The sequence below is a fragment of the Scomber scombrus genome, chromosome 23 (genome assembly GCF_963691925.1).
Source record: "Scomber scombrus chromosome 23, fScoSco1.1, whole genome shotgun sequence".
In the NCBI taxonomy this organism is placed as follows: Eukaryota; Metazoa; Chordata; class Actinopteri; order Scombriformes; family Scombridae; genus Scomber; species Scomber scombrus.
Genome location: NC_084992.1, coordinates 22,623,796 through 22,695,884, shown reverse-complemented (window position 1 = coordinate 22,695,884; position 72,089 = coordinate 22,623,796). Strand labels below are relative to the sequence as shown.

At 39.5% G+C, this 72,089-nt stretch overlaps 1 protein-coding gene across 2 annotated transcripts; it reads right to left on the bottom strand.

Moving 5' to 3' along the window:
- Positions 1-18,044: 18,044 nt before the first annotated feature.
- ehbp1l1a (EH domain binding protein 1-like 1a) lies at positions 18,045-69,794 on the bottom strand. Of its 2 annotated transcripts, XM_062444765.1 has the most exons (19): positions 69,557-69,794; positions 58,461-58,518; positions 56,864-56,959; positions 56,686-56,739; positions 56,364-56,542; positions 56,110-56,252; positions 47,944-48,003; positions 47,746-47,851; positions 27,770-27,941; positions 26,543-26,709; positions 26,393-26,441; positions 25,783-26,292; positions 25,648-25,693; positions 25,406-25,449; positions 24,902-25,013; positions 24,629-24,728; positions 23,893-23,966; positions 22,276-22,390; positions 18,045-20,860 (listed from the first exon to the last, which is right to left on the bottom strand). In XM_062444765.1, exons 1-19 carry the CDS (start codon positions 69,658-69,660, stop codon positions 20,767-20,769), a joined length of 2,283 nt encoding a protein of 760 aa, XP_062300749.1. In that variant the 5' UTR covers positions 69,661-69,794; the 3' UTR covers positions 18,045-20,766. The 2 variants fall into 2 exon arrangements, with proteins under 2 accessions (XP_062300749.1, XP_062300748.1); XM_062444764.1 differs by lacking the exons at positions 47,746-47,851; positions 47,944-48,003; positions 56,110-56,252; ... (3 more) ...; positions 58,461-58,518; positions 69,557-69,794 and adding an exon at positions 28,190-29,425.
- Between the last annotated feature and the right edge of the window lie 2,295 nt (positions 69,795-72,089).

Here is a 72,089-nt window from a genome sequence, read left to right as displayed (position 1 = left end):
ACATCCATCAGTAAATAGCGAGCATCATTACGTTCCATCCAGGGGCTTAAAATAGTTCTGATTGGTCCTCCTCCACAAGCTTGGAGCACAGGAACTTGATTCACTGTGCCAACTTTCAGTCGAATTTCATCCCACTTAGACTTAGATAGGAAAAATGCAAAATCAGTGAAAAACAGCACTTTAAAAATACAAAGCAACCAATATACAAGACTATCCCTTGAAGAAGATCCATGAGGAATATTTCACATGTGAATGGAACAGGGTTTACATAACAATCATCAAGACCATGAAGGGGGCAAAAATGAGTTAATTTAGGAATATGCACCATATAAGTATGGCAAGATAAACTGAAATAATAAAGGAGCTTCATGTTTCAGCAATAAAGCAGGTGTCACTTCAAGCTCCCTGTCATTTCTGTGGTGCACACACTACTAGCAAAGAACCGACAGCAGTTGTCCTGGGGGCCCTTGATGGTTACCTTGGGCCCCGAAGCAGTTGCTTGGTTAAGCCAATTTGGTAATGCAGCATTGATGTTCAATTTGTATCCCAAGTTGCATTCCATGAATAATGCATTTTAATACATTTCAGCTATATATAAAAGTCACAACCTTCCCAAAATCCCAAATCCTTCCAAAATGTTATGATTGATAATGAGGCACAATGCCAATTCCCAGACAGCACATTTAACCCATGTGGGCCCCACATGGGTTAAATGTGGTCTATGTGGGTACTGAGTGGGCATGGGCTTTAACTGGGCACATTGTGCAGGTCCCACATGGTTTCAGTAACATGGGCCCCACATGTGAAGCCCATGTGGGCTGACTGTATGAGCCCCAAAAGAGATGTAAGTGGGCTAAGTGGGTATGGACACAAACAGGGCAAATTGTATGGGCCCCATATTGTTTCAGAAACATGGCCCCCACATGTGTAACTCACCCAGTTGGTCCCCACCTGAAACCCAGTCAGAACCCACTTGAAGCTCATATGGGTAAACACAGGTGTGGACCCATATTTGCACCCTAAATGTAACCCTTATGGGTTAAAGTGTGATGAAAGAACTGAAATGAATGAAGGTACCAGCTCCATCATAATTCAATCATAATGTTATTAGGATGATACTATCATACAGGTTCATACAGTAAACGTCAACAAGATCAAACAGATAAAATGAACTAGTGATGTCATCATTCAGTAACTTTGTTTTACTGTATTTAAAGGGACTTACTATTACATTACATTATAAGTCATTATAATCTATGTAGCCTTATAATTACAAAAAAACACACGCCACATGTCAAACCAAACTTACCCCTCTGCTTGGCTCAGAAGTCCACCCCAGCCGGTTCTGTTTATCAGAATGGAAAATCTCCACTAAACATAGCAGAGGAGAGAAAGTCTGTTAACTCATGCCGGACTTTATACAATGGGCTTTTTCCTGTTTGACACAACAGTGAGGTGACCACTCAGAATCGCAGCAGGTCATTTCAAGAAGCATAGAAACACTGTACATGTGTGCTTCAAATGATACCTGCAGCAGTAGTGCTGGTTGACATTTTGATTCAGCACAGTAATTCCCCCATTTTCCCAAGTATTCAGCTATCTTGCCTTCATCAGGGCGTTATCCTGAGGTTGTTCCGCTTTCTACTTATACAAACATTTATGAAGTATTTAGTCGATTACATAAGATTTTAAAAACAGGAATCTGATGAGAATATCCTAGTTAAAGGAGAAGTGTGTTGAGGTTAATGGTATTTACATGGAAACTAGTTTGTGCTATCATATAGTAATACTGTATGTTTTAAAAAAAAATAAGGTTAAACAGTAGATTATGTCATTTTGTACAAAAAATTAACACTCAACATTTTTACTAGTTGTGATTTAAGCTCAGAACAGGTTTTTGCAATCTCTCATTGCATATTTATGTTTTTAAAATATACTTCTGCATTGTGTAACCAGGTTTTTTCCATTCTCTGATATTTACGTAGGAAGTGCTTACACAGTACTTTTAACTTTTTTTTTTCCTTCTTGGAGTATAGTTGTCAGCTGTCAATATAATAGAAAGTAAATAAGTAATAACTACATCTATTTCACATCAGTTTTGAGGTAGTTTACCCAAGTTTTTTCCATTTTATGTTACTTTTTACTCCACCATATTTCAGAGGAAAGTATTTTATATTTTAACTCCACTGCATTTGTCTGACAGCTGATACTTGTTACTTTACAATTCAAATTTGACATGAAAAAATATAGTCAGTTTATGAACTCAGGCTTAAAGGCTACATTCTTCAACGGTGTATATTTTGAGAAGGGCCATTTTAGTTACTTGTAATACTTTAAGTACATTTTACTGGCAATACTTCTGTACTTCTGCTATTGTAACTATATTTTTGAAGGCAAGGCCCACACACACACACTAATAATAAAAACAAAGTACAGAAACATAGAAAGAGAGAGAAATAAAATACTATAATAAAGCATTAAATATAAGGTTGCAGCATAAAATAATGATTTGCTTTAAAATCATTAAAAGGACATAGAGTGCAAATGAAAGATTCAAATTTAAAGTGCTTTGAAATAAAGAGCTCAATCATAAGCACAGGAGAAGAGAAGTGTTTTTAACCTGGATTTAAAAATATTCACAGTTGGGGCTGCTTCACCATGTTTAGTCTGAACTCTGGGCTCTTGAATGCAAGGCTTCTCCTACATACTTGTTACACTGTGTTATTGTCACTCCTACTTCAGAATAATAAAGGAAAATTTCAAATGTCTCAAAATCAAAGAACATGAAAATGAATGTGAGAGAATGACGTGTTCACTGTAGCTCTGCAGGGACTCCATATTTTGGATTTCTTTTTCTTTCTTTCTTACTTCCATGATCTTAAAGTTCTAGTTTGAGAATGAATATTTTAAGATTCAGCCTACTTCCTCAGACACGCGTACAAATTTAACAGTGAAACTACTATTTTGTACTGAATTAAACCAGACATGTTTTTCTAATAAACTACTATTAATATCTTACCATATAAGTCTACTATAGAATAGAGTTTCATTCTTTAGAGAATGTGTTAATAGGCTAATGTGCCATGAATAGTTCTATCATGTCCTGAAACACTTCCTGAAACTTTAAATATATTATAATAACATCACGTGAACGTCTCACAGTTAGTTTTCTACACCGCTATAAACTGAAGATAGAACACCTGAGCACTCACCCTCCTCTGATTGATATTTGACGTCACAGTTGGCTTCCCATATCCACACGCACAATAGGACTGAAGTAGGCCAGACAGCCCACAGTATAGTGTTACACCCAGCCATGTCTTCAGCTCGCTAGAAGTGTGTATCGTAATCCACAGCTGCCACTCCCATCCTTAAAGCATGTCAGCCAGCTCCTTAAGGGATAAGTCAAGTGAGTGATGCCTCTGTTTACTTCTGATTTGACTCAGAGGAATGTCGTAATTAAAGTGAAGAAATGAACCCTCCTCCTCCTTCTCCTGAAAATCCGCCTACGTGCTCTGGACCTACTCAGTTCCTGTAAATGTGCCACAGTAGGCTACAGTGAAACAGGTCATCCAGAACAAAGTCCAAGTCCATTTATCAGAAATGATATTGCTACAACACATGCTATATAAGCCTCTGTTGCCCTAGATATTTAAACTAACATGTTAATAAGTAACTAGGTTGTGCTTTGATCTATTTTGAGAGGGAGGAATCATTTCGAGGTCAGTCAGGTGGCATTTAAAAAGTTATGAAAGTAATTGGCTGCTTTTTTCTCAAATGGAAAAGCAATCAACAAATCAGAGCTTTGGAGGCGGGATTTAAGAATGTGGACGTCATGTATTGTGGTAATTTACTGTATATCATTGCAGCGAGGATTCAGGTGTGCAGTCAGGTAGAAGGTGGACAAAACTCACCTGCCAACTAAAATGACTTCTTTAAACTTTTGGGAACAGTGGAGGGAAACTGTTTTGTACTCCTTGTAACATCATGCTCTTAATTATTATTTTGTTTTATTTTATTTTGGGTACATTATACTTGTCATCTGTACTGGTTTCCAATAAAGAAATAAAAAAAACATCATGGTCGAGCACAAGTGGAAATCTTCACTGGACAATCACTTTTTTACCTCAGAGAATGAAACAATAACTATCATATTAATGGTATTATTATTATCTGATGGGATTTAGTGCTATCACTGAAAAAAATAACAGGAGATGTTTAATAAGGGCTTATGAATGGAACTCAATATATAGTTGCTTCTGTGATATGCGGTATGCTATTTAAGTCATTTCATTTGACTTGTCATAGTTTTTTTTTTTTTTTTTTTTTAATTGCATATTTACAATTTACCCCAATTTCCATACTTTTACCACATAAAAAGAACATATAAATTGTATTGTAATAATTTTAGTTTATTTCATGTTGTTGGTGTATATACTCATTTACACCTCATATAAACTGTATTCATTGTACTGTGTGTTAAGGTAGTGACTGGAGGCCAAGCAATCAGGATGCTGGGTGTTACGACCCAGCTCGTAGGGGAAAAGGGAAAGTAACACACTCAACCCGATGGAATGGATTGTAAAATAAAGTGATATTTATTACAGTTCGACACGTGGTGACAAATAATAAATCCAACAGAAAAGGGCCGCCGGTTGCTGATAAACCAATAAACAAAGATAACGAAAAGCTAACTGCCTAATGACTAATGTGGATAATACACAACAAATAGAATATTTCTAACTAACTACTCTATAGAAAACCAAAACAGAAATACACGGGATGAGCAACCCCTAAACCTAGCATAGGATAATACAATGAAAACAGTGTATCTAATTGTACTTTTCTTACCCTGGCCCAACTCTGAGTAACCCAAACACACGACCTGATACACAGAATGACTATCCAAGACTGATCAAAGGTGTCTGCCCCCGTCGGCGGCTCACACCGGCCTTTTATCCGCCGTCACTCTCTTTGGAGTCAGCCCACACCAATCAGCCTAATTCACCACCAGCCGCCAGTCATCAGCTTCCAGTGGGGGGGGGGGACACACACACAGAGGAAGGGGAGAAACAATACAGACGGCTTACGGCCGTAACACTGGGGAAAACAATGCTGGAAAAAGTGTCAAGTAGGTTTAGTTGGTATCGGAAGACGACGACAACATATATATCGAGATCATGTTTTACAAATCTCTTGACACTGGCACCAGGTATGTCAACACTCAAAACAATAGAACAGTACAGCAGTCTACAGGTAAGGGCCCTTCATTACATTTGGCTTCATATGTAATTGTACATTTTATGTTTCTTATAAATGACTTTAATTTTTCTAAAATGCTGATTAACTGTTAATACTTAAAAAAGACTTTTCTTAGAAAGGGTTGTGTAATTTGGTAGTATAATGTAAATGTGCTCAGTATATCATTTTTAGGAATCTGTCAGAAAATGTAATGGTAAAAAAAAAAAGTTTACCATTAAATTAAATCCCTGCAAATGTATAATAAAATGAAAGGACCTGTGAAATACATTGTTAGTTCATTTAACATTTGAATGCAAATGTGGTTTAATTGAGTTAAATACTAGTTGGTCCAATGAATAATGATCTATAGCAAGCAATCAGTCTTCTTTTGTGTTAGGTTTTGTTTTTATTATTTTTCCAGCCCAAAAATACTTTGAGTCCAGTATTGTGAAAGACTCACTTCTTCTTTTAATCTGTTCTTTCTTTAGAAATGTTGTCACGGCATTTAAAATAAACATAACTCACGCTCTATTTGCAAACCAAGCTAACACTTGTTGATGACTATAAAGTACATAATGGCAAATTATCAAAATATAAATAGATTAAAACATGTATTTATAATAAATACTGAGATATTTGTTTAAATAATACTACACAAGCCCACATGCTAAAGGATTTGCTTGTAAAAGCTCCAATAGGAGAGCATATGACAGAGAATGGCAACATCCTCCAGTCAAAAAATCAGACAATCACACTAAAAAAAAAGCTGCATGGTCTTCAACAAGAGAGACAAAATTCAGGTTAGCTTGACCGATGACCTTCTGGACACCAAAGTTGGTCGGTTGCATTCGCCTACAGTACAATTCTTAGAAGGAAGATCATAATTTCACCAATTCTTTCTACTGTTGTCCCATACAGGTGCCACTCAAATAATTCAAAGTACAAAAGCTAATGCTACTACTGAAGTCCAACTCCTCTCTCTTTTCCAGAAGAGAGGATCCATCAAACTACTAGGCTACAAAATGACCTTCTTAAACTGGCTAAAAAGTATCCTCACATGCAAGGTAGTGAGCAAAAAGAGGAACAAACTGAAGCCTGGTCATGTTGTAGTCTGTAGTCTTTGAGCCCCCTGCACATACACTACTTTTCTTTTTTCCTTATGACAATCACTTTCCTAGTTGCAAGCACACTCTGTAATACAGACACTTTTATTCCTTTATCTCATGTTACTGCTTAAAGCCTATTATAATATAAATCTGTCACAGAGCCTGTTCCATGACATCTTGCCCCAAATCCCTACATTGTAAACCAATGTTAAAGTTGCACAGCAAATGATCAAATCCTTCAAAACAGTGAACCATTCAACACGATGACTTCATATGATTCACTGCCTCAGAAAGCTTGACTTATGTCTTATATTTTTGGTGATTTTGAAAGTGAATCACATGGGCTTGAGGATGTTTTTTAAGTCTTAAAGAAGACCTGAAATCATCTGTGCTTGAAGGTAAGGAAGAAGAGTTCCTCAGGAGGATATGGAACTGCATTAAGATCTAACAGATACAGGCAAGTTGACATCCGGTGTGTGATATTTTCTGTTTATTTTCTCATTGGAAAGTCATTCAATGCCTATTTCTACTTAGTTAAATAAGGGGCCAATTCATTTTAAGGCTAGGGTTCTAACTTACTGGCTCATTTAAATTGTTAGTACAAGGATAACTTGAGATATATGTCCATATGTTCTAAGGCCATATTCAACACACCAACATGCTTTACAATATCAAGTAGGTAGCTGAAAAAAAAAGCAGTTTTGTTTTGAGTAACTTCACTTGTGTATGCTCATTTCTGTTTATACCTCCAGTAAACTTTTGAACGTTCCTGTGGGTGAGATATGACGTCATTGATGTCATCGTTAAGCAGTGGTCTGTTAAAGCAACAGTATCCTGCAAGAGAGCAGTTGGGTGTCTCACTGATTATCTGTTATACTATTTTTGAGTCTCAATGATAGAGATTAATGGGTTTGACCAGGTGTTTTTGTTACTTTGATATGACTGCATATGACTGTCATTCTAATTTTTCAATGTTGGAGGTGGGGCAGATAGTGTTCAGTGTTAAACATTGCTATGGGACACTCACAGATGTAACAAAGTACGGGTTGAATGGGGGGGGGGGGGGGGGGGGGGGGGGGGGGTAGCTCAGAGCTTTACCACCCACTCATGAGAACAGATTCAGGGGAATATTAGCAACACAGATCAATTGGAAGGTTTAGTGTTAGATGATTCTCCCCACAAGTAGGATTTTAGATTTCTTATGCAGAGAGAAGATAGATACTGTGCTGTTGCAGGAAACACATCTTAAACCTAATGACATTGGTTTAAAACTGATCCAAAACCTGTTGTGGCATCAGCCGATGGTACTCCGTTCTGGCAATTTTATATTAAGAAGCACAAAGTCGTCTGTTGTCTTTCTGAGAGTTTATATTATATACATAACTGTCCGTATATTCATTCATTTAACAATCTATCCTATTATTAGACCAATATCACCATGTTATTGTGATTTCTATGAGTCACCTGCTCCATAAGGGCCCACCCGCTGGTACTCGGCTCAAGATGACTGAGTTTCTTCTCCATGATGACTGCTGCTACCAGAGCGTGTTGCTCAGTTTCCCAACACACCATGTCGTAAGTGCTATTCCATCTGGTCTTGCAGTCGATGATTAGCTTTGCTGGTTTCTGGTATCTGTCGGCAATGTTCTCAGCAGTGTGGCTTTTCTGAGCTTTGGAATTATATCTTTCAGTTCCTTGTCCACAAAATGTGTGGGGACTGTCACATATGCCTTTGTGGTGTCTGTGGTCAGGACCATTTTTTTTCCCACTTAGCATTGTTATAGTGATGTCTTTAGTTGTATCATAGAGTTTCACAAATCTGTCAGTGATGGTTGTGCAGGCAGGAATGGTGTAATCTTTGAATCCAAACCTGCAATATGGTTATCGGTCTCACTTCTTTGCAGATAAACCGTGTCAATTTGTCTGTAATGGTCCCTTGTTGGGCAACTGGTAAGTCCCATGATGTTGAGGAGGCGGGAAGCAAAAAGTAGGTAATTCTTGCCTGCTTTGGCTGCAGTTCCTCTGACTCCAGATCGCCTAGCTCTGCCAGGGTGTAATATTATCAGGTATGCCCTCAGATTGCTTATTGCCAAGTGATATTTCAGATGGACCTTGCATATTCTGTGGATTCCTATGTCTTCATTTGTTATTTTTCCATTAGTTGTTGGAAATCCAAAACAATTCCACACAGTGCTTCATAAGTTATTAGGAGTGGTAACATTAGCCAACACATTAATATAAAAATACACATTTGAATAGTAATTTCAGTCTTACACTATTACAATCTTAATGTAGACAAAATTGATAACTATCTTGAAAGAGCAACCTAAAAAAGGATGCTCTGTCTGTGTAGGTATTATTATCCTGTTTGTTGGTGGAGGTGAGAGGGACAGGGAAGGGCGTGATGATGATGATATTCTTCATACTTAATTTGGATTGAGCATGGACATAATTAAATAAATCACCACAGCTAAACCTCCTGCGTGTAGACAAAACTTTACTGTGTCTGCAAGATTTAAGGACCAACAACACTAATACAAGACTCAGCACCATGGGTGATCGGGCCTTTTGTCCAGCTGCCCCTCATCTGTGGAATGCCCTTCCTGAAGAGCTTGAGGGCTCCACACACTATGAGATTTTTTTAAAAGGACTTCAAACAATTCTCTTTAATAATTAATTTAATTATTAATTTCTGATGTTTTATGTTTTGTTTTTGTTTTGTTTGTCTTGTAGCACTTTGAGTTTTGTTTTGCAAGTGTGAGGTGCTTTTATAAATAAAATGTAGTAGTAATATTATTATTATTATTACTGCTACTTCCAATGAACAGATGGGCACTGGTGCAATGTGCAAATGATTGTACATACAGCAGTTTTTTGCAGTGTAATGGTCTAATTTCACACTCAGCTAGGTATGTGGTCCTTTCAGTGCTGCAGTTCCATCTTTTGGTCACTAGAGAGCGATATTGCCCAAAGAATTGTTCATTGGGAGCAGCTTTGTGTTGAACTGTGTTTAGTAGTGACTGCAACACAGATACTGCTGCTTTTAAATGTATTAACATCTCATTTTCATAACCATTTTAAGGATTTTAGGAGGAATCACCGACCTGCTGATTGCCAGACATCATCACCTATCATCATTGTTGGACCTCACTAATATATTGGGGTCCGAGGAACAAATCCCTGCAGCCAGGTTCCAAAATCTGGAGGAAAGCCTGAAATTAGCAGGGTGGAGGCTGTTATAGCCACAGGTTAATAAACATGGAATCACATGTCCAAGTGTCAGGTATTAGCTCAACCTCAAAAAACATCTCATCTGCATGAAATGAGCCATGTTGCATTATGACTACTTTTATTTGTAGGCTACTTAATTCCATTTTTCTCCTACTTATTTTACACTTTCAGTACACTTTTCAATGCAGGACTTTAAAAGAGTGTAGTTTGGTAAAAGAATCATTACTAATGTGTCATTCTTCAATTCTGTAAAAGCAGAAATGTGACAGACAGATATCAGTTTCTTTGTACTTCCTGAAATTCCTGCCATAACGCGGATCAGAGGTACCGCCCATGATTGGCAGCAAAACCTTCCAATCAAGATAAACAGGTGTTAGATTACACCAAAAACCACCCAATCAGTGTTTTTTCATCCCTTTGAATCGTGACAGAGCTGATAATCAAGAAACTATATTGTATATTGCTTTATAGATAACAAGGACCGTTATAGAAACACCACCCTTTACTGTCCTGGACATGGTTCTGTTTCATTTGGGTTAAAAATACGTGTTTAATGGTCTAGAAAAGAAGGGGGTGGAGTTAGGTGCTTGGTATGCTGGGGTAATGGTTATAAACATGAGTTAAATATTTGTCAATTTGAGTTGATTACTGTACATGATATCAAGACACATGTAGTGCAATACTCAGTGATCCACCAGTCAGACTGGGTTTGAAAAAAGAAAAAAAAACCATGACTGTACTTGCTATGCTTGTGAGTCAATTCAGCAATGAAGTGGGAAGATATTTATGTGTAAAGTAAGTGACTGGATACACGTTAAGTCTGCGTGGACAGGCGAGGTTTGAACTGACTTGTAGGGTTGTGAGTCGCGCGAGGATGTTCGATCTTGGCGATTCTGGTCCGGTTCGAATCAACCGTCGGGTATACAATATTGAGTCCAACCGTTAAACGGTTGGTGCCCTGAGGAATAAAGGAGCTTGATTACTTACCTGAAGTAAGTAAGTTGGACTGATAGACATAATGGTTGGACAATATTGAGTTCTATCTCTTGTCCCGTCCAACGGGTGGACAATATGAGTCCAACGGTAAGTGGAATAAAGGAGCTTGATGTCCAACCGTTAGCGGTTGGACCAGAAGTAAGTATGTTGGACGGATAGACATAATGGTTGGACAATAAGTAGGTAAGTTGGACGGATAGACATAATGGTTGGAAAATATTGAGTTCTATCTCTGTCCCGTCCAACGGGTGGACAATATGAGTCCAACCGGTAAGTGGTTGGGACGGATAGACATAATGGTTGGACAATATTGAGGCCAATGGGAAGTAAACATAAGCGGTTGGACATATAACGGTAGGGACGGGTAGACTATATAAATCAGAAACTACTCTCACTCAGCTGCACATTGACTCACCATTCCTTCGACAGTTCACTACTCCAAACATGAACTTCAGCAACGGTGGATTTATATAGAGCTCAATTTCAGCGCCGATGGGCTACTTTATATAGTGAACTCAGTGTTATCAAGCTCCTTTATTCCTCAGGGCATCAACTTCAGCTACGGCGGGCTCCTGTAGGTATTAACCTCAGCTGCTGCAGGCTCCAACAACAGCGGGCTGTTGGTATCAACCTCAACGACATCAGGCTCCAACGGCACCGTGCTGGAGGTATTAACCTCAACGGCAGTGTACTGTTGGTATTAACCTCAACGACGGTGGGCGCCAACGCCGGTGGGCTGTTGTTATTAACCTCAACGACATCATGCTCCAACAGCGCGCGTGCTGTAGGTATTAACCTCAACAACGTAGCGGGGCTCCAACGGCAGCGTACTGTTGGTATTAACCTCAACAACAACAGGCTCCTGTAGGTATTAACCTCAACGACGGCGGGCTGTTGGTATTAACCTCAACGACGGTGGGCGCCAACGACGGCGTGCACCAACGACGGTGGGCTGTTGTTATTAACCTCAACGACATCAGGCTCCAACAGCGCCGTGCTGTAGGTATTAACCTCAACAACGTAGCGGGCTCCAACGGCAGCGTACTGTTGGTATTAACCTCAACAACAACAGGCTCCTGTAGGTATTAACCTCAACGACGGCGGGCTGTTGGTATTAACCTCAACGACGGTGGGCGCCAACGACGGCGTGCACCAACGACGGTGGGCTGTTGTTATTAACCTCAACGACATCAGGCTCCAACAGCGCCGTGCTGTAGGTATTAACCTCAACAACGTAGCGGGCTCCAAACGCAGCGTACTGTTGGTATTAACCTCAACAACAACAGGCTCCTGTAGGTATTAACCTCAACGACAGCGGGGCTGTTGTATTAACCTCAACGACTGCGGGCTCCTGTAGGCTCCTGTAGGTATTAACCTCAACGACGGCGGGCTCCAACGACAGCAGGCTCCTGTAGGTAATAACCTCAACGGCCGTGGGCACCAACGGCCGTGGGCTCCAACGATGGCAGGCTCCTGTAGGTATTAACCTCAACGACGGCGGGCTGTTGGTATTAACCTCAACAACAGCCGGCTCCAACAGCGCCGTGCTGTAGGTATTAACCTCAATGACAGCGGGCTCCAACAGCGCCGTGCTGTAGGTATTAACCTCAACGACGCCGTAGCGGGCTCCAACGGCGGCGTACTGTTGGTATTAACCTCAACGACTGCAGCTCCTGTAGGTATTAACCTCAATGACGGCGGGCTCCAACGACAGCAGGCTCCTGTAGGTATTAACCTCACGACGGCGGGGCTCCAACGACGGTGGGCTGTTGGTATTAACCTCAATGACAACGGGCTCTCCAACGGCGCCGTGCTGTAGGTATTAACTCAAAGGCGTAGCGGGCTAGGCGATCAACGGCGGGCGTACTGTTGGTATTACCTCAAGACTGCGGGCTCTGTAGGCTCTGTAGGTATTACTCAACGGCGGGCTCAACGACAGCAGGTCTGTAGGTAATAACCTCAGACTCGTAGGAGGGGCGCCAACGGCGTGGGCTCCAACGATGGCAGGCTCCTGTAGGTATTAACCTCAACGACGGGCGTTGTGTTATTACCTCAATGACAGCGGGCTCCAACAGCGCCGTGCTGTAAGTATTAACCTCAACGACGCCGTAGCGGGCCTCCAACGGCGGCGTACTGTTGGTATTAACCTCAACGACTGCAGGCTCCTTAGGTAGTATTAACCTCAATGACGGCGGGCTCCAACGACTGCAGGCTGTAGGTATTACCTCACGACGGCGGGCTCCAACGACGGTGGGCTGTTGGTATTAATGACATCGGGCTCAACGGCGCCGTGCTGTGGTAATATAGTATAGAAGGTGTGTTAACATGTAAGGCGCTCCAACGAGCGGTACTATTAGGTATTAACCTAAACGACGGGGCGGGCTAGTTGGTATTAACCTCAATGACAGCGTAGTGGGCTCCAACGGCAGTGTACTGTTGGTATACCTCAACGGCAGTCGTCGTGCTCTTAACAATAGGACGGGCTCTGTAGCTAACACTGGCGGTATTCCATCGTAGGCGTGCTGTTTGGTTATTAAACGATCAACGGCGTAGCGGGCTCAACTGTGGCGTTTAATAAGGGTTGGTATTAACCTCAACGACAGCGGGCTCAAACGGCGCTGGTACTGTAGGTATTAACCTCAACGAGCGAGCGGGTTAACGCAGGCGATAGCGGGCGCCAAGGCGGCGTACTGTTGGTAAATTACCTCAGAGCGGATCTGTCGGGCTCTAAATTACGCAGGACGCGGGCGTGCTAAGTATTGACCTAACAATGCTCCAGGAGCAAGGCTCCTAATGACAGGCGGGACTCTGTTATACCTCGGCGTGCTCCTGTAGGGATTTAACAGGGCGGGCTACTAGTATACCACAAGGCGGGCTCCAACGTACGGTGTGGTCCAACTACGGTGAGGCTCCTGTAGGTATTAACCTCAACGACAGCGGGCTCCAACTACTGCGTGCTCCTGTAGGTATTAACCTCAGCGACGGCGGACTCCTCTTCAGCGCCAACCGACCGTTCAAAACGCAAACTACTGCAACAACTAGTAAATAACGCATTCTGTCACGACATGCAGAGTCTAACCCTCAGAGTCTTTTACACACGTGGACACATTATCTTTCGAATCATGGTTGGCTTTATCACTGTCAACTTTCAAAGAAACAGAGAAGGATTAATGTCCCTCAGTGTTCAGTGTGGCCTTGTCAGATTCATTTTTGTACAAAGACAAAGACGGGTGAGAATGGGTGTGTTCATGGAGTGGAATGCAAACTGACAAAAATAAATAATGTAAAAACTTCACTTTGAGTCATTTTTTTGTCATCTTCTACTGAAAATAGTCCTGAAAGTGTAGAAGTAGTAACAGCTGTATGTAGTTAAGTACACAATTTGCAACATTGCTAATAATTCAAATAATTATGATATTTCATCTGAAACAAAACATTTTATTCATTGTACATTATTTATTCATCTGCAATGCAATTAATGACTTGACTCTGTTACTGTGATATTAGTTGTATTTATATAGAGCCAAATCACAACAGAAGTTATCTGTTAGGAATCTGCATTCTCTCCCCTCCCCTTTGTGTTTGTCTCTGTGTGTGTGTGTGTAACCTCCCTGGTTCCTCCCTTGCTGGTTCTTCACACCTGGCCTCAATCACCTCATCTCCACACCTGGCCTCAATCACCTCATCATCTCAACAAGCCGCTGCAGTATTTAAGACCGGTTCTTCATCCCATTCTTCGCCAGATCGTCCGTTTACCCATGTGGTACACAGCTTGGCTAACCTAGATATACTTACCTTAGTTTAACTGTTGTTTGGAAGACCTCTGTTTAACTCCTGTTTTGTCTCCGTCTCAGATCCACCTACCTGCCCGTTCGCTCTCCTGCTGCGCCCAGCCAGCCGCTGAATCCTGTTCCTGGTCCCAGGTCCCACTCTCCCACATCCACTCCATCTACGCTCTAAACCCAAATAAACTCTGTTTGCACTGAGTTGGCATCCGTGGCTGTGTCCTGCTTATTTGGTCCTAAGAGCGAAACCTAACAGTACGATCTGGCCAAAGATGGACCAAGCAGACTCAGACCTGGATGCGGGAAACATCCAGAAAGCTCTCTCAAATCAAGGAAGACTTCTTGACCAACATGAGCCATTCCTACGTTCCCTCTCAGATGATAACCGGGCTATGATAACTCAAATTGCTCAGCTAACCAATCAAGTTCCTGCATTAACATCTTTACTTACCCCTTCAGTGACCCAGTCAGCCATGCCATCTCCTCAGCAGCCTCCACCTGGTCCGTCATACCCACCTGCCCAGAGGGATTCCTACATTACGGACCCGCAACCTTTTTCTGGAGATCTGGATATTTGTCGGGGATTCCTTCTGCAGTGCTCCATGGTTTTCCAACAGCGGCCATCAACCTTCCCCTCCGATCAATCGAAGGTACATTACAATTTGGGGTTGCTGAGGGGCAGAGCGCTGGCATGGGCTGAGGCAATCAATTCTAGTCAACCTGTAAGCACTCTGACCTATGACGATTTAGTGTCCCGGTTTAAAGCTGTCTTTGATCACCCTGACCACTTAGGAAATGCCTCTAACCGCCTGCTTAATATCCGCCAAGGCATTAGAAGTGTGGCTGATTATTCTGTGGAGTTCTGGATTCTCGCTGCAGATTCAGGCTGGACTGATGAGGCCCTACGTGGAGTGTTTCGTAAAGGGTTAAGTGAGCAAGTAAAGGATGAATTGGCCTCCCGAGATGATCCCCCTAATCTGTCTTCTCTTGTTTCCCTTGCTATCAGACTAGACAATCGTCTGCGTGAACGCCGCCGAGAAGGAGGCAGCCGTAACCCATTGCCTCCAGTGCCCCATATCCCGGCCTTCGAGAGCCTAAGGAATCCACCTTCCACAAGGCCTGCCATTCAGAGTTCCCAGCCTACAGGAACTTCTGAGGAGGAACCTATGCAGTTAGGTCGGGCCCATTTGTCTCCAGCTGAAAGACAGCGCAGAATTCAGGCTGGTGAGTGTCTGTACTGTGGTCAGACTGGGCATTTGATTGCTACCTGTCCTGTGCAGCCAAAAGGGGGGACTCACCAGTAGAGATGGGGATACTGGTGAGTCAGACTGTTCCTGCAGCCCCATCTAGACTTCAGATTCAAGCTAGACTTTGCTTTAATCAGCTTTCTTTACCCCTTCTGGCATTAATCGATTCTGGCGCTGAGGATAACTTTTTGGATAGGGAATTGGCTTCACAAAGTGGAATTTCCGTTGGGGTCCTGGAACCTCATCTCAAGGTTAACGCCCTGGATGGAAAATTTCTAGCTCACATCACATATCAAACTGCTGCGGTCACTTTGGTTCTGTCTGGTAATCATTGTGAACGGATTCAATTTAACATTATTTCTGCTCCCAAGACTCCACTGGTTTTAGGTCATCCTTGGCTTAAAAGACACAATCCCCAGATTGACTGGAAGGCGGGAAGGATAACTTAGTGGAGTCCATATTGCCATGCTTCTTGCCTGCAATCTGCTTTGTCTCCTACAGAGGGTGTTCATCCTCCTAGACCTGAACCTCCTGACCTGACCTCCATTCCCTCTGAATATCATGATCTGGGACAGGTGTTTAGTAAGGAATTGGCTCTCTCGTTACCTCCTCATCGCAGATATAATCGTGCCATTGATCTCCTTCCAGGGGCCCCCCTGCCCAAGAGCCGACTCTACAACCTGTCTCGCCCTGAACGTGAAGCCATGGAGAAATATATCAGGGACTCCTTGGCTGCAGGTGCTAAGTCTGCTAAAAACAACTTAGCTCCATGCTATTGTCTCGATGGCTGCAGCTTTCTGTTTGCATTTTTTCAGAGAGATGTTTTATGTCTCGTTCCCCTGTCGTTGTCCACAACGCTTCGGTGCTGGCACTTTGAAACAGCAAACAGATAAAGCAATAAAAGGAATAACTCACACTGCATCCAGCTAGCCAGCTCCGTTTATCATAACAGCAGCGGGAGAAGCTCTGGGTCTTAGCTCCTCCATCACCTGCTGCTGCTGAAGCCGGTCCGGTCAAAACTGCTTTATCCTCTTTCTCCCTTCAAGTGAAAGTCTTGTGAAATTATGTTTTTGTAGAGAAATTACCAAATAATCTTCTTTAATTTCCGCGGCTCCACTTTAACGTCATCTCCTGAATCTACCGTCAGCAGGAGTTTGGGTGACAGCAGCTGACGGGAGGGCGTGAATGACAGCCGGAACTTTCCAATCACAGTAGATTAAAAAACATGAAACAACAACAATTCGCTTCCAATAAAAGTGGGCGTGTCCGGGGCGCACTGAGCTGCGCCCCGTGGGAAATGTGACGCAGGCCAATGAGAGAGCAGCCTCAGGTCATGTGCTTGTCAAAAGTTTGAGGGCTTGCATTGACTCCCATTAGGCCGGCGCCCCGCATACAGGAAGTACATATAGAAATTAATAAAATACCATTTGGAATCGATTTATAATGAATGCTGACAGGTGCTGAGAGACTAACAGGCGCATTTTTACAAACAAATACTTTTTATTTCATAATGATTTAGCATTATCTAATTCATTTATATTTAATATGTTTAAGTAGACTTTCTCTAGATTATTGGATGGGGCGGCCCCCCAGCGCCCCGCATTGACCAGCCGCCACTGGACAGTTTACTCTCATAAAACATGCACAGTTGTGTGTTCCTGTGCTGTGTGCCGGTAAAACACAACACAGCCGATCAATTAATACAACGCACTATGATTAAAAAGTGCAAGCTTGTTCTTCTGAGTCATGCCTGTGTAGTATGCAGTACTACATACTTGTATAAAAAAGACTCTAGTAAAAGCAGACGTCCTGATTCAACTCTTTACGCCAGTAAAAGTAAGACGTAGTTTAATGACTTAGAAGTCGCCAAATGACTTACTTTAATGAGTTTCGTTAGTTTATATAATGCAGATTTGTAAAATATTACTTTTATGGGGGTCAAAGTCAATTAACTTACCATTTCATAATTGTGGTAGCAGCGGTGCAGCAGATGTAATGAAGTCCACGCAGCACGCTGGATGCAAACTAATATTTAGCCTATAGCCTTTTCATTATAATGTCGATGGACATAAATTGAGTTCTTTTGCCTTAATAATGATAAAATAATACACAAAAAATGGTCGGATTGGGAACCCATACATACATAATGTATGTACACTAGTGCGCATGCGTGACCAAGTGTACCGTGCCTACGCACACCTCTTCCAAGCGTACCGTACCAGGGAAGTGTACCGTACTCAAGCACAGTACACTTGCACTCACACTAGCCAAATAATCCGGATTTTAGGGGATTATTTTGTAGCCTTAAACTTTTGAGGCTACAAAATAGTGACCAGCATCAGCCTTCAAAAATCATTCTATATGTTGCCATTATATACGAATAGAAATATAATGCAAACAATATGTTTCATAAGTGAAAGAACAACCCAGGAAAGCTGTAAAGGCATTCAAATCTTTTGTATTTTCCAAACTTTACAAATAGTGCAAATGTAACATGAAGACAACAAATAAAAAGTTTCCAACAGCAATGCTTTTGACAAACACAAAATAAAATCTCTTTCACAGACATGTCACTGTGTTACAGCATGCACCTGTAAGTAAAGATGCATAACTTTTTTAGTACAACAACTTTATTAAAAGATGGAAGTGTTAATTCACTTTTGGCAAATTTTAACACTGTGCTAATGAAGATTTGTGTTGTTGTTTTTTTACATGCACAAACATTCACATCTCCAGCTTTCATTTTAGCAAATTTAAATGTGCAATTGTTATTTTTAATTACCTGCTATTGGTGGGATTCATTAAACATGTTCAATTACTTATAATTTTTTCTTAGACTTTCCTGATCTGTGGCAAAAAAATCCTGTATGAACAGGTCTCACAGTCATTGTCATGAATAGGAGTGCACTAAATGGTTCTGTGCTGATTTTCAACAGAGATGGAAGTCAAATGCTGCAGTAAAGAGGGCTATGACCTTTGTTACACATAAAAAGAAAGAAAACATCTGCGTGGCTGCTTCTCCAGTTAAAACATCTTGAATAAATAGTCAAACTTTCAATGAATCCAATAAGTTATTTAATGCATCTGCCAAAGGAATAAATGTAAATGGTAACATAAATCAATACATCACATTACCCAGTGACAAAAAAATCTACACAAATCTTTTGCTGTGAGTTTAATTTGAGTGAAATTTGACACCCATTGCTTTACTTTACCACTGACCAATACCACACTGACTTGACTGCAACAGAACATTTTCAATTTTCTGTCTAAGTCCTTTGGTTACAGTCACATCAACAAGGAAACTTCTCCATAAAGCAGTTAACAGTCAGTCAATAACAAGGCATCAATCATAAAAGATAGAGTAGTCCTAAAAACAGACCCTACTCCACATTTTCCTGAACGCAATGGATTAAACGCAATCACAGTCACTCAGTAACATTCCGTTTGAACTGTGTTGTTTTTTTACAGGCATTCATAATGTAACACTTCCTACAGTAAGGCAACTTTGGTGACAAATTATGTGTTTAAAACGTCTTTGTTTGCAGATATACAGTAGGCCTACACTGTATGTGCAATTTTGGACTTAACATAAATCTGATAATTGCAAATAAGTGTTACCCAATACCAATATAGTGCAGATGACTTTTGTCAACAGCTTCAGGGATGTTGCTCTGTAAACAGAAACATGCCTGCCTCAACCTGCCTTAAAGGTAATTGCCTTATATTTAGCTAGAGGTGGTGATTTTTTCAGTTATGACAATGTTTTACTCACTAAATTAATTGCTAAAGGTAGGCATGGGTAAATAGGTGAGTATGGCAGGTAGGGCTGAACTGTAGATTCTAAACTAAATTATTTGGAAGTGAAACGGAAGGTGAATGTAGCTAAAATGTTTAATGTAAATTTCCCTTCAATTGTAAAACTATGTGTAGGCTTTGATAATGTCCTGCTTTGTCACCATCAGGTGGCTGTTTTGAAAATGACACCACAGAAGACAACAATATAGGCTGTAAAATCCTTTAAAAAATGCTACAATCACATCAAATTGACAGTTGGGTGTAATATGTGGTTTAAATAATGTGGTTGTCTGGTTGTCTGATGGCTCGTGTTGGATGCTTTTGTAAAGGTAGAGTCACTGCAAACACAGAACTCAGAAATAACTAATGTAACTTTTATTGTTCAGTGGCATTTCAGCACTGGCTTCACAAGAAAATGCCTTAACATTGTCCTATGTTTCTGTTGACCCAAAGGAGAACTTCTTGTAGCTGTGCGAATGAAACCCACGAGGACACGAGGTTAGAGTAGATTGAGGAGTCTTGATGGCATTGGGCAATGGCTGTTTGTTTCCTATTTCCTACTGATTGTCACAATGGTTTCTTTTAACCATGACCAAAAAGGTTCCTATGTAGGTATTTTAACCTATGCTACAACCTACCATGTAGTTTTTTCCTAACATTACCCAAACCTCCACCAAAACTTGTGGCTGACCTGAAAATGGTCTTGTAGATAATCTACGTCCTTTGTCATGGTTTGTAAGGTTGGGATTATTTCTGAGGCTTTCTTCTATTGTAATTTCAGGTGTATTGGTACCAAAGCTTAGGTATCAACATGTCTAACCCTAATCTGTTGGCAACTCATATCTGTACCAAACTGTAACGGACATTTCCACTCTCATACACACTTTCACACTTTATATCTACAATCACAATCTGTAGCAATTTAAAAACACAGCACAGAAACTGCAAACAGTCCAAAGGTACAAGCAGCTCTCTTGATGCCTCTCCTGCTGAGTGGGTTATTGGACAAGACACTGACACCACTTAAACTACTCTGATCTTTGGTCATAAAATGGAGCCTAATGCCACACTTTGAAGACACTCAAATGGAAAAGCAAACCAAAACTAACACTCGAGTCGATTGAGACGGTTTCCAGAACCTCACTCTGGTTTTGGACCATTCAGGTCTCTATTGGGAATACACTGCAGCCTCATACTGGTTCCATGTGTAGAAGTACATCCCTTGGCTCAGCTTTGTTTGCCTTATTACTGCTCATTTGCAGATGAGAGAGGACTCAACACAACTGTTCCATCCTTGGTTTTGTCATCATGCACTTTCTTTCAGAAACACAAACCAGCACGTGGTGCTAGTGGTCGACAGAATCACTGCATCACACACTTCTCCTTCTGCTGTTTAGCATACTTCCTCCTCCGCTGCTCTAGGCCCCGTTCCAGACGTTCATCCTCCTCCAGAGCTCTGAAGACAAGAAGGGAAAAGGCTTAGGGCTTACTCACAAGCATTTATTGATGTCAGATCTAAATCCATTCATTTGTCTAATTGTAATCCATTTTGACAGTGTTCACCTTTGAGGGACAAGAAACAATAGAAGAAGTACTCAGACGCTATATTTAAATAATACTACCAATACAGCAATGTAAAAATACAAGTAAAAGTCCTGCATGAAAAATCATACTACGGTAAAAGTATTACAGTAAAAGTACATAAGTATTATGAGCTTGATGTAGTGAAAGTATTACAGTAAAAGTACATAAGTATTATGAGCTTGAGGTAGTTAAAGTATTACAGTAAAAGTGTTTCTATAATAATTTCTAACTAGATAATTGAACTTTTTTGTGAAAAAACAACAACAATATAGCATTTCTATTTTTTTCTTTCTGTCAGACATTGTTTCCTTTGATGTTTAAACTATTTCAGTTTGCCTTCTGTCATGTTGTTGTTGACAACCTTTCAGCCATCTCTTATGTGTATTGAGATTTATTGTTTTTTTCTTTCTATTGAAGTCCATGAACATGGCTACTGAAAGACACTTGGCATTACCTGTTGATACTTTCAATGCCAAGTGCTGCTCATGTGGGAATGTTAGGTCTCTTTAAATTAAATTAAAGAGTACTGTCTAGACCTGCTCTATGTGTAAAGTGCCTTGAGATTACTTTTTTGTGATTTGGTGCTATATAAATAAAGATTGATTGATTGATACTTTCTGACTTTCTGAAATACCTCTCTCATTTGCAGCCACTAATTTGGCCACTAAAATAATCACTGTGTGTGGAGTACTGTTCATGTAAGCTGAAAGCTGGAGGAGCAGGCTGACACTACACTGCCATCTAGTGGATTATTGTCCAGAAATCAATGAGAAACCATTTAAAGCCCACAAAAGAAGGAAAAAACTACAACTATTGATTTGACCATAATCCTTTGTTCTGCTTGAGTCACAGTTTTTGTTAACTACACTGATAACATGACTGTATCACTTCCTATTTACTATATAGTGCTCTACATTTACCCTACACCATTTTATTTAAGAATGCTGAGTGTGTAAATATCTCTACTATAGTGAGCCTTCAAATATTCCATCATGAAAAAGTGTCCATGACATGTACACTACTTTCTTCTAACAATCCCACAATGCATCACTCAACATTTTAAAGATATGAAAACTACCATTACATGATTCTGAAGCTGACGACACAAAATTAGATTAGTGTCAAAATCTTGATTTGCTCCTGACTATTGAGTGAACTATGTTGTGTTTATTATACAGGGAATAGTGAATGAGTAAAGGAGTAATATTGGACCCAGCCCATCATTCCTGCAGAATTAAGGCTGTGAAAGAAACAAACCCTCCATCCAGCACAATAAGTGTGTCTCACCCTCTCTCCTTGGCATCAATATTGTGGACCAGTTCATCTCTCTGGTTGACCAGTGACACCAACTCCTGAAGGAGCAGCTGCTCCCTGTGTTTATGAGCCTGAGTCTTCTGCCAATCTGCATGATAAAGACAACAGAAAGAAACAAGTGTGTTGTAGACTAAGTTTATTTCCTGCTGCCATACACAACATAATGTGATGAGCAGAAGTAGTAACCAGAAATAAAAATTCAAAGATTTTATTAAGGGATTCATCAGTGAATATAACAATCAGGCTTCTACCAAGAATGAATCTTTAGTATATCAAACTTTCACCCCTGTACGTTTAAAAATCGGCTGTAAAAACAGTTTGTAGTTTGCTTCTCCAGTAGAATTTTTTTTAGAGTCTCCCTCAAAGCCACTAGTGTCACATTCTGAGCTCACGCATGAGCTTCTGCATCTGTGCAAAGAAAGGAGAAGTTGTACAGGATGTGATAACCTACGGAGCGGCAGTAGATATATTTAAAGGTACTTCCTCTGCAAACTTACAAAAACCAAATTCTGAGGTTTTTATTTTAGTCACTTATATTAGTCACATCAGACTTCAGAGTAGCTGTTTGGGCGCCCTATTATATTCTGTTTTTACTAATGATCTTCCACTAGTCTTGGAAATAGCTCAAATTATGTACGATGATGACTCAATAGATTATTGTATCAACAACATAAAAACTGAACAACATGGTAAATAGGTACTTAAAGTTAGTGAATGGGTAACGAATTGGTGCTTAATGTTGGTAAAACAAAGTCTATTACAATAGGATCAAGGTATCAGTTAAAAGCTGAACCGAAACTGAAACAATACACATATTGAACAGGTGCAAGAGACAGAACTTAAAGATATAAACTTATATCACGAAATTAACAGGGTCTGAACCAATTGAGTAAAATGGGAAGCGGTGCGTCAGTTGTGAGAAGCTATGCCACCAGATGTTATCAGACAGCTGTAAATGCTTTAGTTCTATATTTATCCAACAGATTAAAGCAGGTTGGAGTCACAGTCTGTGTGTCCTTTATTTGAGTGTCTGCAAGGTGAGTCCCTCTCTTTGTTGCATATGCATTAGGGGAGGATTAAGAGGATCGCACAAATAACAGGAGACATGAACATAGGCTGATCATGCATTCTGCTAAATGTACTAACATCATACAGTATCAGCCTATAGAGACCAGACATTAACAGAGTGTAGATAGAGAATGGTAATGGGAAAAAGAAACATTGAAATATAGATGTGTATATAACTATAATCTGATTATTTGAAAGAAAAATAAATCAAGATGGATATTATCAATAATTATTTTCTTAGTAAATCTGTCCCTGAGTGTTTCAGTGTATTATTCTGACATTCACTATGTTCCTGTGTACTGGAGTGTTATTTCAGAAGAACACAGTTAACAATAAAGCCATAGATGAGTGAAAGACATCACACACACAATTTGCTTTGTCTCTTTTGTGGTGCAGAGAGTCAAGTCTCACGAAGATCCAGTTTCAAAGGAAAAAGTAAATTCTCACACATATTTATGAGGCGATAAGTGTGTGTGGGAATTGATCTTTTTGTTTTTCTTTGAAATAGCAATAGAGTCGTACCTTCAAGGGCCATCATGTCCCTCAGCTCCTTGTTTAACAACTCAAATCTTGTTTCCAAGTCTTGTTCTTCCAGCCTGTCAATAACAAGAGATGCGTTATAAGATGAGTGACAGTCCGTGCTTATGGAAGGGGTGCACTTACTATCAATAAAGGCAGGTTTCAAAATGTGTCTTTAGAAATCAGTAAACTAAGGTCCCTGTCATGATTGTGGTCGGGTGGTCCAGAAATTGTTACCAAGATGTCTTTTTTCATTCATTAGGATTTGACTCCTAGGTTGAGATTCTTCTGTGTGGACATGATTTTTCTCCAGAGAACAATTAGTAGTATTAGTATTAGTTTTGTTTTTTGTTTTTTACCAATACTGCTTTTAAATTAAATTATATTTCTGTAAGTATTTGTGGTTGATATTGTAGCTCCCTGCTGTTTGTCATCCCAGGATTTAAACCAGTCAGTCAAAGAAATGCCAACCTCAAAGTAAACATGTTTTCCATAAATTAAATGACCAGTTTAGCCACATTTATTAACATAATACAACAGTACATTACTTATAATTTTCAAATATAATCATATAGTGTTGTATTTATTACTAACAGCTACATAGTTGTCCACTTCAGGCAAACTGTTAATGTAGCTTCAGCATTGGTCCTGCTTCTAGAAAACAGTTGGAAAATGGTGCTGTATAGTCAATAGTTTATACTATACAAGTTTCAGGCAGTGTGTGTTGTGGATGTCTTACAATAGCTGCACATGATCCTGCCTCCTGATTAAGGCGTTCTTCTTGTTGACCAGCATAAACCATTCCTGAATCAACCTCTCCTCCTCCACCTTGTCACTGCCTGTGAGAGAAAACTCTGTCAGTCAGTTATAAACCTTCTGGGTGTTGGTGTATTACAAATGATACACTCTTTACTTTAATAATGTGTGCCATTAAAGTACATCATTTGTTGCTTTAAAATAATAACTTATTACCCCAAATTCATGTTCTTCTCACTTATTGTGCCACCATTACCTGTTTCCATCAGCTGTCTGAGTTTTCTCTCTACCACTCCAGCTCTGTTATCTATATGGTTTTGTTCCATTTCCAGGGCTTCCATCTGACTCAGTGCATACTGTCTGGGATCCTGGATGCATTGACACACACAATTACCCTCCTAATCTATTTTTTTGTATGTATGATACAAAATTGAACAACAATAGAGCAATACAAGGTAGAGAGTACACAATGAAATTTCACTCAGATTTAATTCAATCTAAATTAACTTCTGGTTCTCACTGAATAACAGTTCAGGCAATTCTTGTTTGTATTATTTAAATAAGAAGAGACCAAAAATATGTTATTTGTAACTTGGCAAGGGCAATATTTTGTCATTACTTTTACACTATGTGAAATGCATTCTTCTTCGAGAATCCTCAGTTCACACAAATGTGGTACCAGTTCTACTTTACAAGCAGTTCCTGATATTCATCCCTACAAAGAAACATATGGTTGTTTATGACCCTCGCCAAAACTGACCTGGCCTTCTGGTCTCCCCTCCTCAGCCACAGCCTCTCCTCTATCTGCAAGACAAACACAGGCATACAGCTTATATAAACTATTAAGAATAAGTTAGCAACTTCAATTTTAAAAAAAAGCAAATCATTTTTAACTAGTTTCCCCCTTAAAACAGTCTAATAAAAAAAGGTCAAGTTAAAAAAAGAAATACTACACTGGATCTACTATTTTTGCATCAAAGAAAAAGGTTTTTAAAGACTAACCAGCTTCTGTTGTGTTCCGGGCACTGTCTTCCTGTCCTGCAATGGCCTTTAAAGATAAAAGACATTTTTAAATAGCATAGGCTGCTGAAAGAAATCTACAAAAAAATGATGACAGGATGGAAGAAAGCATCATACCACTGATAGTTCTCCTTCTTCTACTGACCCACTCCTCCGCTGTGACCTACGCTTCTTGACCAGATCTGCATCTTTGACATGAGAGAAACCTGATTTGGACAGGAAATGAGTTCTTGGTGGTGCCACCGGTGCCTGAGCCCCACCTGCCCCTGCAACCTGCAACCGTTTGGTTCTGGGAGGTGGAACCACGTCCCTACTGGTTTTACTGTCCTCTGCTGTACCAGCAGCCCCATTAGTCTCAAGAGCTATACCCTCTTCCTGAAGCCTCTGTGCACAGTAGCGAATAGTTTCCTCGGTGTCCTCTTGGATCTCCCGGTCTGCTGCTACTGCATAGCTGGACTCACTGCTGTCCTTATCTATATGAAGCACACTGAGCTCCTGGCCCGTGAAATGGGTGCGGATCTGGCTGAGGTAGGTCATGACAATGAGACGGTCAGGCACAGCTAACATGACCATGTCAGAGGGCTCCATCAGCCTGGAAATGCCAAGTTCTGCAAAACCATCAAAAGCCTGCAACATATAGAAAAGGGGATTAGATTCAGAATGACCAACCAGCACATGACATTATTAGATGGTCTTTTGCTCATTTTTTATTTAAAATACAGATCACCTTTTTGTTGTTGTGCTTGATGTCATATGGGTCCAGTAATTCATAATTACTAAACAAAGAAAAAATATGTTTTTAATAAACACAGAAAAGAGTGTATACAGAAACATCTTTTAAAAAATCTTATGTAGTCTTAATTTAACTATTTCTTACATCTTCTCTGGGCAGAAATGATGTAAGATGGCACAAAAGGCCAAGCCATTCCTCCAGGAGGTGCTGAAGTTGGTTATCCTCACTCCTTTGTGAGCCTGTGCGATTTCCTGACACCATTCCAGTAGAGACTGACTGGAAGTCACTAATCTTGGACTGCCTGATGGACTCTATACACACACACACACAAACAATAATGAAACATTACTGTAATATAAATTATATACAGGACAATGCAGAAATAATCTTTGAACTAATTGGTGACATAAAGGTGTTAACTGAATATAGTTCAATTAACTGATGTTTTGGCTACTTGGGTGCACAACAAGCTAAATGATACAACATTTAAAATGTGTCTTACAAACCTGTTAGGTCAATTTGTTAGCATGTGATTGACTTTTTACACATGTTGCACACAGAGTGACATTAGAATTCATTTGGAGTCAGGTTTTTGGTCAGTTGGTGAATGTAAGTCCAATATTTACTTTCCTTTTAGTTCAGTTTGGGTCTCCACCAACTCTTGAGAAAAATATCAGGTTCTTAAAGCAGCTAGATTTGTTTAATGTCCTTCACCAGCAATGTGCTTACTGTCTGCTGTTTGCTGCAGGGCAGGCAGCATACAGTCTGTTTTACCTCTTTTTTACTTTTACTGCTGGAATTGCAGTTGAGGACTTTTTGAGCAATTAAACCTGCAATCTTTGTCTCCTTTGTCTCCCCCTTCTGGCAGTGAGAGTAATTACAAAAACACTGTCAAGGTGCTCATAGGCTTCACCATAGCCTCATGCACTGCTACTGTTGAGACTGTAAAATAGTGGATACATGTTCTGATCCTCATTCAACCCCTTGTTTCGCCATCAGAATCTAATCACATTTGGAGGTAACAGAAGGCTAACGGGAAGTTAACCAGTTCGGCTTTCGGAAGTTTCTAGTGCGCATGCTCTGGGCAGAGCCAGCTTCCACTTGCCAGCACAGAAAAATTGCCACATACACCAGATTTGAAAACTCAGTATACTGTGAAATACAGAGAAATATATCAAGGGGGTGGTAGGCTTAATCAGCCTTGCGTGAACTCATTTGGCAAGGACATGAGCATGACAGACATTAATTTATATGTTAAAAGAGGCTAAAAGTGGTAGAGATGAGAGGAACTTCAAAGTTTGATCACTTTGTGTGGATTTGTTATTATGAGTAACACCTTACAAACTACACATAAATGCAACTGTAACATACTTCTGAAGAGGCAGCCCCATCTGTAGGTCTTTTCTGAGGTGTTGTTGGTTCACTGGCTGGGTGGAAACCAGAAACTTGTGACTTGTCATCTAGGTAAGAACCACTCAAACGCTTCTTGCCACGGGGCACAGGTACAGGCTCACCTGAAGATTCTTCAGCTCTCTCTTTTTGCCTGGAAAGATACACAGAAACAAAGCAAAGCAAAGTGATTTACAAATTCCACAAATTATTTGTCCTAAACAAGAAAAACACTGGTTATTGATGATTTTCTAATAAAACCACAAACAGACAATGTTAGAGAATTAGAAAATTAAGGGAAATGACATTTTTATGGTGTAGAAAGAATAATGCAAAGCACACATCTCAGTTAGGAGTGCACCCCCACATCCCCACCCTTTAATGTATGCTGACTAAACTTACCTTTCTTCCTCTACACAACCAGCAGCTACATCTACAGTCACAAAGCCAAAGTCCAACTCTTCATCCCTCATTTCCTTCTTTATTTCCATTGGTTCACTGCCTTTAACATCCTCCACATGCAGCCAGTCGTCCTGAACAGATGTAACAGTAGAAGCTATGGAAATATCAACCTCTGTTTCCAGGACTTTTTCAATGTCAGCCAGCTCAGATACTGCCTCTGTAGCTTGCTCTGAGTCATCTGTAACACCAGGTTTATCTGTTAAGGTCCAGCCTTCAGTTATTTCATCCAGTGCCTTCTCTGTGTCAGTATTTTCTACTGAGTCTGACTGAGCAAATCCTTCCTCTCCCAATACTGTTAACCCGTCACGTTCCACCTCAGATGCAACACAATCTTCTCCTTGGATGGTGACAAAACCTCCTTCAGAAATCACACTTGAATCCAGCGATGTTGAACCTTCCTTTGTTTCCTGGCTAGTGGTCCATGTATCCTCTGTGCTTCTCTGTGAAGATTCTGTTTGTACGGGTAAAAAATTATCTGCAGGCGGTGTGCCATCTGAATAAGTTGCACTGAGACGTTTCTTGTCTCGACGCAATGGAACAGGCAAGTTTGGCTGTTCATTCTGTCGGAATGGTTCATGACCAGTGGCGTCAGGTTCTGTGTCTGACAGGCCTGAGGGTGGTGAGCCAGAAACTGTTGTGTCATCTGGGAACGAACCACTGAAACGTTTCTTTACTCTTGGTTTTGGTACAAGCAAGATTGAGGTTCCTGATGTGTTCTCTGAAGTGTTATGATCTTCTACTTGACCACTGCTCTTAATGGTCAATTTGCTTCTCCTTAACTTTACAGCAGTTTCCTTTTCTCCAGATGTAGGAGGTTGGAGACCCAGACAAGGGGGAAAGTCTTGGTTGTGTTGAACCGCTGACAGTTCCATGGGGACAGCTTGCCTTGCTGCTTCTGCCTCCTCTCCAGCCTGAGATGTCTTCTCTGTAGCTGTAAAGTCATCTGGGAAGGACCCACTGAGACGTTTCTTTACACGAGGCCTTGGGATAGGAAGAGTGGATTTTTTGTCTTTCTCACACTCTGATTTCTGAGAAGTTTTGATCATATGAACAGATGTGTCATCAGCTACATTTAACTGCTTTATTTCTTCTGTATCACCCATCGTAGTGTCAATCTGGTCTCTTTTTACTGACTCTTTGTTTGCAACATTTAAGTTTTGCGCCGTAATTCCCTTGTCACTGTCAATTTTGCCGGATTTGCTTAAAGGCAATTTTCTGCCACGCTGTGGAAGACCTATCTTTTTGATGATTGAGACATAAGCAGTCTCTGGCTTTGGTTTGACACTTTCAGTTCCCTTTGTTTCCGAGGGAGGAATCTCATCAGAGGAAACCTGGACAAATATATTGTCTTTCTTGGGCCATTCAGGAGTATGAGATATTTGTTCTGTTTGGTCTTCTCTATCAACAGATTGTGAAGAGATCATCTCAGTGGCTATTTGATCGAGGTTTTCACTCTTCTGTGAAGGTTCAAGAGCACCTGAGACATCAGAGCTTCTCTCACATGGTTGAAGGGGCACAGGATCTGAAGTATTTAAAGCAGAACTGACTTGGGCTTTCAAGTCCTCTTGGTCATTAGTGTTTGGAGCAGATCTGTCTCTAGTGACACTGTCTTTTCTCCTCAGAGGCTTGCAAGGAGCAGTTTTCTGTGATGTTTCAGGTGGCAAACTACCATCTCTTCTTTTCACTCGAGGAGGAGGGACAACATCCATGGGTTTTTGCACAGATTCACTTTCCGCCTTTTGTGTATGTTCACCTGTGCATGGTGTTACTTGAGTACAAACACTTTCTTGGGCATGACTATTCTGAAGTACACCTACAGGAACACTACTGTTTCCTTTCTCTTTACTGCAATATGCTTTGTGTGTGGGAATTATTTCACCAGCTGTATCTTTTCTTATGGACTGGACAGGAATAACTTCAGGGAGGAGCTTGACAGACAAAACATCAGATTTTTGTTTGCGGTCTGGGGTTAAACTATCCTTCCTTCTAACTGGTCGCAATGGAATGGTGCCTTTTTCTTGATCATGCCCTTTCTGTTGAGGCACGGGGACCTTTCTCTTTGGCTTTCTGCCTCGCTGAGAAACAGCAATGTCAGCTTGTTGTCTAACTGGACTAATGTTCTGATCATCTGAGGGTTTATCGAAGAGTGTCTCTCTGTGTTCTTTGGCATCTGTCAGTGACTCATTTGATGAAGGTTGTAGTGCAGTAGCAGAAATTTCTTCAGCGCTTGTTTGTTGGGGGCTTAAGGACAAGAAAGGACAAGCTCAGAATTTGTCCATCTTTTTTTGTCATACAGTTGTACCATGCACCTTATCACTAACCAACTATTAATCTGCACAACCAAAAAGACAGCAACCAAATCTTGTTACAAATTGCACAACACAACTGACCTTTGCCTTCAATACTCTGCTTTACTTACGTACATGCATACTGGCATTAAAACAACACAGAAGCACATAAAGGACACAATGACACAGTTAAGCTGAGTTTACAACACCCATGTACAACACTAAAAAAACAGAAATATTACCATTTCACATCACAATACCAATCCTTAAGGCTATTACAAAGAGCTGACCATCACCACAATTCTCCAGAGTAGTAAGCGCTCAGAAGCAGAACAAGAGACAATGTTATCATGACAAATTTACACTGTCACACCGTGCAACCAAACACTTAAATGGGGCACTGTCCCCAGAACTCACCCTTTATCCAGCTGTGAGGAAGTTGACACTGTTCTAACCTCATTCTGTTCTCCCTCAGTCTGTTGCCTCATTAACAAACTTTCAGTGTACTCTGATTTTTGAACAGAGTCCGGCCCCGTGAGTGATCTCTCATCTGTATGCAACTGATCAAGCAAAGCTTCCTGTGCCTCTAATCCTTCTCCATCTTCCTTTGATATTTCAGTAATATCTGCCTCTGTCAAGGGTGGCCATTTCTTCATGCTTGCACAGACCAAAAACCCATCATCACTGTCTGTAGTTGGTGATGGAGACACTGATCGATCACCTACCAAGTTCAACATGTAAGGCTCAGCACTTGCTGGAAATTCAGTAATATGTGTGGAGTGAATGTCCTCAAATTGGCCTTCTAAAGGAACTATCTTCTGTACTGAACTCATTTCATCTGCATGCGGAAAACACTCATCTGTAGGGGTCACCGTCTTGGCTTTTAGGTGCACAGCAGAGACAGCTTTTAGTTGGTGATCAGCTTCAGCTAAAGTAGAGCCGGACGGTCCCAAAATGGATGCTACTGTTTCATAACTGTGAGAAATGGATACTGGAGTGAGTTAGTGAAACCTGGAACCATGCAAAAACAATGGTTTCAGTAAACATGTAGCTAATTAAAGAAACCATTGAGCGTTGGAGATAGTGAAATAAAAAGGTTCCATGCAGTCCAGGTTTTACTTTGGTTCAGTCATGGATTACAGTAATACCAAAATCTGCATTCAAATAGTTAACAACATGTTCTTAATATATGATACAATTAGCGTGAAAAATCACAATGGCCTCAGTATTTTGCTTCACTACCACTCCATTATGACACAAAATGAGAAAACAACCTTATTATTTTAAAATAAATCAAGACTTTGTATTTTTCCATAACATCCACTCAATTTTAAAGTAAAGTGCCCAACAGACATTACAGATTGTTTCTTGAGATTACAGAACAAAACAAAAATGAGAATTCCCTAATTCAAACAAATACATTTAATTTAGATTTTAAAGATGATTTCAATGCCAAGTGTCAAAACCAATATTGCATGCTACACACGATTAGTTTCAAACCAGTCTTACACTTACCCTTTGTGGAAAACACCCACAATAGCCTTTACTAATCCTGAGGCCTCCTCCTCTTTTGCTGACATAGAGGATTGTGTCTGTTTTTCTGTTATTGTTCCCTCCGCCTCCAATACTTCCCAACCTAAGACTCTTGCTGGCTCTGATGTGTCCAGTGGTTTCTTCACTGTTTGGGTTTCCTCGGCTATCATCCTCTCTATCTGTGATTGGCTGAAGACCCAAATATAAAGGGTTTTAAAGAATAATTTCCACAGAAATCAAGAAGCAACACAAAAAATAAAAAAACATAAATACAGTTTTCACAGACATGCTAAAAGTTGTCATGCACTGTATAGTTAAATTACTAAAGCTACTGTTGATTGGCCCAAGCAGCCCATGTTAGGCAAGCACTATATTGGCCCCTTTCACAGCAAACAATGCAAAGGCACTAGGCTCTTCAACTTACCCATCATTTACAGAAAGGTCTATGTTTTGTGTTGCAATCCCTTTGACTTTCTCCTCTGTTATAAAAGTAAACACAGTAAAATACGAGAAAAGACACAAGACAAAGAAAGGTGAATGTGACCTTGATCTTGACACTGTAATGTCTCACCATGTGCAGGTGCTGTGCTGGGGTTGCTAATACATGTAGTGGGAACACCAGGAATTCTTGCTTCTTTGAGATATGACTGAGTTGACTGTGCATGAGGCAGTTCCTGTAGTGTATGCTTTTCGGTTGAAGAAGGCAATGGAATAGCCATTTTTTCTTTTTCATTTTGATTCAATTGTGAATTGCTGGGGAACCCAGGAATTTGAGTTAGATGTGGACATAATGGAGCCATTGATACCATGCACTTCATGCCATGTTGATCTTTATACTTTTCTGGAAGTTTTGCAATGAGAACAGTCCTCTTATCCTGCAGCTTCTCAAACAAGAACTTGTTGTGTGCTGCCATAGTTTCTATATTCAGACATTGAGAGGTAAGCATCCTTGCTGATGGACAACCTGGGATACATGAAACACATGGAGCTGATGTGTATAAGCTGACCATGTTTGGTGGTTTGTTTACAACTTGAGCAGAAGGAAAACCACATACTCTAGCTTCTTTTGGGCAGGATGTTACCATTGTCACCATACTTTTCATGTTGTCACAATATAGCTGTTGCTGTCCAGCATGTGCCATAATCATTTCTACCCTATTCTTCTGAGGCTTTATAAAAACAGGTTTTGTTTCAGTTATCCACCCTGTGCTTGGGATTGCAGTCATAGATGCGAATCCTTTGAGGCTTGAAGCACTTGGGCAACAAGGTACAAAACGTGTCATGCTCTGAGGTGCAGAGGGGAACCCTGGTATACTGGATGCCTCTGGGCAAGATGGTGCTAAAGCCAACATTGCCTTCACAGTTTCTTGGTCTTGATTTGGACCCTCAGTCACAAAAACTGTCTTCTTCGGAAGCTTGTCCCATAATGTGTGTGGATCAGAAACCCAATGTAATTTGGAGGCCCCTTCACAGGATGCAAATCCAGGCAAAGTTGATACTTTGGGGCAAACAGGTACAAGACTGAGCATATTGTGTCGGGGGACAGATGGGAAACCTGGAATCTTTGATGCCCCGGGGCAAGATGGTGCTAAAGCCAACATTGCCTTCACAGTTTCTTGGTCTTGATTTGGACCATCAGTCACAAATACTGTTTCCTTCGGAAGCTTGTCCCATAATGTGTGTGGATCAGAAACCCAATGTAATTTGGAGGCCCCTTCACAGGATGCAAATCCAGGCAAAGTTGATACTTTGGGGCAAACAGGTACAAGACTGAGCATATTGTGTCGGGGGACAGATGGGAAACCTGGAATCTTTGATGCCCCGGGGCAAGATGGTGCTAAAGCCAACATTGCCTTCAAAGTTTCTTGGTCTTGATTTGGACCATCAGTCACAAAAACGGTTTCCTTCCGAAGCTTGTCCCATAATGTGTGTGGATCAGAAACCCAATGTAATTTGGAGGCCCCTTCACAGGATGCAAATCCAGGCAAAGTTGATACTTTGGGGCAAACAGGTACAAGACTGAGCATATTGTGTCGGGGGACAGATGGGAAACCTGGAATCTTTGATGCCCCGGGGCAAGATGGTGCTAAAGCCAACATTGCCTTCAAAGTTTCTTGGTCTTGATTTGGACCATCAGTCACAAAAACTGTTTCCTTCCGAAGCTTGTCCCATAATGTGTGTGGATCAGAAACCCAATGTAATTTGGAGGCCCCTTCACAGGATGCAAATCCAGGCAAAGTTGATACTTTGGGGCAAACAGGTACAAGACTGAGCATATTGTGTCGGGGGACAGATGGGAAACCTGGAATCTTTGATGCCCCGGGGCAAGATGGTGCTAAAGCCAACATTGCCTTCACAGTTTCTTGGTCTTGATTTGGACCATCAGTCACAAAAACTGTTTCCTTCGGAAGCTTGTCCCATAATGTGTGTGGATCAGAAACCCAATGTAATTTGGAGGCCCCTTCACAGGATGCAAATCCAGGCAAAGTTGATACTTTGGGGCAAACAGGTACAAGACTGAGCATATTGTGTCGGGGGACAGACGGGAAACCTGGAATCTTTGATGCCCCGGGGCAAGATGGTGCTAAAGCCAACATTGCCTTCACAGTTTCTTGGTCTTGATTTGGACCATCAGTCACAAATACTGTTTCCTTCGGAAGCTTGTCCCATAATGTGTGTGGATCAGAAACCCAATGTAATTTGGAGGCCCCTTCACAGGATGCAAATCCAGGCAAAGTTGATACTTTGGGGCAAACAGGTACAAGACTGAGCATATTGTGTCGGGGGACAGATGGGAAACCTGGAATTTTTGATGCCCCGGGGCAAGATGGTGCTAAAGCCAACATTGCCTTCACAGTTTCTTGGTCTTGATTTGGACCATCAGTCACAAATACTGTTTCCTTCGGAAGCTTGTCCCATAATGTGTGTGGATCAGAAACCCAATGTAATTTGGAGGCCCCTTCACAGGATGCAAATCCAGGCAAAGTTGATACTTTGGGGCAAACAGGTACAAGACTGAGCATATTGTGTTGGGGGACAGATGGGAAACCTGGAATCTTTGATGCCCCGGGGCAAGATGGTGCTAAAGCCAACATTGCCTTCACAGTTTCTTGGTCTTGATTTGGACCGTCAGTCACAAAAACTGTTTCCTTCGGAAGCTTGTCCCATAATGTGTGTGGATCAGAAACCCAATGTAATTTGGAGGCCCCTTCACAGGATGCAAATCCAGGCAAAGTTGATACTTTGGGGCAAATAGGTACAAGACTGAGCATATTGTGTCGGGGGACAGATGGGAAACCTGGAATCTTTGATGCCCCGGGGCAAGATGGTGCTAAAGCCAACATTGCCTTCAAAGTTTCTTGGTCTTGATTTGGACCATCAGTCACAAATACTGTTTCCTTCGGAAGCTTGTCCCATAATGTGTGTGGATCAGAAACCCAATGTAATTTGGAGGCCCCTTCACAGGATGCAAATCCAGGCAAAGTTGATACTTTGGGGCAAACAGGTACAAGACTGAGCATATTGTGTCGGGGGACAGACGGGAAACCTGGAATCTTTGATGCCCCGGGGCAAGATGGTGCTAAAGCCAACATTGCCTTAACAGTTTCTTGGTCTTGATTTGGACCATCAGTCACAAAAACTGTTTCCTTCGGAAGCTTGTCCCATAATGTGTGTGGATCAGAAACCCAATGTAATTTGGAGGCCCCTTCACAGGATGCAAATCCAGGCAAAGTTGATACTTTGGAGCAAACAGGTACAAGACTGAGCATATTGTGTCGGGGCACAGATGGGAAACCTGGAATCTTTGATGCCCCGGGGCAAGATGGTGCTAAAGCCAACATTGCCTTCACAGTTTCTTGGTCTTGATTTGGACTATCAATCACAAATACTGTTTCCTTCGGAAGCTTGTCCCATAATGTGTGTGGATCAGAAACCCAATGTAATTTGGAGGCCCCTTCACAGGATGCAAATCCAGGCAAAGTTGATACTTTGGGGCAAACAGGTACAAGACTCAGCATATTGTGTCGGGGCACAGATGGGAAACCTGGAATCTTTGAAGCCCATGGGCAAGATGGAACCAAAGCAAACATGTTGTTTGGGTTATCTATGTTAACTGGTGCACTGTTAATCCTACACTGAATTTTCTTTTGTGGTCTGTGCATCAATAAACCAGGCTCAGTAACCCATCCTTCTTCCTTGTGTCCTTCAACTGATGAAAATCCAGGTATGGTAGAAACTAAGGGGCACAAAGGAAGGATGTTTACTACATTTAGGCCATAATGCACAACTGTGGGATTTGGAATAGATGGGAAACCGGGAATACTAGACAGTTTAGGACAGGATGGTACGCAGAAAACCATATTCTTCATTGATCTCTTATCCATTTCACATCTTTCAATCATTAACACCTGCTTTTCTTTCATTCTTGATTCAAATAGTGGCTCCCTGCTTATTTTCCACTCTTTTGAATTATTAGATGATGGAAATCCTGGTATTTGTGACATTTTTGAACATGTGCTTGAAAGACTGACCATACTCGGAATGCCAGCAACATGAATCACTCTGGGTTGTGGTAAAGAGGGAAAGCCAGGGATGCAGGATTCTCTTGGGCAACTTTGTACAAGACAAATGATTCCTTTCATGTTTTTGTCTACTTTGTTATTCTCCAAAAGTAATATAGACCCCTTTTTATTTTCGTTCTCCCATAATGTCTGATGAATAGTGTTCCATTCTTTGATGTCAGCTCTCTGCAAGGACGGAAAACCAGCCAAGCTGGACACAGCTGGGCAAGATGGAAGGAGATTCACCATGCTATATCTATTATAGATTACTGTAGGTTTCAGAGCAGATGGAAATCCAGAGATACAAGCTTCTTTTGGACAAGTTGGGGCTAAAGCTACCATGGCTTGCATTTCATCATTATAAGGTTTATCTTCAATCATGACTGTGTTAATACTTTTTGTCAGTGTTACCCCTAAATGTTTGTAATTTGTTTCCCAGCTTTTGCTAAAATGCTCCACCAAAGATGGAATACCTTCAATACAAGACGTTTGAGGGCATGAGCTTGAAAGGCTCATCATATCCAATCTGCGATGAGGTAAAGTAGGTTGTGAAATTGAGGGGATGCCTGGTATGCGAGAATGTTTTGGACAAGTTGGTACCAAAGCTCCCATTTGTTCAATTTCATCCATCTCTTTTGGTGACAGAGTCATGATAGCAAGTTCAGATTTCCTTTTCTTTTCCAAAAGAAGCTCCTGTTTAGATACCCACGGTCTGATATTTACTTCACTTAAAGATGGTAAACCAGGAATACTGGACAAACTGGGACAACAGGGATAAATATCCACCATACTTGATCCATGAGAGACTACATTGTGTTGTGGCACAGATGGGAACCCTGGATTTCTGGCCTCTCTGGGACAAGTTGACACCAGTGAAATCATTTGCATCTTGTTCTTTTCATTATCCTTTGATGCATATTCCAGTAATAGTTCCTTCATCTTTGATTGTTTCTCCCAGAGTCCCTTTGGTTCTATAGGCCAGTATTTATCATCTACAGGCAATTTGGATGGCATGCCAGCAATGTTTGTCACACTGGAACAGGTTTCCAATAATGTGGACTGTTTGTACTCAATTTTAGGATTTATAAAATATGGCACACACTCAGTATTTCTGATTTCTTCATGTTTTGATGGTTTTTCCCAAGTAGCCTGGCTATACTGAAGGCCTTCATTTGTCTGCTTGGTATCAGGGAATTCAAATATTCCACTGGCTGTTGTGCATATCGGTATCATATCTACTGTCCCAGCTTCTGTCTTTGTCTTAATTTCATCATCATTGTTCCACATCATGGAAGGAAGTCTAGTGTCGATGGCAGCACTAGGGAATGATTGGACCATTTCTTTTATCATTTCCCTTTCTTCCTCTGATGCATCTCTTGTTATCTCTGTAGTTGCCTTTGGTAGCTCCTCCCATTCAATGGTCCTGTCTGTAGAACAATGTTCTGTAATCGCCTTTGGAAGCTCCTCCCATAGTACGGTCCTGTGTGTAGGTTTTTTATCTAACTGCTGCTTGGCAATATTTATTTCGATGGATGGGATTTCTGCTGCACCAGCAACAACTGGGCATGATGGCTGCAGTGAAACCATGTTTTCATGTCTAAAAAGAAGGTAAATACAAGTTAAACATAACTTTACTGTAGAAAGATGCCAAATAATAAAAGTAGTGTATTAGAGCATTCCCTTACCTAATAATTTACTACATAATTTCAACACAATACAATGCAAGCTTTTTGCAATGTACCACCACTTGGACAAGTAATCAGTGCTTCACTTCAGAGTGCAACGACAACAAATTTACACATGTTAAATTAATAACAACACTGTAATACAACTACTTTATAATAATTATAATAGGCATTTTACATTCATGCATGCAATTTCAACAAAATGTTATTCAGCCAAAACATATTCCAGCCCGTAACCTCCATTAGAGATAAAAGCTGCACTCCTGCAAGCAAAAAACACAACATCATGCCACAGCACTTCTTTTGTTGTAATCTGTATCTACTGCTATAACAGCCAGTGCTGTAAAGCCAGCATATTTCAAATTATCAAACAGAAGTATTTTTCACAGTATATCAGTATAATTCTCAGTGTTGTGCCACATAAAAATAAAGAGCAAATATCTGGAAATTAATAACTATATTTAATTAATAACTAAATGAATGTGCATACTTTTCTAAATATTTCTATTTTTTCTCTTATTTATGTATGGAAATATTTAATATATTTACTTACATTAAAAAAATCACTCACACAGTTGTAGATGATGTTGTCATCACTGTGTTGAACATATTTAGTGGGATTTCCAAACTGACTTGGTATTGTATTCTGCTGCTGTTTTGTTATTATTTTGTTTTTGTATGGCAACCTATTTTTCTCCTTAACAACTACAAATGGACCATAAACAGTAAGAAATTAAGCCTACCTCAAGAGGACATAAATTAAACCATGCAACACATGACTACACGTAAATCAAACCGACAAGAGCAGAGACCAAGTATTAGTCACTCTGACACTTAACCATACCACTCTTAGAATATCTTACTCAACCTTAATCCAAACTGAACAAATGCATAGTAATGACACCCTTTCATATGACCCACTGTATTTGACTGTCTAAAGGCAACAAAACCATGATGTTATACAGTGATATGAGCAGTTTAGGATTTTATGCCAACAGTTTCCCCCTCCCCATACAGTGATATCTGTCTTTCTTGAGTGCCTAAGTGAGGATCTAAATGGCTGAAACAAGTGTCAAAAGAGACAAATCTGTATAAATTTAGTATAAACCACAGAATAATTCTGTTATAAAACGTATAACATGTATGGTAAATGCAAATTAAGGCAGATGCTGTTGATATAGTGCAAATGCATAATTGCGGAACTGCATTAAAATCACTGCATCACTGTGCAAACCAAGACAACCCACCTCTTTCTGACACTCAAGAATAATGGCATGTCAGGAATGGAGTGCCATATTCTGCAGTGCAAGTTTCTGAAAACAGAATTGAAAAGCAAGTGTTTCAAAAAACTAACCCACTCGCATGTTAGATATGACTACAGCTTCAACTCTCACCCACTCACCCTTTTTCTAGAACAGATACTTCTGCCTCACTTGGCATCCAATAGCCCAGTTCATCTTTAGGCATCTCCAGATGTGAGCTCACATCACATTTAGCTTTCTTTGCATCCAGATCTAATCTGGTTGGACTGGCCTCATCCAATAGCATCTCAGTCCTGTTAACTCTAGGGTATGGCTGATCCACTTGGATTTCAGAATTTGATGATGGGAAGTCTCTGACAATGGCCTTGACAGGACAGGTTGATGACTCAAATGTCAGTCTTTCTTGTGCATCTTCTGGTACATCTTGGTCGGGGAATACAAACTTCATTGATTTCTCTGTGAGAGAGACCTTACAAAATGGTTGATCTTCCATTGACAGCTGTTGACCTATCAGGTTTTCAGTTCCAATTCGTTTTGTTACTGAATCCACCAATAGTGCTGTTTTAACTGGTTGAATCTGATCTAAACAGTGCACATTTGTTGATGGCATCCCCGGAATAGATGTTTTCTCTGGGCAAGATGGCACAATATTTACCATATTTGGAAGGCTCTCTACCTCAGACTCTGGAACTGTTGTTATGCCAGAACTTAAAGCAATGTTTGGACAAGAAGCTTCAAGAGTAGGAATTGCCTTCATTATATCTTTGTGAGGAGAACCGTATTTTTTGCTTAATGGACAGCAGCTATGTATCTTTATCATCACTGATGGCCAGCCTCCTATTTTAGAATCAGAAGCTCTTAACATTCTTGAGGGGAAACCAATGATATTTGACTTTCTTGGACAGCATGGCAGCAACTGCATCATATCTGGATTTTTTTCTACTATGGCATCAACAGCTTGGAGTCGTGGAGCAGATGGAAAGCCAGGGTTCAGGGCTTGTTGTGGACAGGATGGAAGCATACTCAGCATTATTTCTTTGTCCCTATATGACAGTTCCTTAACTGTAAAATCCTGGTAAACAACTCCATACCTTCTGTTCAGTGGGTTTTCCCAAATTGCATTCCTGTCCACATGCCATTTTTTTACACTATTCTTTGCGGGTAGACCTGGAATTTTACCATGTTTGGGGAAAGTGGCAAAGGAATTAAAGATTCTAGGGGGCTCTTTTATCAAAGCTTTTACTAGTCGCTGTCCTAACTTAGAAGGAATTCCAGGAATCTTAGAGTTTTTGGGACAGGGTGGCAACATTGATACCATAATTATAATTACTGCCCTTTCTCTAAAATACATCTTATGGTCATGTATGATTGATAATCTTCTTAGGTTCGGTGATGGCCTTTCCCATACTGACCTTTTGTCTGCACTCCATTCTGCGTCATCAAACCCACTGTGGAATCTAGAGGGCATTCCACAAACTCTGGAATGTCTTGGACAAGTAGGCAGCAGATTGGTAACACTTGGTATATCTACCAATGTCTGACATGGTACTGATGGAAAGCCTGGTAAACAGGCTGTCCGTGGACAGGAGGGCAATATGGATACCATATTTATTATCATATCACAATCAAGATAGGCCGCATTAACATCTTCTAGATGTAATGTAACTGGAGACTTCTTCATTGGGAGTGGCAGCGACTTTCTTTCCATTTTCCACTCTAATTGTTTGACAGCGTTTTTAAGTGACATACCAGGAATTCTCGATTCCTTTGTACAACTAGGCAATAAGTTCACCATTATTGGGCCATCAGCAAATGTGACTGTCGTAGCAGAAGGAAACCCAGGTACAATAGCATTCTCAGGGCAAGAGGATAATATCTCACTCATAATTTTAGCAGTGTTCTTATCATAAGCCAAAACTGCATTTAGAATCTGCACTTCTCTTTTGATACATGGTTTTGGGAAGTGTAAACTTTTACAGACAAACCATTCCTCACAGCTGGACAAGTAAAGTTTCTGCCCAGTCTTTGAAGGCAAACCAGGGACTCTACTGTGTCTGGGGCATGAGGGCATTACATTAACCATACTTGGCTCTTGTCGTGGAGCAGAGGGTAAGCCAAAAACTTTGGCTTTTTGTGGACAACTTATCAACATATCTGCCATATGTTTAAGGCTTTCTCTGTCTTTTGCTATCCACTGAACTATGTAAGTGTGTGTTTTCTTCTCTGGTCTCTTGTTAATCAATCTCCTCAAGGCATGCCAATCCATGTTCTCTGAATTATTTTGATCTTGACATGGCATACCAGGAGTTTGGGTCTGTTTAGGGCATGTAGGCACAAGACTGACAATACTCGGTAGTAGCATCAGGGGTTTTGTAGGGATATCCAGAATGCAACTTTTTACAGGAGATGATGGCAACATTGCTACTGAACTGAATATTTCTCCCCTTTCTAAAAATTGAGCAGCACCTGGGAACATATCTCGAATCAAAACTTCCACTTTCCTTAAAGGCTTATCAAACAAAATATGTCTGGTCATAGCCAAACCTTCACTTTGAGCAATAACTGGCTCCTTCGAGGGTAATCCAATAACTCTGGTTTTTCTTGGGCAAGTAGGCAAAAAATTAGCCATGCAAGGTTCTTGCCCTGGTGCAGATAAAGAATCACGTACACTGGGTTCTTTTTGTGGTGCAGAAGGAAAACCAGAAATTGTTGCCTTCCAGGGACAAGAAGGTAACATATTTGCCATATGTTTTATATGTTCCTTATCCACATTTGGATTCTCCTGAACCACAACACAGTTACTTCTCAATAATCTACCATATTCAAATTCCCTCAAAATATCCCAGTTGTCATTATGTGCCATAACTCTTTGTCTACATGGTATACCTGCTATCCTCGACTGTTTGGGGCATGTAGGGAGAAGACTGGCCATACTTGGAGAAACTGGAGCCTTCTGCAATGGTGCAGAAGGAAACCCAGGGACACTTGCCTTTCTAGAACATGTTGGCAACATGGCCACCATCACTTCAATCATATTATTATCACTAACAGCTTGTTCCTGAACAGAAGAAATGTATGAAACAAATGTTTCTTTTAACTGCAATGGTTTCTTCCACAAAGAACATCTGTCCCAAACAATGTTTTCATATCCAGTCGTTGATCCAGCAGAAGCTATACCTGGAACCCGGAAAATTCTGGGACATGTGGGTGAAAGGTGAGCCATGCAAGGTTCTTGCTGTAGTGCAGAAGGAAAACCAGAAATGGTTGCCTTCCAGGGACAAGAAGGTAACATATTTGCCATATGTTTTATATGTTCTTTATCCACATTTGACTTCTCCTGAACCACAACACAGTTACTTTTCAATAATCTACCATATTTTAATTCCCTCAAAATATCCCAGTCGTCAATAGGTGTCATAACTCTTTGTCTACACGGCATACCTGCTATCTTTGATTGTTTGGGGCATGTAGGGAGAAGACTGACCATACTTGGAGTAACTGGAGCCTTCTGCAATGGTGCAGAAGGAAACCCAGGAACACTTGCCTTTCTAGAACATGTTGGCAACATGGCCACCATCACTTCAATCATATTATTATTACTAACAGCTTGTTCCTGAACAGAAGAAATGTATGAAACAAATGTTTCTTTTAACTGCAATGGTTTCTTCCACAGAGAACATCTGTCCCAAACAATGTTTTCATATCCAGTCGCTGATCCAGCAGAAGCTATACCTGGAACCCGGCAAATTCTGGGGCATGTGGGTAAAAAGTGAGCCATGCAAGGTTCTGGCCGTGGTGCAGAAGGAAAACCAGAAATGGTTGCCTTCCAGGGACAAGAAGGTAACATATTTGCCATATGTTTTATATGTTCTTTATCCACATTTGGCTTCTCCTGAACCACAACACAGTTACTTCTCAATAATCTACCATATTTGAATTCCCTCAAAATATCCCAGTTGTCATTATGTGCCATAACTCTTTGTCTACACGGCATACCTGCTATCCTCGACTGCTTGGGGCATGTAGGGAGAAGACTGACCATACTTGGAGTAACTGGAGCCTTCTGCAATGGTGCAGAAGGAAACCCAGGAACACTTGCCTTTCTAGAACATGTTGGCAACATGGCCACCATCACTTCAATCATATTATTATTACTAACAGCTTGTTCCTGAACAGAAGAAATGTATGAAACAAATGTTTCTTTTAACTGCAATGGTTTCTTCCACAGAGAACATCTGTCCCAAACAATGTTTTCATATCCAGTCGCTGATCCAGCAGAAGCTATACCTGGAACCCGGCAAATTCTGGGGCATGTGGGTAAAAAGTGAGCCATGCAAGGTTCTGGCCGTGGTGCAGAAGGAAAACCAGAAATGGTTGCCTTCCAGGGACAAGAAGGTAACATATTTGCCATATGTTTTATATGTTCTTTATCCACATTTGGCTTCTCCTGAACCACAACACAGTTACTTTTCAATAATCTACCATATTTTAATTCCCTCAAAATATCCCAGTCGTCAATAGGTGTCATAACTCTTTGTCTACACGGCATACCTGCTATCTTTGATTGTTTGGGGCATGTAGGGAGAAGACTGACCATACTTGGAGTAACTGGAGCCTTCTGCAATGGTGCAGAAGGAAACCCAGGAACACTTGCCTTTCTAGAACATGTTGGCAACATGGCCACCATCACTTCAATCATATTATTATCAGTAACAGCTTGTTCCTGAACAGAAGAAATGTATGAAACAAATGTTTCTTTTAACTGCAATGGTTTCTTCCACAGAGAACATCTGTCCCAAACAATGTTTTCATATCCAGTCGTTGATCCAGCAGAAGCTATGCCTGGAACCCGGAAAATTCTGGGACATGTGGGTAAAAGGTGAGCCATGTTTGGCTCATGTTTAGGAGCAGATGGGAATCCAGGAATACTACCAGACCTGGTGCAGGATGGTGTTATGGCCACCATTTTTGCAATTCCTGTACTATCCCCATAAAGGGACCTAACATATTCTGAATACAGGAGCAATGGCAATCTCTTGCTCTGTAACTTTTGAAACAATGAGCTCCTATCATGAGTGCAAGCTATAACTTGTGACTGATGAAAAGATGGCATGCCAGGAATATGGGAATACTGTGGGCAACTTGATAGTAACTGTATCATACTTGGCTCTCTCACTGCTGCTTCAATCTGAGCTTCAGGCTGTGAAGTTGATGGTAAACGAGAATAAGAACTCGCTCTTGGACACAATGGACCAAGTTCCACCTTTGATATATACACACTATTGTCTTCGGTACAAACTGTAGAGCTTGGTAACACAAGTTCTTGTGTAACTCTCCTATCTCTTTCACTCAATGGTCTCTTATCCATCAACTGAACAACACTTTCTGTTCTCCCTTTCCCAGTAGAATGTTCTAGAGTAGAGTCCCCATCAGCCATACCAATACTTTTTGTGGAGGAAGATGCAAAATTCACATTAGAATCATCCATTTTCTCTGAGAATGTGTTTGTTGTGGGTGGCTGTACTGAGTGGATCCCAAAATGAGAGTCCAGTCTTGAAGTGACTTGGCCAGAGGCAGCTGTGTTGCCTATGATTTTCTTATCCATAATAGGCATAGGAACAACAGGACTGTTTTTTTGAGTCTCTCTTTGTGGCGTCTTCCACTGTGAGTTTCTTACACCGGACCATTCTCCAGACTGAGCTTCTGGTGTTTTGTTCATCGCCATTGAAGAAAAAGCTGATTGGCTGATTGCCATGCTCTGATTTCTAAAAGAAGTAGGGGATATCAAAGATTGATGTCAGAACAAAAACACTGAGGTGGTTTAGAAAGTTGTTAAAGAGGCCCAATCAAAATCTAAATATCTTAAATGATTTACTTTTTCATTGTAGAAGTTTACTATGATTAAAACTGAATTTTCAAGACTATTGGAAATGAAGGATGTAGCTGACAGACCACCATGACACACTTACCCCAAATCCTTTGTTAGAGCTTCTTTTTTATGCCCCACTTCTATCCTCCCTATCCGTTTTGTTTCAGATGTAGCAATTTGAGGCAAGTGCAACAAGGGTGCCGCGAGTGATCTGGAAGTAGGTTGGGGGTTGGCAGGAGAATGGGGCATATGTTGAACAGGCTCTGGTTGGGCTATTTGATTCCCTAACTGAATGGACATCTTCGACAAGTGACTTCCTGGTTCAAACAGAAACTCCTTGGCTTGAAAATCTGGGTTTTGCATAGGTGGGGAAGTGAGGGGAGGAAGTGTTGGTTGGACATTAGGAAATGTTGTTGGCCTTGATTCTGCCTGATCCATCTGTGTTTTGGGCATCTCAAAATATTGTATCCCTGGGGCTAAGGGCTTTGTGGGGCTAAGGGGCAGAAGTGAGGCCATACTCTCAGGTCTAAGGGACAAACAAATGAAGATCAGAGTCATGAGGTTGGAAGGAAAGTCTTCATCACAGTGATGCAGTCACAGCCAGAATTCCACTGAACAGCATACAAGCAAATGAGCAATGTAACATGGAGCTACATGAAATAAAATATAGGCCAAACAAACTTTTTTTGACCAATCATGGTAGGAATCACCAGGTCTTCTCAAGCAACAGTAGTCTTTTAAAACAAAACATTGAAACGCTGCCAGATCAGGCACAACAATGTACATGAACCATATTTTTGCTATGTTTCTTTCCTCTTTATGAAGGAAAGGATATTTCACCGCACAGCTGAACGAGCAATGTGAGAATATTTTGCCCTTTACAGCCAAACAAATGGGGAGTTTATTTGTTTGTGGTATTACATATTTTAGGCCGAAGCTGCTTATCCAAGCTTTACCAGTTAATGGCAATGGCAAGCCAAAACATGCTACATTACATCAGCTACCTGATCATCGTTTACAAAGTAGCCTATTCCATCAGTTAAGGGTCTCAGGAAAGATTATTTTGTTATGACCTGAAACATTATACAGAAAAAAAAGTAGATCCCAAAACAAGCTTAAGACTTATAATCTCACCCAATTCAAACAGGTAATACCTAGCAACCAACAGAAACACAGAACACAGGCATCCTTTTGAAAATACTTGTTAAGTATCAATTGTATGTCCTTTACTTCTGAAAATGATATTTGGCTCTCTTAACTAGCCTCTCAATTTACTATGGCTACACCATTCCCAGCCTCAAAAAAATCACATCTGTAAAAAATCACTGTACAAAGTATTTCTTGCTGAACCTCAGTATTGGCCATGTCATGACTTTTTCTTAACCTATAGAAATGTGTTTCCATTTTTTTTAACTATCAATTACTCTTCTATCCTTGTTTTACTGTACAGCACTTTTTTACACCTGTTTTGAAAAAGTCTTTTTCAATAAAGTTTTTTATTATCATTATTATTATTACATACTTATGATTACACAGCAATCCATTCTTAGTAATATTATGCATGCAGTGCAATTAATGTTGGGTGAAAATACTGCAATATTATTAAAGAGGAAAAATCTACCCTTGAATGCTGCAACACTGTTAAAATAGACATAACAGTGATATGCTTTGCATTTCCAGGAATATTTTGTTGTTTTACTTTGTATTGGTCAACACAAATTTGATCAGTTGTCAAGTAATAACGGGCAAGGAAATTTCATTACTTAGCAAAATGCGATCAGCTGCAAAATGTAATCACAAATTTCTATAAAACATTACATTAACACAAAACTTAGGATGTTCATTAAGATCGTATTATTGACAGGTTGTTTTTTTCTGAAGTAGAAAACAGAGGCTGCTATTTTTTGTTGAGCAATGCTGAGAAGCAACATATTAGCAGTACCAGCAACAACCAGCAAAATGTTTCACACTTAAACCACATCTAAACCCATGTCTATGTTGTTTTTCTTGAATATGTACTAGGAACTCATTAAATGTAGTAGAAGTACAAGGTGGATTGATAAAAAAAACTAAAACAAAAAAATAAATTTGAACCAAAAACCAACATCTGTAACAACTTGCTACATTTATTCACTAGACAACTACTTCTTTAATACACTTTGCACCAGAAATAGATGGCATTTACAGTCACAGTGTTGGAGTACCAGAGGGTGGAGTATTCCTTACTGTCATGCCAATCACAGCAAATATTAAAAGACACCAAAACTGATTAAAGGCAGCCTTTTAAATTTACTCACCCTGCTGATGCCCTGACAACCTCGATTCCAAATGGTGCATCTCTTTTACGTTCTGTAACCATCGATGCCTCTGGCCTCCAGCTGGCAGGGGCTCTGGGATTAGGGCCTGAACAACATCATAAAAGTTAGCCATGTAGTCATTGCATACATTGTAGGAATGACTGATTGTTGTGCAATGCATTTTGTGTTCATGCTTACTTGTAGGTGTTGTACACTGGTTATCCTCTTCACTCAGTGTGCTCAACTGTCTTTTAAATTCTAAAGGAAAAAGAAAAACATAGAGATGAAAAGGATCACACATATTAATCTGAAAGTTGATGATTAGATGCCACCACACCTGCACAGCATGTACAGCTTAAACTTTTACCAGAATGGAATCAAGTGTTTAGCTGCTTTAATCTAAACTACCAGCTGGGGGAGCCATGTGCTCAGATGGATTTTAGTTGGATTCAGTCAATAATTTGGACGTTGAACTAATCTTTTTGATTCAGTACCTTCATCTTGGTCACTGGGGGAGTCTATGGCAGTTTGGGATATATGAGGCTGAGGAGGAGGAGGCCCAGAGAGCACAAGAGCAGAGTAAGGACTTAGAGGAAGAAGTGAAGGGGTCTCTACTGAAGGAGTGACCTTAGGTCTCCGAGAAGGAACAAATCCAGAAGCTCCCTGCTGTTCCTGCTCCAGAGACTGACCAAAAGGCAGAGAGGATGAAGCTGACAGGGAGGAAATGTAATGGGACAGAAGGATAGTGGGATGGAGGAGGGGGAAAAGGGTAAGGGAAAGGAAATAGAGGGAAGGATATCAGTAACCAGTAACTAAATTATCATAGAAAGAATAAGATGTTAAAAACAAAAGGAAAAAAAATACAGGTTAGGAAATAAAAGATTGGCGATATTGTCTCTTTCTAAATCAACAATGAACTGATCCACAAACAAGTGTATCTATGCGCCAGGACCTCCAATGTTTCAAAGGTGTGACCTCAATCAAATAAACGAGGGGGCTGCGTTTGTTCATTAAGGACTAATGCCAGCACACGTCTCTCAGTATTTTTCTTCCATGTCCGTGGCACTCATTATGAATTCAATATGAACAGTGGGAATGATTACATTAAGAAAACATGTTTCAGTGTTCACTAGGATAGAACAAAAGAACACTTTGCATAATTATTGATGAGAAAGGCCCATAGGAGAGAGATCAATGGATCAAACATTTGCAAATGATGAAGTTCAAGCTCCGAAATGCCAATGTAATGAAAAACGAATCATTTGGGCACCACTATTGTGTCAAGACAGAAAAACTGTAACATTTTTCTAAATTTCTCACAAATATGGAGCGCCCTCATAGCTGAGTGGTACAGTACATGCCATATACCTGCAACGTCCCTGGTTTGAGTCCGGTAAGACTTTATAGCATGTCATACACATTTAAATATATATATAAATGCTCACAAATATACAGATTCATTGTTCAGGGGTTTTCTTAAACAGCTGGTCACTGTAGTTTTTAGCAAATGTTACTGAAACAGGAGGAAATAGTGCATTTTTCGGGCACTATTTTCAGTGGTGGATTAATACAGACTTGATGCCCTAGTAAGAACTTCTACAATAGGACAGTGTATACGCACATTTAACTTAGTAGTAGGATACATTCATTGTTGGTTTGGGTTTTTCATTTGCTGCCATTAAGAATATCAGTAATCTAGGTTATATCAAAACATATCTTCTTGCAGGACAAATTAAAGCTACAGTACATGTTAGTATAAATTAAATGAAAGACCATGAGAAGAGACACTGAGATTAAATAAAGAACAGAGAAAAAGAATGAAACGACACTAGAAACACACAGAATGTTAACAGCCGAGCGGCGAGGCTTAGGCAGATGAACTGGGTTAAAGGAGAGCAGCATTACATGGCGTCTCTATTCTCTGCTTTTTCTGCAGCACTGCTGGCTTTCCAGGATCATCAGTAGAGAGATGCAGAAACTTAGGAGAGAGCGAAGGCTGTGCTAGAGGGGCCTTAGATTTAGGAGGCCTCCATTCACTCATCCAGGAAGCTGGAAAAAAGAAAAGAAGGAAACAAATATAGAAGGATAGGGGGGGGAATACAAATAAAGGGTAGTAACAGGTGTAAGAAATGAAAGGTGTGAACTCCCTGTCCCTGTACCTGTACCTGTCTCAGGGGCAGATGGCAGACTGGTGGGTCTGGTGAGGGCAGAGCCTGGCTCCCCCCGAGAGGTAAGGCAGGATTTGGGACGTCTGAGAGCAGAAGGCGGTGGTAAAGGAGCTGGGGAGGATGAGGAGGAGGAGGAGGAGGAGAAAGAAGAGAAGGAAGGAACACTTGGTGCTGTCCGGGCACTGGGGCACGCTGAGAGAGAAAGAATGAAAGAAAAGTAAGAAAGGAAAGTGATGGAAAATGTCAACAAGAAAGCAACCAAACTTTGGACGTGTGTCTTTGTACCTGTTTGTGAGGTATCAGAGACAGCAGGGGGATGGGGGGATGGATCAGAGGGTAAAGAGGAGAGAGTAGAGGTGGAGAGGGCTTTAGAAGGGGTGAAGGTAGAGATAGCCTGAGCCTCCAAGCCCTCAGCTGGAGAGGAGCCACTGTGGAAGCTATGGGGTCTTCGAGGAGCTGAGATGGGCAGCAGAGGTCATACAGGAGGTAGCAGAAAGAGAATAGAAAAGAAGAGAGTGGGAACCAAAATACAAAAATGGTGAGTGAAACTAGAAACACAGAATTTTAAAAGCCAACCAAACTGTAAAAAGAGAACAGCAAAAGAATGAAACAGACAAATGTGCTGATTTGGAAAAGCCCAACTTATAATAAATAAATAATGCTTTAAACTTGTCTCACACAAGGGAATATAGTTCAATATCATTGGTTTCAAGAGTGTGATTAAAAAGCTCTATACCACTCTCAGGTAAATCTGTGTTAAGGTCAGCTTTCCTGCTTCTGTCCAAAGTTCAACAATACTTCACCTCTAAAGCTCACTGATTAACACATTGTGTTGTACTTATTAGCAGTCTTAGGTGGAGTTGCATGTTTAAACTATTTCTTGATTAACAATGCATGCATTCACCCAGCACTTCAGTACAGCATCCCCTGGCTACTGTTAGTGAGCTCAGGTTTTTGTATTTGTCTTTGTGCAGGCACAATGATACCCAACCTGGAAATCTCACAGAAATGCTGTGCACAGTCATTTGGTCTGCCTGTTTTTCAGCAAGAAATACCAGCAAGTAATTCCCCCCAAAAACCAGTGCTGGAAGTATCCTTTAACAAGAAAAAGTACCAATACAGTAATGTAAAAATATTGCATTAAAATTAAAAGTTCTGCATGAAAAATCCTACATTAAAAGTATTATGAGCGATGTAGTATGCAGTATTACAGTAAAAGTACTGCAGTATTATGAGTGATGTAGTATGCAGTATTACAGTAAAAGTACTGCAGTATTATGAGTGATGTAGTATGCAGTATTACAGTAAAAGTATTGCAGTATTATGAGTGATGTAGTATGCAGTATTACAGTAAAAGTACTGCAGTATTATGAGTGAAGTAGTATGCAGTATTACAGTAAAAGTACTGCAGTATTATGAGTGATGTAGTATGCAGTATTACAGTAAAAGTATTGCAGTATTATGAGTGATGTAGTATGCAGTATTACAGTAAAAGTACTGCAGTATTATGAGTGATGTAGTATGCAGTATTACAGTAATACTGCAGTATTATGAGTGATGTAGTATGCAGTATTACAGTAAAAGTACTGCAGTATTATGAGTGATGTAGTATGCAGTATTACAGTAATACTGCAGTATTATGAGTGATGTAGTATGCAGTATTACAGTAATACTGCAGTATTATCTTAAAGACGGATCAGATCATAACTTAGAGAACAACAAACTATATCAGCACAGAGTCTGCCAGAGTAATGTATTCAAATAGTCTTCACAGGCCTGGATACAGCCCTGTCAAGATGTGGATGGAGGAAGCCAGAAGCATTTCTGCACTGACAGACAAATTTACTGTCACAAGGGACTGTCACTGTGGAAATGGAACAGATCATTTCAGACATTTGGTAAGAAATTTCAAATGGATACTGGGCAGAGCTCAGTGACTCAAAATGATGACATTCGGATCCATCACTGGCAATCAGTGTTATGATTTTCATTTCAGGTGTCTCAGACCAATGTATACCACGTTACATAACTCTGGATTGCACATTTGCAAAGGCAGTACTTGTTCATTTAATTTCAAGAAACAAGGTCTAGATCCAGGTCTTCTTGACATTTATACCAACTTCCATGTGGGAACAAAATCCAGAGTTTGTTTTTGTTCCACTTTAAAGCCTAACTCTACATGCCTAATAGTGATAATCCACTAAACCACAGGACCAGCCTGCTATGGTAGATTAACATGAATTCCCTTGTATGTTTAAGTGTACAATCTACAATAAATGTTATTATAAACTTAATGTTAAAAGCAGCTTGTTTGAGATTAAAGCTGTGTCTTGTACCTTTACCTTATGTGGCCAATAACAATTGTGTGTCAATTACTGTAACCCTGGCCTATATTTAATTATCACATTAAGAAGGTACTTGGAAAAATGGAAGATTAAAAAAAGAGAACATATGTAGCAAATGTAGCATCTCCATGATACTGTAAATTCTCTATTAAAAGCCAGTATTGAAACAATAGCATAACCAGCACGAACAAATGAAGGATGATTGTTAATAAAGTCCTGGTTAAAACATATTAAGGAGTGGCTCACATGGCAAATTCAGTATAATGTACATTTCCATCAGTACAATCAGAAATACTCATATATTATTTCCAGTCACTTCTCCCTGTTATAGTCACTGTCCCTTTTTATTAGGTTACAGTAATTAACCTTGAATGAAATGTAACATTTCCTGCAGAGGTTTCAAATTATAAGCCTACTTTAAATTCAGTTAGATTACCATTCTGGACTGGGAGGGGTTATGCCCTCCAGCGCGAGATTTAAGTGTTTAGTTATTGACAGCAGCTTAACAGCATTTTGTTGTGACAAATAGAAGCAACTGGAAATAATTAGTAAATAATCCTGATAGAATTAGTGCTGTGGAAATGTACATTACACTGAATTTTTACGGAAAATTACAGCAAATCAGAAGAGGGAGGCTTCTTTAAATATGATACGATATGCTTATAAATTCCTTTATCTAATTTGTGCCTTGTCCCATATAAAGGTCTGAAGTAAATAAAGTCCCTGGACAGCATTAAATGATGAGGCATAAAATAATCTGATCCTAAAGAAACAAGACCACACAAGATAAGAAATATCTGATTACCGATACCTGATCCGACAACGGGCTGGAAGATTTTGGGAAGCGCAGGAGGGTGAGCACGTGTAAAGGCTGGTAATGAGTAGGCATAGGGGGAGGGCCGAGCCTGCTGAGTAGTGCTGGCTGGTGGTCGTGTGTGGGTTCGCAATAATGTGGATGGGACAGAGGGGTCTGAGAGATCGGGCAGAGGAGGACGAGACGGGGCCGAGATGGCGGAGGAAATGCCAGAGGACGTTTTCCTATCCATCTCTGAGGTTACTGGGTGGAAGATAGGAGATGAGATGAATGGGGGAGGAAGGGGTGAAAAAGAGGAATGACATTGAGAAAGTGATTGAAATGATTGAAAATGGTTGAAAAGAAAAGAGAAGCAGTAAAATAAAGACACATGAAAGTGAAAATGTAGGAATGAGGTTTTGCAGTATCTTTGAAGAAACCCATAAATAAAGCAGCAGTAAAAAAGAGTTAGATATGGGGAAATGAAAAGAGGAAGAATGAGATAAAAAGAAAGTTGCTGAAATGGACAGTGAAAGCACTCATATGCTCTAAAAGCAATAAAACTACACAGTAAAAAAAAAAAAAATTTGACGGCTTTAACGCTCCAAAACCTCAATTTTGATGTCATTTTCATGTTTTAAGAAACTATGCCAGGTCAAGGGGACCAACTAGGAAGGCACACAAGTAAATCAGGGAACAGGAAGTTACCTGTGGGGCCTGATACAACTGCAGGCCTCCAAGCCAGGTCATGTATTCTTGTAGAGGAAGGGGCTAAAGCTGAAAAGAAAAAGAACAGAAAAGAAAAAGGTACAGCAGGGAGAAAGAATAAGTGGAAAGGGAACTGAGTTTTTAAATAGATAAGAAAAGAGGAAGCAGCAGTTAAAGGGAAACAATTCAAAGAGGAATAAGAAAGGTGAGAGGGGACATCCCTGCCTGACTCCTTGTCGTTTGTAACTCGCTAATTGCTGTGCATACATTCCTGCGCTATATTTCATGCAGCAACATTTTAGTTAGAATAGATTTCATCAGGAGAAAAGTGCAAGGGAGTGCTGGTGTTTATGTGGAAGATGCTGAAATTGAAATTAGAGACACTAACGTAACAGAACGTCTTAATTTCCTTCGGGATTAATAAAGTATCTATCTATCTATCTGTCTATCTATCTATCTATCTATCTATCTATCTATCTATCTATCTATCTATCTATCTATCTATCTATCTATCTATCTATCTATCTATCTATCTATCTATCTATCTATCTATCTATCTATCTATCTATCTATCTATCTATCTATCTATCTACCTACCTACCTACCTACCTACCTACCTACCTACCTACCTACCTACCTACCTACCTACCTATCTATCTATCTATCTATCTACCTACCTACCTACCTACCTACCTACCTACCTACCTACCTACCTACCTACCTATCTATCTATCTATCTATCAATCATACCATAGCAACCACTCCATTAACAACTACTGATTTCAAAAGCAACAAACCTGGCAGGCAAAGGTATTGTAACATAAAACAAATATTGTGCTATGGGTACTGATATGTAACAGACATACCTTTCCTCTAAAGTAACATTCAATTATTATCCTTATTATTATCATGTTTTAAAATGCACAAACTACAAATAGAGACTACACATAAAACCGCCTGAACAGAAGGGTTTCTAAATATTGGAGGAAAGGAAAGTGAAAGTGAAATATTAGCCAGGCTCCTTCATCTTTTTGTTACAATCATTTGTTCTGAAAGTTTTAAATTCACGCTACTTGAAAAAACATTCATCATTATTGTCCACATACGTTTTCAATCGGATTAATTTACCTCAACTCACCATATGCTTGACTCTCATTGGCTATTACAGCCTGTATTTTGGAGCAAGAGTGGATATCAACAACAGAGCGATAAAAAATCAAATGAAAATATAAAACAATATAGGCAGTTATTTTTGTAATTTAGACATTAACTTACATATTTCTTTCGTCATTTGTTTATTTAAAATAAGTGGTTACTCACAATGTTTAACCCTTACATACTGTTCATATTCTGACGCAGCTTAATAGCTTTATAATTAGTGCCTATAGCAAATGTTCTTGTTTTGGTTTAACACTATTCATTTATAGTGAAAATACATTCTGAATCACACTATATTATTATCTCATATTATCTAAAACAAGAACATAACAGCCATAATTATTTCTATTAATGTATTGAAAGTGAAGGATGCAACCTTTGAATGGTAGGTTTCATGATAACAAACATGTATACCAGCTGCATAAAAATAAATCATTTTGAAATATTTCAATTTTGCACTGGGACACTTTAGGAAAAGACATACAATTTAAGGCTTAAAGAATGTTATTTAAGGTGTCTGTATTGCTTTCAGTTGGCAATATTGGTCAAATTTGACCCTAACAGTATGTAAGGGTTAAAACATGTGTTACAATTGAGAAATAAACTTTTCAGCAATCAGTGAATAAACTACAGTATCTAATGACGTCAATGTTTAAATTACCTCAAACATATATTTTGATGAAGATGCAGTACTAGTCAAAAGACACACACTCCCATTGTATTTAAAAAAAAGATAATATCAGTGAAATATCAGCTGATTTATCTGTCACACTGCAACAGATGATTGGAGCGACTCCAGAAAGTGGGTTGAGCTCACAAGGGTCTGCTTCCCTTCTTGTTTTTGTGAATCAAAGAATTCAGTTTATGTCATTTCACCAGTACTACCTGTGCCATGACTACTACATCTAAAGTAACCTAAAGTTAATATCAAAATACTATTTTGAAAATGGGAAAAAAAAAGACAGTGCTTACATGTATTATTGCCATATTATTTGGCATGTTTGACCCACATGACTGACACCCAAATACTTGAAGAAATACGGACCTTAAATATATATTACCGTAAATATTAATTATGGTCACTTAAATCAGCCTCATCCCATCAACAAGTCAGATATTTGTCATTGAGTTCAAGTAAGCCTCCTGTAAGGATTTCATTTCTGAATATCAGAGGTAAAGATCAGCCTCTTACCAGACACAGCAGTAGCTTGTCCACTTCCGAAGCCGATCCTCCTTTCCTCGCCTTCGTCATCACTGTCATTAAAATCATCTAGATTGCCGATGTCACTCTGTTTCATACTCATTAGACTGGCCAAACTCTGCATGTCCTCATCTCTGTGGAGAGTAGAGAAAGAATCATCTTAAAACACTACATGTATAAAAAATATCCAGAAACATAAATATTGATCTTAAAAAAAACGATTATGGACCCTTGTTTCAACTTACGTTGCTTTGCCTTCCTTGAGAAAGACACAAGAAAGGTTCAGTTTCAGTGTGGCTTCTACCACTTTAACAGACAGCGGTTTGAGCTTCAGTGTTACATCATACTGGGCCGGTGTGGCGCTGGCATACTTCTTCATATTGACATCAGCTGATGCCAAAACCTTACGACGGCCTTTTGTCTCCTGCCAAGTAAAACAAATGGATAAGTAAGTCAGACTTGAACAGGAGGGGATCCTTTCTTCAGTCAGACTTTTCCAAATAAAAAATTAAAATAAATAAATCAAATTAAGCAGACCAAAGGATGAGACAGAAATGGCAGACTCACATTTTCAATGACAAAAGTCCAATCCTTGTCCTCAAACTCCTCTGCAGCAGGGTCCTGTTAACAGACAAATCATTTATGGATGCCTTAGCCATGCTATTAATAACTGAGTTATGCATTTCCCTTTTATAATCCAAATTATTCATAAGATGCTACCAACTTTTAACTTTAAACTCCATACCTTGAAGAGTGTAACAGTGATGTCCAAACTCTCTGGGACCTGCCACATCACCAGGCCTCTGTAAGGGTTCTTTATCCCAGGCTGCCAGCTGTGCAGCTGATAGAAAAAGGTAACACAAATAAAGAGTTCAAGTTCAAAACTGTTGCCCAAAAATTCAAAAAGAATCTTTCTCTGCATGAAAGGTTCATACCAAATCACTGCCATGGCTTAAGCTGATTATGCAATTATAACAAGTTGTACAGTATATGGGTGAAGATGGTAACTCCGGTCCTGTGTCTGCTGTCAGATGTACATTTCCACCTAGATCTTTCTCCGCTCTCAGTGGATGCTGTGAGTGGTTTCGGTCTGTTCACAGACAGCTGGTGGTCTTGTGAACAGTCTTTCTTCTTTCACTGATGTAATGTTCCAAACAGCTATCACATGTGTTGTTATAGTGATGTCATAAGTCCATTTCGTCCACTAACCACAGGGTTGGTGGTTTAATCCCAGGCTCTTACTGTCCATTTGTAAAACTGTCCTTTAGAAAGTCATTCAACCCCAAGTTACTCTCCATGGTAAGGCCTTGTATGGCAGTTCTGCCACCATCGGTTGAGTTTGAAAGGGTGAATGAGAGGTATAAATTGTTATGCGCTTAGTCTTTTAAGGTAGAAAATCGCTGTATACGTAGAGTCCATTTACCATGTCAGAAGTCCACCCCTCTACATTATTCTAGCATTTAACATTAGATGAATCATGTAGGCAAACCAAAATGCTTGTGTTATTTCAACTTCTACGATGTCTATAATACATGTTATCATCTCAATCTTCATCTCTTATGCACAAATCAATTTAATAAAGAAGGAAACACTGTGTCTATGCTCCCTACAGTGCACCAGGTGTCAAATATCATGCAAGCACCCTTACATAAATGTCCCTACATGTCTGAATACAGTCATAAGGAACATTGATATGAGAGATACCTACTGTATGTCTGAATGACAAAAAGCCATCATTTAATAGAAAACAGCAATGTTACATTTTCCATGTGTGATAAGAGTTATAACACAAGTCCAGTCTTCCTCTCAGGAGGGTCCGGTCTCTTAAGGTGTTGAATGGTTTGTGGTAGTGTAAGTGTTCACACCTTGTGACTTGAACACTCTGGTTAGATGAGCTGACAGTAATGTCACGTACGACTACCGGTCTTAAGTTTCATCATTCACTCCTTATATCATTGACTCGAAACTGCTGCACCTCCCTGTGTATCCTCCTTCTCACTGATCAAATGGTGGTTTCTGTATAGGAGGTTCCTCATCACTTCTGTTTAATAAGTGGCTTTGACAAGGAGCTATGAGGTCTCCATATGCTACCACTTGTCACAAGACACCTGAGCCACCTCCATTGACTGAAGAAGACCATGAGATGCAGTTGAAAGGTCAGGAATGAACCTTCATGCTCAAATTAGATATGTTGTATAAACTGAACAATCTGGCCTGTGAAGGACACTAAAGCAAAGGGTCATGTTGCGACCAAAGTACCAATTTTGGCCGAAAAAGTCAAGCAGTCACCAAAACCGAATGCTTATGAACGTATTTCTTGTCATTCTCCTTCATTGTGTTACCTTCGTGCTGTGTCGTCTGTTTCTCCTGATCCATACCACTCTCAGTTTGTCGGGCTGCCTGGAATCACAGCAGAGCATAAAAAACAACACATCAGTTTTTCTGTGTACATCCTGATACAAAAAAAACAACTTTCACCACTCCTTATGGTACATCAGCATTAATGTAAAATACAGAAACTATTACCCAACTATTACTAAACCCAAACTATTTCTACACAGAGATATGTCAACAGGTTTCAGAAAGGATGTTTCACTTCCTTTTCAGTTTGACTGCTGACCTTTTGAGACTGTATCTTAGTCTCCACGGTGAACAATGTGACATTTTGATCACAATGAGCGTGATGACGATGATGTTCACTCATTCACGAATCTCTACATAATGACCAAAATTAACTCTACGTTAGCAGGAAAAGTGAGATTTTTGATATCTATTCATTCTAAATATTACATCATTGATACTGTTTGTTAAAGAAAGGCAGTGCACATGTCATTGTTGCACTGTGCAAATTTTTTAATGGTACTATTGACTTTAAACACTCACATAAACACACAAATAACAAGGTAGCACACAGTGAGTGATTTTGTCTGCATTCTTTGAGCTAAATGCTAACATCAGTATGTTAACGTGCTAATAACGACAATGTTAACGTGCTCATATTTAGAAGGTAAAGTTAGCTGTGGTCACTATGCGAGTTTAGTGGGTTAGCATTCTAACATTTGCTAATTAGCAGAGCTGAAGCTAATGGGAAATGTCATTCGTTTTATGGGTATTTTGTCAGAACCTGGATTGGATAAATGAAAAATAAGTGAAGTGTATCTAACAATGGTGCTAGATGAATAGTTCAATTTCTTCCGTTCATTTCATCTTAAAGGGAACATGAATGTACAAACATGTTGAGACATTTCACTTAAAATCACCAGTGTCAACAAGTGTCACTACAGGAAAAGTCAGAGGTGTCATTAGGGTTTATCCTTTGTGGAACGTAAATGGCTGAACAAAATGTCATGGTATTCCACCCATTATTTGCTGAGATATTTCAGTCTGGACTAAAGTGGTGGACCAACCAACACTACCATTCCTAGAGTCCCTAGCAAGGCTAGAACACTGCTTTCCAGGAAGTACTAGTAATGAATTTTCATCCCTCTTTCTGTAATGGGACATAAGGGCACTTCAACAATGAAATGTACCATTGTCTGTGATCTTATTTATTTTCTGTTCATCTGTGTGTCCTCTTACTATTCTTTCATAGCTGCATCAACCCATTGTACCCTGAACTATCAGGACATTTCATCTAATTTCATTTACTTTAATAATGGGGGTGGAGCACAGGCGTTACTCCATCAGGAGATGATAGCTTGTCAAAAACAGGCCAAAAAACAAACAGCATACACACAAGACCATCTGTGTGCTTTGAAAAAACTGAAGTGAAGATCTAGGCAACGAGAAAATGAAAACCTTGTGACTGTGTGAGCATATACTCAGTGACAGAGAATACCAATACTTGGGATAAACAGCTGTATTTGGAGTTCTTTAATATCATATACTAGGACACTTTTAACACAGTTTTAGAGGGTCATTTTTGATTATTACAAGTAGTTTATGTCTTATTTATGTAGTTTTGACCCTTATTTACATAGGTAGTAATAACTGCTGAGACGTGATGGGGCAAGAGACTTGGATATATTACTGAAGGGGCCTACTGGACATTGACCCAGGGGGGTCAGAGGACAGCAGCAATAGCTTCTTTTTGAAGTCTTAGTCGGTAGTCAGTCCTTATTGTAAAGTCATAAAATGTATTAAAAGCTGGACAGCACATATTAACTTTAGAAGGCCTCCATTAAAATAAGTGAAGTAATTTAAATATTTTACAGCAGAATATCTTTGCTTTAAGAGTATATAACATATAATATAACATTGTATAGCTCTGTGCCTAGGGGCCCATTGTCTCATAATTAATCAATAGGAACACAAGCAGACAGGTAATAGGCCTTTCTTAATACACACCAGTCCAAGTTTGGACCTGCATACTTGGGAGTTCAAACTTGGCAAGTTCAATTCAGGACACTAAACTGTAGAGGACAGGAGGACACAGTATACCTAACTTTACTCTGAAAAAATAACCTCAACTCAAAGGTCTAGGAACAGACTGTTTCAGAAGAAAAAAATAACCTAAAACATAAAACTATGCCTTCATAAAAACTAATGCAGACAAATATGAGATTTCATCAGTGACTGTCAAACTGTATCATCCAAAAGGAATTAGATGATGAAATACTACGAAAAATGGTAAATAACCAAAGGGCTGCAGAGCTCAGGCTGTTCACCCAAGGATGACGATGGACATCTCTCAAGAGCTAAGCTTTCAGCAGCTGAGATGACCAACTGGTTTCACCTGGCCAGCAAGTCCTCACATCTCCCTAAACATCAGAGCAACTTTCCTAATAGGCATTCTTTAAATTGACAACATATTGGAAATCTAATTGGTTACTTTCATACCTGATAAAATATCAAAACCTGATAAAATGACATTATAGGCCTAGCCTGGTTCAAAATTGCCACCAGTTGGCACGAAATGTATTGTGGGATACTTGGCTGTCCTAAGTCAACACGAGACAGCTTCATAAGTCTCCTCCAGCAAGAACGCTGCTGGTCATTTGGACTATTCTTGGCTAAATGCAGGCTTTAATAAGAACAGTATTTGGGCTGTGACCGATGACGTTTCAAATGAGCAACCGGGTCGATATAGATCAAATCTTTATATAGATTTATGATTTAGTGAAATTTACAGCAAATATTTTACAATGAAAGTTTTCTGGATAAAATACACAAAAAAGGAACGTCCATTTCTGGCTAATCCAGTTTATTAAATGCTTGGCACATCACATTGAGGCAACAATTCTCTAAATTTAGTCTTATCATCCCACACACCCCCTTTTTTTAAATATTTATTTTTGGGCATTTTGCCTTTTTATTTGATAGTAGTTGGCTGAGAAGCCGACAGGAAACAGAGAGAGAGAGAGAGGAATGACTTGCAGCAAAGGTCCCTTGCTGGAACTGAACCAGGGACGCTGCCATTATGTGGCATGTGCTGTAACTACTCGGCTACCAAAGCGCTCCATGTCACACAACTTTAAAAAAAAATGTTTTTTACTACTGTTGAATGTTATGTACTTATTTGTCATCCATAGCTGCAAATTATGGAGATGAGCAGTAAAGGTACTGGAGAGGAGAGTAGAAGTGGGCTAAGTGGACAGTGAAATGGATATGATAATGTTGGAAGATTTTGCCAAGAGGGAGGAAGTACATAACAGACAGGAGTGGTCCCAACACTGAATGATAGAGTGTGGTATAAAAGGCTGTGGTGGGGTCAAGGAAGATGAGGGTAGAGAGTTAGAGAGATAGTTGTGCATGTGTATTATTGTTATTCAGGTGGATCTCACGTCCTAAGAATCATCCAGATAAACTCTTGGTTTGTTTACAACCTTGTCCTAACACTTAACTGCTCATGCTGCTTGACTCAATCCAGATCTCAACTATTACTTACAATGACTAATACAAATATTGGTCTTAACTGTGAAAATAGATAGAATAAAATAGCATTCATTAGATATGGTATGAATAAATTGAGTCCTCAAAATAAAAGGTATCACTGTTATCAATAGTGGCCCCTTAAAGTCTAGTAACAGTAAAGTTAGGCCATGAGCTTCATAACAAATGTGTGGATTGGTTAGAAAGGTTATGAGAGAGAGAGCGAGAGAGAGAGAGAGAGAGAGAGTGAAGAAAAAGAGAGAGAGAAAACAGAAATAGATGTCTGCCACGAACTACCATGAACTTCACAGAGGCTTAATCGCAATCCTACACCTGCTGCACTATCTATCATAGAGACGTTTCAATAGTGTTTTTAGCTCCAGTGGTGTGTAGATGAGAGCTTTGCAGAGTATGGTTACTTAAAACAGAAATGCACCACACACGTACACACGTACACACATAACATCATATCACACTCGTATCAGACCTGGTGGCTGCAAATATAACTCCAATGTTTGTTTTCATGTGTTTGAAGTAGAAGGTTTTGGAGATTTACGTTATGAGGGAGAAGTGCTGGATGAGTGAGGGAAGTTGTAACTAGTATTCACAGACTGTCTAAATCCTCAGATACTGGTCTGCTGTTGAATGTGAAAGGTTATTGCTGATCAGTTCAGGATAACAGCCTGTCTAGCTGATCCACATTTTACACATTCTTATCATAGACCGCAGAAAGAACAAACATACTGTCTGTGATGTCACCCCATGACTTCCTCAACTTTAAAGCCCTTCACACCCTCATGATACAACCTCACAGGTGCTTTTTTTTTTTTTTTTAAACTTATCCTGCCTGATTCGCCATTGTGTTGGGACTTTGTTTGATTGACATCTCCTTCACTATACTGCCTGCTTTCCTGCACCTGCTAGGGAAAAAGAAAAACACGGCCACCTGATTCCCTTCAATGAGAGCACTGAGTTGGAACAGTGTGGGTGCCAATGATGACAGCATCGGCAGAAATAAAAACAGGGTCATCCAGCAAAAAAATTGGAGCAACGTAATCCTAATTGTTGGAGTTGGAGTACTTTTATTAACCACTGTGCAGTATTAGAGCCTCAGATTAGACTGGCTGCCAGCTGTTCTTTTAATTGATTTTAAGATCCAAGTAATTACATTTAAAGTACTTCTTGGCCTGGTCTCAGATTACATCTCTGAGCTACTCTTCCCTTATCAACCTGCCTGAGGTCCTCAGATAGGACTGCTCCTAATGCAAGGTGGAGGACTAAAGGACACAGAGCTACCTCTGTAAGGACTCCGCTATTATGGAACCACCACCTGTACATTCAGGATCTTCTTTTTGAAAAGTCACTCTTATCATAAGGCTTTCTTCAAATCTGTATTTATTGATTTACTCTTATTTAACTTTAAAGATACATGTGGTTTGTATTTGGCATTTTATTCTGTCTGTCTCGTTAAGTGTCATAAGTGCTGTATACATCAATATGATTATAAGGGTGAGGTAAGGGTTTATTGATCCCCCGAGAGGGAAATTCAAAACTGACACAGTATTCTTGTAATAAGTGATAATAAATACAATAATAAACAATCTCTAAATACTATATACAATAAAAATAAAAAAATACATTCCTGGGATTAAACAGTAAGGGAGTGGGAGGTAGTGGGAGCGTTGGTGTTGTGATTATGATTATAGGGTCATTTCTGTTTATTAAAACTTTGGTCATTGTTTCTATTGCTACTGAGATCTCAGAACAAGGTGACACTTTTACTTGCCTTTACTTATTACATTATTATTATTCTATGTATACGTATGTATATGTGTGTAGGTATTTATGTGGATAGATATGTATATAGACACATAGATATATATATTGTGTGTGTGTGTGTGTGTGTGTGTGTGTGTGTGTGTGTGTGTGTGTGTGTGTGTGTGTGTGTGTGTGTGTGTGTGTGTGTGTGTGTGTGTACTAGGTATTCCTAATGTTGTGGGGACTTAAATCTGTTCACACAGTTATGTTATGGGGACTCGCCTGTCTTATGGGGACAAAAAGCAAGTCCCCTTAAGGTAAATGATTTATTTTAGGGTGAAGACTTGATTTAAAGTTAATATAAGTTTAGGGTTATGTTAAGTTTAGGATAAGGGTTAAGATTAGGCATGTAGTGGTTATGGTTACGGTTAGGATAAGTGTCCAGTAAATGAATGTAAGTCAATGTAATGTCCCCTGAAGTGATGGAAACATGGTGTGTGTGTGTGTGTGTGTGTGTGTGTGTGTGTGTGTGTGTGTGTGTGTGTGTGTGTGTGTGTGTGTGTGTGTGTGTGTGTGTGTGTGTGTGTCTACAAACACAAGCGGTAGGCTATAAATAAATAAACTGAATAGTTCAACTGAAACAATCTGAAAATATTACCCATGCTGTCTCTTGTAACATCATCACAGTTTACAGATCCACTTCCTGCTTCAACTTTGACCTAGAAAGTTTGACTTGCCATAACAAGTGTATTCAAGTGTCCCAGTCATTTATGATAGTGTGACAGTGAACCAGCATGCAAAATATCAGGACCCTGAAACTTAAGCAGCTATGTAGAATTCAGCCGTCATACCTGTTCTTTTCCTACTGTGACCTCTTCAAATGTCTGCTGTGAAAAAGGCCTATGAGGGATTATTGGAGATATTTCAAGTGTTTTAACTTTTAGTTTGTGCTTTAGATCATTGGGCTTGTTTGAACCTGTCTGATCATCTGATTGCTTGAATTTTTTACCATGTTGGGCCTATTTGTGTCACTATTCCCAGACTACTTGGGAAAAGAGACAATAGGCCAAAATGATTTAGAAAAATAGTGGTATTCATATCATTGATATAAAAAGTTTTTAAAAATCACTATTTGGTGGAGCTGTTAACAACTCATAGACATCTGAAATGTGAGCCGACTACACACTGCTTTATGGATTCATCTTTAACAATGTGTTGTATTTTAAAAGCTTGTTATATTATCCATTGTGTCAAATCTGTCAAATAAATGTAGTGGAGTAGAAAGTACAATATTTCCCTCTGAGATGTAGAAAGTAGCATCACAAGTACAAGTAACTCAACATGTACATAGTACTTGAATACTTTCCACCACTGATAAAAAAATAAAATCTACACACAACCCTTAGCAACAAGTAGTATACTTGAAGTTCATTTTATTAAGTATGCTTGAGTGTAAGTATAAGTATAGCAAGTATACTACGGACCATAGTGTATTAGAAAGTATAATAATTTAATACCTCTTCGGACTAAATTGGAACATTTTTAAGTTTATAAAAGTACACTTTCAAGTATACAACAAGTACACTCATCTATATACTACTAGTGTACTAGGTTTCTACTTCTAGTCCACATGTTAGTTTATTGAAGTATACTTAAAGTATAGCACAAGTCCACTCTTCTATTTACTGCCATTGTACTAGTTATATACTATATGATGTTGAACATATAAGTTTATAACAGGGGTAATACCTCAAAGCTAATGTTTTTATTCTGCTAAATGAAATGTAAGCACGAGTCAATGACTTGACCTTATTCTGTACTTGGATCCAGATATACTAAGTATTAATACTTTGTGGCAGAAAGAAGTAAAAAGTATACTAAAGTACAAGTAGAAGCTTTAGTATTAAAATATAAGTGTAAGTCTTAGTATTAATGTACTTAGTCTTAGACTTTTCTTTAGCCAAGTATACTTCACTATACTATTTTTAAGTATATAAAATATAGTATATAAAAAGTAAACTTCAAGTATACTGCCTCAGTTTTAGTATAAAATAAGTATACTCATAGTACACTTGAGTACACTACTTTTTGCTAAGTGAATCTAAGCAACACAGCCCACTGAGTATCTAAAATCACTCTGAACACACCTTTGTTATTATTATTATATTAGTGAAGATAGTCTGGTGTCTTCCAGTAACAACACAGTTTAAACAATGTAATAATCTGAGCAGATGTCTCATCAGCCAGAATAAATCAATAAATATCCATCTTTACATCTTTAGAAACACTATAGTATAGAGTTAGGTAGTTATGGTTATGCTGGTTTCACTGCTGTCTCTTCAATGTTTTATCCATACGATTCATTCTTGTCACACATAATAATAGACAACCATCAGCCAGTCATTTACACACTCTGATAAAATGACACACTTCACATTAGGGTTGAGGTTGGAGCCTGGCTGCTTCATGTTCTTTGGTTTCACAGAATCACATGATGTTACATAAAGTGTGAACATGTGGGATCTGTTCTGGCGGTGAGATGTCATAGTTACTCAAGAACTACTCTCTGGCTTTGGAATCACTGTATGAGGACAACGAACCGATACTGAGACATTTACCAAACACAGCTAAATGATCTTCAACGTCATTAAACCCTGTGTGATCACATTTAGTCCCAGGAAGCCAGTAAGAGAGATCCCTGTGATCAGAAATATCATATTCTCTGGGATATTCTGTTAAATTGAATCATAGGCGAAAGTATGGAAGTTCATTTCTGCCAGTAAAAATAAAAAAAACTGATTAAAAATTAGAAATGAATAAAAAAAAATAAAGATGTACATTGTAATTCAAGAGTGTGACCTACTAAGTCATAATTATTAGATATTATTAATTTATTGCTAAAATAAATGATTTAATCGTAATTATAAGGTCAATACCAAAATAACTGAAGTCATGGGAGGCAGGCAGACTAAAAACTAAGCTTACTTGCCTTGATTGAGGTTTATTCACTGCACAGCACTGTACCTGCTGACTACGTTACATTATTTATTACATTACATTACATTATAATCTCATCATTTCAACCCTCGTCCTCCTGGCTCACACAGGCAAAAACACAAAAATGAGGTATAGTTTCATTTAAATGAGGCCTATTAACCATAATTTCTCACAAAATAGGCGTATAACCTGTAGTAATAAGTTGCAATAGAGTTGACTAAAAAGGTCTAACATATAATTGGGGGAAAATGTATACCTTATGCTTTATAAACAGTCAAACCAGACCAATCAACAACAATCGCAGCAGGAAGACAAATAAGTTTATCTTATTACATTATTTTCCCTTACCATGAGTGCTTATTTTTTATTTTGGTCAGTCCTCATATTTCATCTTTTTTTTTTTTCTGGAAGAAATGGGCTTCAGCATAAAATTAAACTCTTTTAAGAAAAAACCCAAATTACCAAATAGCCTCCAGAACCTAGAAAAAAAACCTTAAAAATCTCCACGACGACCAAATAAAAAAAAATAGGAAGTCAAAAAGATTTGACTCATAATCTCTCTCTCTAATTTCTTAAATCATAATAGTGAATCATACTACTGATCTTTGATCACTTTCACTCATCATATTTGACTTTGGTTGAAAAACACTGACTGCATAGACTCTGATCTTACACTTGCAGTCTCACTTCTCCATGTATTGAATATGTCATATCATACTATTGTGAGCCTCAGATAATAACTGTAATACAGAACAATTATAATATATCAATTCTCACACAGAGTGAGCAGATTGACTCTATGACAGGATCAGCCAGGAGCAGGAACGTGTTGATACAGGTCGGTGTGTTTAACACTTCATGAGAATTACGTAAACAAAGTGACAGGAAGGGAGGCCACGATATGCAAGCCAGGGCTGGAGGATTGGAAACACATGCTGACTGCAACGTGAGTAATGATAATGGAATTAAATGAACTCCTGCAGTGCCAAGACTGAAGCAGTCAGACACAGACTAAGCACAGTAACGACAGAGCAAACAGAGCTCCACCACGTAACCAGGTGTGAGTGATCATTTAGTATTCTCACCTATACTTTATACCTCAGTCTGGATTTTATTCAGACAACTGCTGCTCCTGTTCATTAGACAACATTTAACAATTTAAGAATATTGGTTTCTTCTGTTAAAGGTATGAATGTATATACAGTTTTATTATCTTGCCAATACTAAGGTATTATATCATCAGTATCAAAATCATTTAAATAAAACCATTCATGTATTCATTTGGTTTAATAGTTAAATGAATAGTTTCCTTATCAATTAATCTGTTGCTTATGTACAGAATACATCAATTCTTTCTTTTATTTATAAAATGTCCATATTCCATTTATATGATATAAAAGCAGCAAATCCTCACATTAGATTTTTTTTTTTGGCTTGTTAATTAATCACATTATCGAAATTGTTGCTGATTAGGTTTCCATAATTAAATGATCATTGCAGCATCATTGGAGATAACTTCTCCAGTTCCCCCCAAAAAAGCCCCCAGGTTCACACTGTGTCAGTGAACTGTACCTACTCTCATTAATTGTCATTTTTGTCTATTTATTCATTTATTTATTTATTTGGTACCACTAAAGTATTACATCAAGATAAGTCAGGTAGATCCAATATTATTCCCTAATCTTGTTTACATGTCAATTAAAGGGACCTGGTGTCAACATCTAGTTTTAAGACTAAGCATATACAGTCTGCATATATTTGATCAGAATATATATGCATAAAAAGAAAGTTGAAAAAACCCAGAATAGGAGAACAGGGGTGCAGTTGTTACTGGTTAGAGGAGTGTTTGGAGAGCTGGGTGGTGGTGGTGCTGAATGCAGACCAGGTGGTGCTGATGGTGTGAATGAACACATCCATCCTTCCACTGATGATTACTCTTTCCTACAACCAGTTCAGTTGTGAGCATGGCAGCTGGATGTCACACCAGCTTTAGAATATAGTGTATCAAAAAAGCAGATATACGGAAGTGATGGGGGGCGGGATCAAAAAAAAATCCCGCAGATTAAAATACAGATTAAGGCTGTTCTCTAACAAGCAAGGTCCTGTCATCTGAATGAGTCACGCACAAGTTAAGTGAAGAACCTCAGAGAATGGTTTAGCAGCCACAGACATGACCGATGTGTCAGTCCTGCTTTCTCTCTCAAACCAGTCAAAGTAGTAACCATCTCCCGGTTCTACAGCCCGGTCCTACTCGAGCTTTTCTCCCCGTTAAAGGAGTGTTCCCGCCGCTGCTCATGGAGGAAAGTCTGATCGATGCTTGTAATTAAATGATACAATCTAGATCTGCTTTATGTTAAAAGTGTTCCGAGATCACTTGTGTTATGTTGATTTTTATTAAACCCTATATACATTATAAAAAAATGCACTTATATGTCCAAACAGCACTTCATTTCAAAACAGCCAACTTTTAGAAACTGTTTATGTTGCTCGCTTCCGCCCATTTGTGTATGAAGGCGAATATTAATTATTATAGAATAAAAAACCAAGCAATAAAAGGTCACATTTTATTGACCTATATGCTGAACCGGGTCCAAGTGGTCATTCGATGCAGTTTTTGTTGTGTGGTGTACATAAAGAAAAATGATCATATTTCTAAATGGAGTTTGGTATGATTCTATCGCGGTAAAAAAAAAAAAAAAAAAAGATTGCAAGTCATTTAACACGTTGGTAGAACACAATATTATAATAATGGCTCTGTGAAAGGAAACGCAACACATTTGCTGTGTATTCGGACGTTATGAGTGTTACTTACCATTTATTTGTGCATTCTATCATCAGCTCTTGAAAGGAGGCAGCAAACTGGAACTTGGATGCTTTCTTTCCGACCCGCTGGAGCCGCTTCCATACCGAGGTCATGGTCGGGGCTTGTCAAACCTCACAGACACGGTGAACCAGCATTCATAGAAAAAAAGAAATGTGTATCCTCCTGTGTTCCTCTGCTGGGACTTTACCGGTGGAAGTACACGGACAGACTCCACCTGCGTCGCTGACAGCTCTTCTCCGGCTCCACCCTCCCTCTCTCTCCTCCTCACGCAGTCTGCAAAACAAACACACGCCTCAAGTCGCAGCTGGCGTCAAGCTCACCAACATACACCGGAACAATAAAGATTTTCAGTTTAAAACATATCCCTCCTGTCATTAAACCAGCCCCGAAATGACTCTGATCCATCAGGTCTAATGACATTTGGGAAGTCTAGAAGCCACGTATGATTAGATTATTTTTTAATAATATTTATGAGTGGGGAGGCAACAGGAAACAGATGTTTCAGCCTGTAAATATTACGTGTTTGTAATATATTAACCGACATGAATGTGTACACTGTCATCAATACAATTTTTTTTTTTTTTTTTTTTTTTTTTACAATTATTAACTTTAGAATGACATTAGACACTATAAGTCGGTTATTTTATTTAAAAACTGTAATAATGGGAAACATATTGTCAAAAGTGGAAGGTGGGACAATTTAAAGGTCCTTACTTCCGGTTTTGCTCTAGTTAATTGTGGCTGGTTTGACGCAGCAGAGATGCTATTAAGCAATATAACATGCTGTACAAGTGACACCTACAGTGACTTCATAATCTGCAGGATCATCTAATAATAGGATGTTGTTACATGTGATGCTCGAGCTAAAGTCCCCAAAGTTTAGAACTGATGACAGTAATTCTGTCATAGACATAAAAAGGGAAACAGCTGCAATATCACAGCAAAACTGATAGTGATGGTGACTCCCTATTGAGAATCTATGGGTACTGAAACTCAACACAAGGATATTATAGTAATATCAAGCTTAATGCTACTGAGGATCAAATTTGATAATGTTGAGTAAGTCTACTTAGCTGAAAGCCACCGGCCGACTGTAAGGGCTAGGTTACACAGATATCATTTGCTTTTATATATTAATAAATAATAGAAGCAATCATTTTTCTTCCTGCCTTACTTATGTAACATAATGAGGACTGTAATGTAATGAAACAAACACAGGCCTGAGAGGAGCCAAACCATGATGAGTGACTTCCAATGAAGCTGTGTTGAGGGATATTATCAAGGACTGAATACTAACAAATTACCTGTTAGTCTGTCACGGGAAAGTTTCCTCTGTCATGACTCCCCCTCAGCTGGAGGGACTTTACCAGTTCAGCCCAGAGTCTATTTATAATCTGTCGCTGATACACAGAGCAGCTGGGAATATAATGCAGCCTCTAACAACACACATGTAAACACTTGGTTCACACCCTGATTAAAGATTCCATATCAAGCATTTATATTTTGACTTTATACTTTATTATCATGTTATCATGAGATATTTGTATTGGTTCCCATAAGTAACAAGTCCACTAACCCTACTTTCATCTAATTTAAGAAAAAAATGAAATGGAAGATCACAAGTTTGACACCAAAGTATAAGTTACAACATAGTGACAATCTTTTAACCGTCTTTAAGTGATGTTTTGGGGGGCACCAGGGGGCGGCACCATGAGCTGTAATTATAACATCTGATATATTATCACGTCATTCAATTGATACAATGAAAGCACACAGGAGCCTATTTACACATCTGACAGACATTCATTTGCATTCTTAGTCATAGTTGTGTCAGTGGCTTTCCTTTTAGTTCTGCTTTTGCCTCCACAAACTCCTCTGTAGATGTTAATGCTCCATTGTGTTCACTGCTTATTTTGTCTATCTGCTGTCTGGTGCTAGGTACATGTATGAATGTTTGTATGTACAAGTTTATCTGAGCTTTTTCACTAAAAACTATTGCCTGCTGCTACTGGGGGAAAAAATAACATTACAAGAGCAATTAGACTCAAATAAAAGTGATAGCTTAAAGACACAAAGTCCCTCTGAAAGTGAAGGAAACTATTTAATTTAATCAGTTTTATTCATGAGTTGGTTTTTTTTCCAAAATGTGTTAAGGATTAGGGTGAGTTAGGTTGAGTTTCAAATGTTGGATGGTGATTAGTTTATGTAGTTCAAATGGTCAAATTCATGCAGCATTATCTAAGGAAAGCTGGCAAAGTTAACAATTATACACATGCAGGAAATGAATGGGAATTGTTTTTATAAAGTCAGATGATTTTCTAGGTAAGATTAGCACAGACAGAAAAAGTTTGGGGACTTTTTACTTCAACGTGAACTGAGTTAGTCCCTGAATGTGTTCTTATCTGATTCCCCATATTCAATACATTACAGGGAGGAATGTTTACATTAGTTCAAGAGAACACGCATCATAGAAATATGACTTTTGTTTTGCAGTTGCATAAGGAAGCTGTTTCAGTTCCCT

Coding starts and splice junctions, on each gene's coding strand:
- ehbp1l1a (XM_062444764.1), bottom strand. CDS start 29,352: ATGGGTGATACAGAAGAAATAAAGCAGTTAAATGTAGCTGATGACACA. Junction 26,710..27,769: donor ATGGGGCTGCCTCTTCAGAA/GTATGTTACAGT, acceptor GTGTGTGTATAG/AGTCCATCAGGCAGTCCAAG. Junction 25,450..25,647: donor CCGGAACACAACAGAAGCTG/GTTAGTCTTTAA, acceptor TTTGTCTTGCAG/ATAGAGGAGAGGCTGTGGCT.